This window comes from Trichosurus vulpecula, chromosome 3, assembly GCF_011100635.1.
Source record: "Trichosurus vulpecula isolate mTriVul1 chromosome 3, mTriVul1.pri, whole genome shotgun sequence".
Taxonomy (NCBI): domain Eukaryota; kingdom Metazoa; phylum Chordata; class Mammalia; order Diprotodontia; family Phalangeridae; genus Trichosurus; species Trichosurus vulpecula.
Window position 1 is genome coordinate 336,867,568 of NC_050575.1, and position 72,089 is coordinate 336,939,656.

The following is a 72,089-nucleotide window of genomic DNA, read 5'->3' on the forward strand; positions in this document are numbered from 1 at the left end:
TGGAAAAGATGTTGACAGTCATTGACTCCAACCTCCATAGATGAGGAATCTGAGGTCCCGAGAGGTTTGATCACTGACCACGGTCACAGATAATCAGCAGGAGAGCTGGGATTTGATTCCAGGTCCTCTGACTCCAAATAAAGGTCTCTTCTTCAAATGCCAGCTCAACTGCCAATGTTGCTGAGGCACATTTAAGTGACTAGCATCACCCTCTCCACTTTGTAATTAATACATTTCATCTTTGTTTTTGAACTTGAATTTTCTGATGGAGAACCAGGCCCTCCCACTTCTTGGATATTGGAACTCTACAGATACACAGGTAACTGATCTGGCCTAGCTTTTTGATATTTGCTGTCTCCTCAATTTAGACATCATCTCAACTACCCTGAGTAATTGACCTCTTCTCATGACTCGTGGCACAGGGTTCCCAGGCACTGGGGTGCTCTAAGGAGGATCAGCTTTTGATGTAAGAATGTCTACCTACCCAGCAGCCTGCAGCTCGTGGGAGCATCTTCTGACTGAATCTTTGGCTTTTCCCTAGGGTTGGCAATGTAGCCGAGGCACTGGGCCACTCACCTTTAAGAAGTATGATTTCAGGAGTGTGAAGAAAGCATCCTGTCCAATGAGCACATATCTAAAAGTCCACATTTAGAGATGTATTCCTCTGACTTAAGGGTTTATGATCTTTTAAAATGGAAATATGTCTGTAAGAATTAACAGGTATACCTTTGACCACTTATTTTTTAGTGTGCATGACCTATCAGAGCCTTTGTTGTTGTTCGGTCATGTTGACTCTTTTTGACTCCATTTGGGATTTTATTTTTTTATTAATTAATTTCTTTTTAGTTTTCAATATTCATAAGATTTTGAGTTCCAAATTTTCTCCCCATTTCTCCCTTCCCCCACCCAAGATGGCATGCATTCTGATTACCCCTTCCCCAATCTGCCCTCCCTTCTATCACCCTACCCCCCTTCTCTTATCCTCTTCCTTTCTATTTTCCTGTAGGGTAAAATAGATTTCCATACTGAATTGAGTGTGCATGTTCCCTCCTTAAGCCAAATCTGATTAGGGTGAGGTTCACTTATTCCCTCTCACCTCTCCCCCTCTTTCCCACCAGTGTAAGAGCTTTTTCTTACCTCTTTTATGTGAGATAATTTACCTCATTCTACCTCTCCCTTTCTCCTTCTCCCAGTACATTCCTCTTTCACCCCTTAATTTTATTTTTTAGATATCATTCCTTCACATTCAACTCAGCCTGTGCCCTCTGTCTATATATATGTTCCTTTGTGTTTTTCTTGGCAGAGATACTGAAGTCGCTTGCCATTTCCTTCTTTAGCTCCAGGAACTGAAGCAAACAAGGTTAAGTGACTTGCCCAGGGTCCCAGAGCTAGTAAGTGTCTAAGGCCAGATTTGAACTCAGAAAGATGAATCTTCCTGATTCCAGGCCCGAGACTCTATCCATGAGCTATCTATCCATGAGAACAGATCTGGTAGGAGAATAGAACTGAGGCAACTACATGCCTGAGGGGGAGGAACAGAGAGTGACATTAAGGGTGAGGGGAGGTGAGATTCCAGAAAATAGGGTTGTTGAATATCATGGTGTCATGGAAAAAGTGGGAAATTGAAATCCAAACCTGGGTTGAACCTCAGTTTAGGTTCTGTTCCACTTACCAACTATATCCTTAGGCAAATTACTTAATTTCTCTTGGTCTCAATTCATCCCATTATAAACTGAGAAGGTTGGACTAAACCAGGAGTTCTTAGCTTTGTATCACATCACAATCTTCATTGGCAGCAGTTTGGTGAAGCCTTTGGATCCTTTCTCAGGATAATATATTAAAATGCATAAAATAAAACAAGATTATAAAGGAAGGCAATTATAAAATAATTGAAAAATAAAGATATAATTTTCCTTTTCAATATCATAGACTCCACTGAATTTTTTCCATGGACCACTGTGGGGGTCTGTGGAACCATAGGTAAAAATCCCTGAACTAGATGATTTTGGCAGCTACATACCCCTGTGGCCTGGAGTCAGGAAGAGCTGAGTTCAAATCCACCCTTAGACACTAACCAGCTGTGTGACCCTAGGTAAGTCACTTAACTTCTGTTTGCCTCAATTTCTTCAACTGTAAAATGGTGACAATGATAACACCCATTTCACAGGGCTGTTGTGAGGATCAGATGAGATAATATTGGTAAAATACTTAGCACAGTGCCTGGCACACAGAAGGTGACCTAAAAATGCTTATTCTTTGTTTGCTCCTGTAAGGTCTCTTCCAATTGGAAATCTATGATCCTATGATACTCTTGTTAGGAAATTGCTTTGTAGCCTTTAAGATGCAATGCAAAAATAAATTATTATTTTGCATCTTTGGACCTGTTTAGTAAAATTTTAGTCATTTTAATTGTATTTTACATGTTTGAAAATTAGTGATCTCTTTATTGTATATATGGTACCTCTTGGTTAACCAGTATATTTGATTAATCAGATCTTCCCTAGTATTCTGCTTTTCTTGGGCTAGTGGAAATTTCCCATAGATTGTTATTCCTCGAGGGAGGGGACCTATCTGTTATATGCCTGGCTTCACTTCCAAATGCATATGATCACAGGTTTAGACTTTTTTTTTTTAAGGCAGTCAGGGTTAAGTGACTTGCATAGTGTCACACAGCTACTAAGTATCTGAGGTTAGATTTGAACTCCAGTCCTCCTGACGTCAGGGTTGGTGTACTATCCACTGTACCACCTAGATTTCCCACAGATTTAGACTCATAAGGAACCCTAGAGGACATCAAGCCCACCTCCTCCACCCCCATTTACAGATGAAGTAAGAGGTTCAGAAGTGCTGTGACTTACCCAGGGTCACAGAGATACTAAGTGCTGAGATGAATGAAAATTTCAAAACAGAGTTTCTGAGTAATTAATAATCAGTTTACTAATTAGGCTAGCGAGTAATCAATAAATTGATGATCAGTGCTTTCTCTTCTAACCAAAGAACCCAAGGGAGACCCTGAAACACCTTAAATTCCTCCTGAAAGGAAATTCACCTGACAAGTGAAAATCAGCCATAATTGGTGGACCTTTAATAAGGAGGTGGGCTAAAAGCCTTCAGCTCCTCCTGCTGAGAATGTGGCTTGATCACAAGACTCAGCAGCCTCCAGCAACCTGGGCAGGGGAAGCCATTTCCATCTGGATCTCTCTGGTTAGTTTTTTGCTTTACAAGCTGGGTCACCCTAAACTTTAATGAACCAAAGACAGGAGTTTTTTTTATCAGGGTACAGGCTCACCCAGACTGGATTCTATTTATACTCTAAACAGAAATTTGGTCTCCTAGTTGGGTGAAATCTCACCCAGAATTGACAGGAGGGCTAGGGGCAATATCATCAATCAGCCATGCCCTTCAGAAACTGACTAAACCTAACAGCACTTCAGCCTTTACAGAAAATAGAAGGAGAAAAGTGGATTGCAATAATTAGTTATTAATATAATAGCATAATATTAATTTCTCTTAGAGCTGACTTTTTACCTAGGGCTTTATCCTAGGTCCTCTGATTCTACAGTTCCTTCCACTGTGGTAAAAGGTGGTGGGGGTTCAGATAATGCTGTTGACTGACTGACTGAGATGAGATGTGTTGTGACTGGCACATTTACAATCATTGCTTGAATTTGGTTTTAGAAGAAAGGCTTATGTTGTTGGCTGCTATTGCTCGGTCCCAGTGGAGATTCACATAGGATTGCTTTACTACTTGTTGTAGGCCCCAGGATGATTTAGGGTCTCTCCAATAAAAACCACAATTCACATTTATATAATGCTTTAAGATTTATTAGAGGACCCTGGCTTTTTGAACACTGTACCAGCAGAATCAAGAACTTTGTTGTGTCTTCCCAAGCTGGGGAGATTTTGGGCAAAAGCCCAGTGATGGATTACATTTCAGTCATGCTAGACTCCATCTAGTTAAATTTGGCAAAGTGGGCTACAGGGGAATTAATTTTTGGCCACAGTAACTGTCGAAAATCATCTAAATCAGAGAGGATTTGTATTCCTTTTCAATGGAGTGGATGTCCACACCAATGAAATCAAAGGTCATTGCTGTCAATGGAATGTTATGCAAAGCATGTATCTCCCAACAGCTCTTTGAAATCAATAATACAAATATCACTAGGACTTCAAGTCTGAAAAGGACTCAAGTCCTCATTTTACAGATAAGGAAACTGGGGACCAGAAATGTTAAATGACTTGTCTGAGGTCACACAAGTAATCAAGGATTTCTACCTAAGTTCTCTGATTCCAAATCAAGGCGCTCTTTTCACTGAATCACGCTGCCTATGAACTATATCATGATGCTCCTCACTTTTTTTTATCTCCACTTGCAGATGAGCAAACTGAGACTCAGAGTAGTCAAGTGACTTCGCCACAGTCAGATACTTAATAATCAGAGGTAGAACTCTAACCCAAGTTTCTCAGACATCAAGGTGAGTTCTTTGATTTTTTTCTCCATTTGATTGCAGGCGCCTTGAGAGCAGGGACTATCTTTTATCCCACTGTGCTTAGGGCCTGGCACCTTGTAGACACTTAGAAAGGCTTGTTTACAGACTGACATTGTATCTTTTATCTCAAAATGTCAGAAATTAAATTCTGTGCACCTTGCAATCTAAAGCTGGGTGGGCACTCTCCAGGTAACTGAAAACAGTAGATAGTACAAGTTGCTGGAATACATACGTGGCTTTGGTTGATTTTTCTGTTTAATTTTGAGACTTTCCAGAGGCATAATTAATGGCAGGTGGTGCTTCTGACCTACTGCTTCACCAGCTGCCGGCCATCCAAGGTTGCTCTCAGACTGACCCTGTCTACCTGTTACGATGTTTAGCATTAGAACATACCAATCAAAATTAAAATGTCTCAAAAATGATCAAATGGTCCAGACCCAAAGGCTTAGGTCTTATCCTTTTGACTTGCCCACATACTGGGCTGCAGCTCAGGAAGTCTGTGATGCCAGAGTCTGATGAGGTGGAGCTGACTGGCTCTGCTGGATGGGAGCACCTGGGAAGTTTAATGAGGCCAGATCTGCGCATTGCTGCCTGTTGATGGGGGGTCTGGCATGTCAGAGAATTTCAAGTTTAAGGACAATGAACCTGTCATGCTGTTTGATCACCACAAGACAGTATTTTACAGTTTCATGGATGATTTGGTCATTCTTTCTAGGTTGTAAATTTTAGCTTGCTATACATGGGATTGCTTTTCCTCTGAATAAGGGAATTTATAATCTTTCAAAGCCTACAATTCCTTCTTGGTCTCTTGTTTTGAACCTTGACTGGCCACAGGCTGGGAAACTTCAGGCTGTCTGGATTTGGGTTGTATATTTTAAAAAGTCACTTTGTCTAGACGTTGGTGGTGGAAACACATGTGACTCTGTTGAGTGTGTCACTCAGGAGATGAATTTCTTTATGGATGGCTTGACATCATTAATTTTAGCAAAGTTTGAGTGTTGTAGTTTTCTCCTCTAATAGTTTGGATGTGCTCTGCATTACCAATTTCACATACCCAGGAAATCTAAAGCCTTTGATGGGATATATGGCAGGAAAATATTGCTAGTTCCCATACTGAGTGACTGGAATCTGCTTACTATTTAAAGTTTCATAGGTCCTAGTGGATAAAACATTGGATTTGGAGTAAGGTGCATTTTGGTTTGAATCCTATTTCTAATATTTGCTAGGTATGGGATGTCATTTAATCTCTCAGAGCCTCTGTTACTTCATCTGTAAAATGAAAATAACAACAGAAGCTACCTAACATGTGAGGGTCAAATGAGATAAAAATGTATAAAGTGGTTTGCAAACCTTAAAATGTTATATAAATATGAGCTATTTATTATTCTATCCAAAGATTCTGCTCCAGAGTCTAAATCGTCTCCTCTTTCTGATCTGCAGTTTTCATGTTTGTAACTTGAGAACATGATAAGCACGAGCAGATTCAGTCACTGAGGCCAGTCCTGACACCCCATGCTGTGCTTTAGGTAGACATTGTATGTAAGGAAGGTGCCTTTTAGTCCATGGACTTGAAGCTAAGAGGTTGTGGAAGTGCTCTGAAAACCCATTGTGGATATAATAACCATGAGTTAGCCAGGTGTTCCTTGGGCCAATTTTGTATTTTCAGACTGTGAATGTCACAGATCAATTTTCGTGGGTAATTGAGAGTTTACATACATGTTGGATTGGGCTATTGATGACCGGATCTCTTCAATGATCCTTGTCTTATGGAGGGCAGGCAATTTCAGCATTGTGAATATGAAATCCCATCTGTGCTGCTCATTTCCCTTCCTGTTCACTCTCCTATCTGCTCCACCTCCAAACTCCCTGCCTTGTGGGGCACCAGCCCTGTCTCCACAGATGACGACCCCTTGAGGCCTATTTGATGATCGATGAGTCTTGGCCTGAAACTTCCATCACCTGAGAGGGGCCCCAGTTCCATTTTCAGAGTGCCTTCAGCTTAGTCTCTGGTCTACTCCACCTCCACACTGGCTGCCTTGTCCCCAGTAGGTAACCTCCTCCTCTAACCACTTCTCCTCCCTTCTTCCACCTCCCTTTTATGTTTTTTTTTCCTGTCATTCAAATGTCAGTAGGGACCATCTTGTTTTTGAATCCCTAGTGCTTAGCACAGTGCCTGGTATATGATAAGTGTTTAATAAATGCTCTATCTATCCATCTATTTCAGCTCAATTAAATAAATTAAATTAAACAAAGAAATAAAGCAATTTCAGCTCAATTAAACAATAAAAAGTTATTAAGGGCCTACTATATACAAGGCACTATTTTAGGCATAGGGGATAAAAGATTATGCAAAAAAGCAACTCCTGCCTTCAAGAAATTTATAGCTTCTTAGAGAGATTGGTTGTTTTTCAGTTGTGTCCCCTTTTGGGGTTTTCTTGGCAAAGATAATGGAATGTTTTGCATTTCCTTTTCCAGCTCATTTTATTGAGGAGGAAGCTGAAGATAACATGGTAAGGTGACTTGCCTAGTAAGCAGCTAGTAAGTGTCTGAGACCAGATTTGAACTCAGGAAAATGAGTCTTCTTGATTCCAGGCCTGGCACTCTATCTACTGTGCCACTTGGCTGCCCAATGGAGAGATACCGCTTGTACATATTTTTGTTTTGATCTGGACTTGTTTTACTAATAATCGTTACTATCAATACAACTTTGCTCTTACATTTTCTTCTACTGGTAAATACCTTCTCCTCCCTTTCCCCCTTATCTATTTCTTCTCCTAGTCTCTCCAAAACTAACTCATTTTTAAGGTCCACTTTAAACCCCATTATTCTGTTGCCCTAATTCACATGGGACTCTTCCATCTACACTATATTTTAAAAGTAGTATCATTCATTTAGCATGTGATCACAAATTGCTTGCAACATTGATATCCACATTACTTAACTTTTTGCAGTTGTATGTCTACTCTCCCCAGCTAGATTATAAAATCCTTCTTGAGAGCATAGAGCTTGCTGCTTTGCATGCTTCCAGAGGCTGCCATAGTACTATGTACACAGGTGTCAATAAATAAATATTTATTGCACAATTAGATAAAAAAAATAGAACTTAAACACCTTTTCAAAAGCCTTAAGCTTTTGAAACTTTAGTTCAGTTGACAAAGTTGACATTGGTTCAACCCAGTGGTATCTTCTTGCTTCTGGTTTGCTTTATTTCCCTCTAATGTTTTTCAGGTACGTAGGTCTAAGAACACAGGCAACAATTTATAGGCAATGCCCAGTAGGATTTTGCTATTTGCCAATCACATTGGGGGAAGGTCAACATATAAGTCATCAGTACACTGAGCATGTTGGACTGGGATGGGAAGAAAAGAAAAGATCGTTGGATTAGGGATAGGTAGTCAGTGAAAGTCTAATTTCCCTTTGAAAGCCAGTGTAATAGAGTAGAACAAAGTACAGGACTGAGATGGGACCTGGTTCTAGCAGTTGTTACTAACCTTCTTTCTGTGTCTCAGTTTTTATCTCATGAATTTATTGTGAGAGTCAAACAAGTGCTTTGACCAACATAAGCTATATACAATTATTCAAATGGAAAGGGATAACATTACCAGGCGGGCTATGGAAGCGAGGATCAGGACTATAGTGAGGAATAGAATGTTAGTGAGGGGGATGCCACAGGAATGTGGGCTAAGAACATTGGACTTTGAGTCCAAAAATATGGGTTCCTTTAGTCATCTTTATTTTTTAGTTATGTGACCATGAGAAAATAAAACAGAGACTTTTTTGTGCCTCCTCTTCCTCAGTGAAAAATGGGTGTTGATTATACTACCTACCTTCCGTAACTTCTGAGAATCGAATGGAATAATGCTTTCCAAAACCTTTTTAATTTTAAGGCCCTCAATAAACGCAAACTGTTTTTTATAGCAAAAGGCATTCAGAATTACCCCACAAATATGGTTTTCTGTAAAACTAAATGGAAAGGATAGAAACAGGAAAGAAAGAGTGTATTGCATTTCTTTTAGAACCCCTGAATGATTCTCATCAAGTCTGTTGACTGATTTCTTTTCAGGTCCTCCATAATTTCTTTTGGGTTCTGAGCATGTGTTTAGGACCTGTTTGATTGATCCTTGGCACCAGATGATGGAAAAGGGCATTTCAGTGTCCAGGGGCCATGTCTGTGACATGGCTTGTCTGGGGGACAGGCAGATTGCTTTGCCTGATAGACTTCTCTCATTTTCCCAGGCTGTGCTGTGCACAGAGCCCTAATTCAAACCATTTCCCCCATTAATGCCACCTCTGCTCGAATGCCTCATTGCATACCAAATGTCAAACTCTAATAGGATAATCTGGCTTTAATGGAGAACAGACAGCTAGGCTGATCAGGTGTTAAAGAAGGATTATTAATGAAAATGAGAAAAGTGGTATATTTAAGGGAGAGTGTCAAATGAAGAGAACATTGGGACAAGATAATGGTCCCCTGCTGCTAGCAAAGAATGACTGCAAAGGCAGAGTATCTGCTTTCAAAACAGAACCAGTGATGCTTTATCTAGGGTGAATGGAGATCATACCTTTACAATGGAGGAGAGTAGCAACTGTTCTGAGCATTAGCTGGTTTTTAAAAAATTTTTCCTCACAATATCTTGGTGACAGTATTGAGGATTGGGTAGTGAAAGCAGGCAAGTATTTCATGCAAGATCCTTGAGAATAGAGGCTGCTTCATTCTTCATATTTGTATCCCAAACATCTAGCACAGTGTCTGGCACAAAGTAGACATAAATGCCTGTTGATAGGTGGATTGATTCTTCAGCTAAGACCTTGAAGCACGATTGATAAGGGCAGGACAATGGCGAACAGTAGATGAGGAAGGTCCAGGTGGTCTTGGCAAAGTCCCAAAGCAAAGGGTATGATTGGGAGGCTGTTGTTTTTTGTCCTTCCACCTTGAAGAGGACCATGACATCTGGGAGGTGATGCTATGACGTGCAAGTGAATTGTATTTAAGTGAGAGAGGGCTGTGCAAAGTCACCAGTGTCACTTTCTCCTCTGGAGTCATCTGGGTCCAGTGGCAAGATAGAGACAGGATGACTGGAGATGGCCCAGGATGCAGTGGGAGGCCTTGGCTTTTTAAACTAAGGTCTTTCCCAGGTCTCAGTTTGACTGAGGCAATGTCCATTCAGTAATTAAGGCTAGGTAAGAAATGAGGCAGAGAATGCCCTCTTTACCTGGTCAAAAAATCAATCTGGGAGGGGAAGACCCTCTGTTTCTGGCCAAAACAGGTACAATTGCTATTTATCTAATAATGCCCAAGTGAGGCTTGGCCTGGGACCTATTGTTGGCCAATCAATGATAGCCAGAGTGATTTGGGTTTAAGGCATGGTCCTTAGAAAAAAGAAGGTTTCAGCGATCAAAATTTACGTTCCTTTGGGCAGAGCACCCCACAGGTATGTGTATGATACCCTATATTTGGGAGGCAATGTAGTATAGAAAGAAGGGTAAAGAGACTTGAATTCTAGGCCTGGATCTATAATAGACCTGCTGCATGATCTTGGACAAGGTATTGGACTTCTCTGGGTGTATACTGTGGTTTCAGTATTCCTGAATTTCATAGATTTAGAATTGGAAGGGCCCTAGAAAGGCATTCTCAATTTAGAGAAAAAGAAATTGAGATTCCAAGATGAAGTGAGTAGTGAAGAAGTAAAGGTTTTGGGCACAGAAACCCCAAACTTTAGCAATGAAGTAGAAAAGAGGAAAGTTAAAAGGGTCAGATTAGGACGGGAACACATTTCACAGGGACCTAAAAGCCAGACATGGGAATTTAGATTTGATTGGGTCATAGGCAGCCACACTCTCTGTAAAGCTCTCGGCCATCTGGTTTCCAGCAACATCATTCAACTGAAACTGCTCTCTCCAAAGTTTCCAACAATCTCCTAATGATCGGATCTGATGGCCTTTTCTCAGCTTTCATCATTTTTGACCCCTCTGAAACATTTAATCCTGGTGAGATCTGCTCTTTCTGGATACACAGTCCTCTATGGATTTTCATGGTACTCCTCTCTCTCCTGGTTCTCCATCCTTCTTCCCAGTTTCCGTTGTTGATTATTTATCCAAGTCATGTTCACCAATTGTGGGTATATAGCCCTAAGGTTTTGTCGTGGGCCTCTTTCCCCTTTTTCTCTATTTTTGTTGTTTGGTCATTTTCAGTTGTGTCTGACCCCCTTTGGGGGTTTTCTTGGCAAAGATACTGGAGTGGTTTACCATTTCCTTCTCCAGCTCATTTAACAGATGAGGAAACTGAGGTAAACAGAGTTAAGTGATTTGTTCAAAGTCACATAGCTAGTAAGTGTCTGAGGCCAGGAACTCAGGAAGATGAGCTTTCCTGACTTCAGACCCAGTACTCTATCCATTGTGTTGCCTAGCTGCCCCTTTTTCTCTATATCAGGGTTTTTAACCTGAGGTCTATAAACTTTTTAAAAATAGTTTTCATAACTTTTTTGATATTTTGATTATATTTCAATATAATTAGTTTCTTTTGTAATCCTATGCATGTAATTTTATGCATTTAAAAATACTGTTATGAGGAGGGGTCCGTACTCTTCACCAGACTGTCAGCAAAGGAGTCCATGACATAAAAAAGGTTAAGAGCTTTTATTCTACATCCTCCCTCAGTGTTTGCATCAGCTCTAATGGTTTCAACTAAAATCTCTATACAGAACACACACACACACACACACACACACACACACACACACACACAAGGCTATAGCATCTATATAGATCTAGTCTCTTTCCCGAGTTCCTGTTCTACATCACCAACTGCCTATCAGACATTTCATACTGGATTTTCTGTAGGCATTTCAAATTCATCTATATAGAACAGAAATCACTATTTCCCCCCATGAAATCCTCCCTTCCTCTGAACGTTTTCACTACCAAGTGTAGCACCGTGCTTCCATTTTGACCTCCATTATTCACTGAATCTTCTTAAAAGCCTCTGAGATTGGTAGGATTGATACCATTATCTCCATTTTATAGATGAAGAAATAGAGGCTCAGAGAGATTTAAGTGGCTTGTAGAAAGTCACCCATCAATTTAGAAACAGAGCCAGGACTAGAATCCGGTCCACTACTCTCTTTCTTTTTAAATTCAAATTTTAATAATGTGTCCTCATCAACAGACACAAACATTTCAACATACAAAGAAGAATAAGAAAGGGGCGTGTATAAGAAACCGTAACTTTCTGTTAGATACAGTTTGCTTTTTAAGAAATATATATGAATATATAATGCATGTGCACACATGTATACACACAAGTGCACATGTATGTTATATATAATATGTGTATGTATATAAACACAGACATAAACATTAACAGTATAAATGCAGGATTGACAGAATCCCTGTGATTCTTGGACAAAATAGAACCAAAAAGAGCTAACATTTATCTGGTGTGTTAAGGTTTACCAAATGCTTAATTTTTTTTTAAAAAGTCTCATTTGACTCCCATACAGCAAGCAAGGTTGTCCTGTGAAAAGGATTTTAAGGTAATTCTTTGTTGCAAGGCATTCACAGTGGTCTAGGCATGACATGAACCAACTTTTAAAAATTTTCAGAATGTATAGGCTGAGTTTAGAAGCAGGCTGGTTCATTTATGCTTAAAATGAAGGAACATGAGAACTCTTGCTTGTCATCTAGTTGGGTCTACCTGTGACTTCCAGTGTATGACACATAATTAAGTAAAACTGGAATAATAAAAATAATAGCTAGCACTTATATAGTTCTTAAAGGTTTGCAGAGCATTTTTCATGTTATCCAGTTTTTAACAATTCAAGGAAGTAAGTTCATGTAGTGCAAATATTGGGAAGGATTTGAAGCCAGAGGTCACAGGTTTTAATTCCCGCTTTACCACTCACGATTTTTGTGACCTTTGGCAAGCTGATTAACCAATCTGGGTTTCAACCCCTTCGTTTGTAAAATGACAGAGTTACACTCCATGATCTGTGAGGTTCTTTCCAATTTTCAGTCTATGATTCTCCAAGTTTCAGAAAGATTAGGTCTTTTACCTAGGGACTTACACAACTAGAAAGCTGCAGAGAAGAGATTTGAATTCTGTGTCTCCTGAATTCAAATCTAGTGTGCTTTTTTTGACTATAATAAGTATAAATTTGTCATCAATTAGAGTATGTAATAATTATCTTTGACCAGAATACAGAGGCTGAATTTAAATTTATTTTCAAAATTATCAAAGATACCATAATGCCCATTTCCCTTCCACACACTACTTCCTCCTTTCTCTCTTTCATTCTTTCTTCTGCTACTCCTTTTTCCTCTCCTCTTCTTTTTTCTTTTCTTACAAGAACTGAATGTAATAATGAAAAAATATAGGACTGAGAATTGTACAACAGAGAAGTATTCCAGGGCTAGTCACAATTTCACTATTAGATTAGTTTATAGACCACAAATAACTCAATGACTTACATCCACAATGCATTTCGATTTGCCATCTCTCATGTTAGGAAGTCTTATTGATCAAATGGCAAGAAGCACAGGACTATTAAAATAAATCTTTAGTAGTAATGAGGGTCCTGTAAATTCATTCAATTGTATGAACTTGAACAGTATCAGTAACATCAACCTGGCCATGAGGAAAATAAGATTTGTTAGTTGAAGACTAGATGGATTTAACAGAAATTGTTCTCCAGTGTGTGTTGTATCAGGCCTCTATTTTGCTCTTAGCCGTTAAATGACTGAGCGATGATCATTTTCTCCTTACTCAGGCTGGCTCATACATCTTATTAGGTCATAAGATTTGGTTGTCCTGTGAAAAGGATTTTAAGGTAATTCTTTGTTGCAAGGCATTCACAGTGGTCTAGGCATGACATGAACCAACTTTTAAAAATTTTCAGAATGTGTAGGCTGAGTTTAGAAGCAGGCTGGTTCATTTATGCTTAAAATGAAGGAACATGAGAACTCTTGCTTGTCATCTAGTTGGGTCTACCTGTGACTTCCAATGTATGACACATAATTAAGTAAAACTGTAATAATAAAAATAATAGCTAGCACTTATATAGTTCTTAAAGGTTTGCAGAGCATTTTTCATGTTATCTGGTTTGATAACACAACAAACAACTCTGTGAGACAGGAGGGATTATTATCCGCAATTTACAGATAGGGAAACTGAGGCCAAGAGAGGATAAGTAATTTACCCAGGGTCACACATTTAGCAAGTAACTGAGGCAAGATTTGTTTTAGGGTTTTCCTGACCACAAGTCCAACACTCTATGCACTGTGCCATGTAGCTACTCTTAGAGGCCTGCAATTATGGGGATCTTCCCAGATGGTTTTATTGAAAAGGTTTAAGCTTAGGCAGTACTATGTCTGATGCAAACTTCATCAAGCCTAAAATATTTAAAGCAGCACTTTTTTGTAGTAGTAAGAACTGGAAGCAAAGTAGATGCCCATTGACTAGAGAATGGCTAAAAATTGAGGTGTTCCATAAAAAATGATGAATACGAAGACTACAGAGAATCATGGGAAGATGTACGAACTGATTCAGAAGGAAGTAGGAAGAATCAGCAAAAATATGCACTGTGATTATGACAATGTAACTGGAAAGAACAATATTAATGAAAACAAGAAACTGAATATTATATAATTAAAAATGATCAAAGTGCCCTGAAGAAGAGATCAGAAAATATACCTTCCTCCTCCCTTCCTTCTTTGTAGGGCATGGAATATTGCCCATATTCTTAGACACAGGTGATGTTGGTTGGTTTTTGCTGGAAAGCTCCTCCCTCTTTTTTTTTATTCTTTGTTACAAGGGATGTAACACCTGGGAGGGAGAAAAGGGGTACACCTGGAAATGAAGTTGATGAAAAATCAAAAGAAAGCAACACAAATTAATTTAAAAAAATCCCCATCTATTCCCCATGGGCACTTGGGCATATGGAGACCCTTAGTAAATGTTGAATGGCAATACCCCTACACTCCTCATAGCCTATCTTGTTTTCTGTTCCAAGGAATTTGCTTTCTATTTAGATCTTTTAAAATATCCTAAAATGCATGACAATTATTTTACTGATTTTTTTTGTGGTAATGCAATGAAATAGCAGACTTTTAAAAGCTGGTGTCTTTTTTTTTTTAAATTAAAACCTTCTAACTTCATCTCCATTCCCATGGAGACACTGAAAAAACCTGAAATGCCTGAGTTTTTCCCTAAAGGCTGCCTCTGATTAGCTTTGGTGGATATTGAGTACCTTCAAAATGCCTACTAAAATCGAGCTCCTTGAATGTAATTTATTCTTTGTTTATCCTCTTGGGTGATGAGAATAGACATTTATCTGCAACTTATATTACTCCAGCTTTATTGAACAACTCCACAAAGATTATAGCAGGGTTCCTAGTGTTGTTTCATAACAAACAAAGCCAATGCAAAGGGTGAAGGCTCCGCAGACTGCTCCACAACAAGCACCTGAATTTTTAGAGGAAAAAAGGAAATGCTTGATTGTAATTTGGAAAACATCTAGGGATGTCAGCACATTTAATTTTCACACACGATAGGTAGGCACTTACCTAAACTTCTCCCCACTGGGGTGAAGAGATTAGTTATGGAGAAAAATACCGTATAGCCATAATGAGGCTTTTCTTTTTCTTTTTACTTAAATAGATTTGTATTGATATCTTTTGCTTTTACATTGCCTAGATTTTCCCTCTACATCCTTCCTCTCTACCTCTCCCTGAGAGCATTCATTATAACAAAGAATTATTTTAAAAGAAAAAAGTCAAGAAAAAAATTCAATAAAGCTTCTCAACACATTGAAAAAAATATGTTACATTCAATGTTCTACATCTGTAGATAGCAACCTCTGCAAAGGAGTGCATGTGTGTGTGTGTGCATGCATGTGTGTGTGCGCACGTGCACACTCGCACGTGTTCTTTCCATATCTTCTCTCTGGGGCCAAGCTTGTTCCTTCTAATTTGCAACACTCACTTTTTGTTTTGTTTTTCCATTTAGGTTATCGTAGCCATTTTGTGGCTCATTTTTCTTTGCGTCAGTTTGTGTAAATCTTTCCGTGCTTTGTTCTGTTCATCGTGTTCCTCCTTTTTATAGTGCAGCAACATTTCATTACATTCATATACCACAATTTGTTTAGCTTTTCCCTGGTCAGTGGGCATCTTTTTTGTTTCCAGTTTTTTGCTATCACAGAAGTGCTGCTAAAGATATTTTGTTGTTTATGGTGCATTTCTTTTTGTCAATGACCAACTTGACATTTGCCTTGTATGTGTCTAACACTAGAATCTCTGGATCAAAGAGTACGGATATTTTAGTCACTTTATTCAGCATTTATTTTTCAGTAGCACTTCAAGATATAGTAATGGAGCAGAGTAATATGGATATCTTTCAGATGGAATGTCTAAAATTTGTTCTGTCTGGAGTCAACCCCTATAACCCTTCTTTGTGGGAATCTGTATGTTCCTTTCTGCCCACTTCCAACATTTCTTTTAACAAATGAAATTTGGCTTAAAAAATGAAGCATTAGAGGCCTAATGAAGAAAATCAGGGGGCAGAGAGGGATAGAATTGTGGTGTTTTAGATCTTAGATCCCTTTTTGCCTCTTCATTCTCTGCCTAAGAAATAGTATAATAAGGTTAGACTAGAGGTTTGTTTAGCTGTTTCTTTCCACGTGGAGAGCATACTATGAAAAAGATTATCAATCTAATCTGAAAACAATTATTAAGTACCTGCTATGTATAAAATGCTGTTTGCCTCAGTCTTTTTATCTGTAAAATGGGAATAATAGTAACATCCACCTCCCAGGATTGTTGTGAGAATCAAATGAGATAATAATTACAAAACACTTAGAGCAGTACCTGACACATAGTAGGTGCTATATGTTAGCTATTTATTATTATTATTATAAAATAGGATAATATTTATAAAAAAGTTTGCATAGTACCTGGAATATAGTAGGTAGGCCCTATATAAATGGTCTTATTATTATCATCATTTAGGCATGGGCAGGGGGACTGTGAAAATAAATGAGCCTCTGTTTCTGCCCTTGAGGACTAAAATCTTATAGAAGAGAAAGGACCCATAATACAATAACTATAGTATAAAATAGAATAGTAAAGGTACAAACAAAATGTGGAATATCTATAGAGGACCTTCCAGCTACAGGGATCATGAACTAGGTTGCACTGAAGGCTAGGTCTTGAAGAAAGGGAAAGATACCAAAAGGTGGAGAAGGGTAGATATATCCCAGACTTTGAGGGTGGTGTGAGCAAATTCAGGGAGGCAAGACAGGGCAGGCTAAATGAGTATTTAGTGACTCTATAGCTTCTAAGATTCAAGTTCTGGTTTTGCCCCTTACTATGAAAACTTAGAAAAGCTACTTATCTGTTTGACTCAGTTTCTTCATCTGTAAAAGGAAGAGGCTAGATATTCTCCCAGGACCCTTCTAGCTCTGACAGTCTGAGTCTGGGAAGTGAGACTGTAGAGTACATAAAGAGAAATATTGGGAGTTAAGACTGGAAAAAATAGGTTGGAGTCAGATTGTGGGGGGGGGAGGGCTTTAATGCCAGGTTAATGAAGTTAGCCTTTATTTGGTTGTCAATGGGGAGATATTGAAAGTTTTTGACTAAGGAAATTATCAACCTTTCAAAAATTCCCTTTGCCTTTTTGAATAGGGATGTAGGGAGATACCTATGACTTCACCAGTATAGGGAATTCTCAGATGAGGAAACTCTCTCTGCCAATGCATTCTACATCTCTGGATGTAGCATTTGAAAGTTGTCTGGAACACTGAGAAATGAAGCACCTTGCCCATGTTCACATAGCCTGTTAGAAGTACACTTGAACCCAGATCTGTCTTTGAAGCCAACTGTCAAAATGAAGGTATTGAACTAGGTAATCCATAAAGCCTCTTCTAGTGCTAAATTTTATAAAGGCTGTGTTTTGGGAAAGCTAATCTGGCAATGGCTTTTGAATTCTCTTCATGGAATTAGTAAAAGGAAAATTCAAAAGAATTTATTAACTATAATTTGTAAAGCCACTCAAAATGCATATACTATAGATCTACAGAGAAGAGATGATATAGGCAACAGAATTTGTTTCCACAGTTTTTTCTTTCACTTGGCTTATTTTTAAAAATAATTTAAGGAAGGCACCTCTCATTATGTGAAACTACTTGGGGAGAAGACATTAGACACATTTTCTAAACATTATCCCTGAGTCATTTTTCTTTTCTTGCTGAAAACAAGACTTGAATGGTGGAATTTAGCAGCAAAGTATTTACCTGAAGTGGATTCCCTCCCCATCCCCCCTGCATTTCATTTACTCCTCGTCTTCTTGCTGATGGTTCAGTAGCTCCCTGACAGGACCTCTCTTCTTTTTCCAGTGCTCATGTTCTCTTTTAATCAACCATCCAAACAAAGGCAGAAAATGCAATTTTACTCAGCCTTCTGCTGAAGTGAGTTCCTTGCATACAGATTATGTGATGCTAAAGAAATGCCCAGGGTTGAAAACACCACCTCCAGCACAAAGCTCAATGCCAAAGATTTTGGAGACTGAGGTGGAACGTGGGTCTTAATTGTGGAGGGAGAAGGGGCGATTAAGATAATTGAACCAAGACTGACAAGCAGGGAGACTAATGCTCAGCCCTGCATTTGGAATTATCTACACAGGACCTTGTTTCTATAGAGTTTGGATAGATTATAGGTCTAGTCCAAAGCCCTCATTTTGAAGATGAAGAAACCGAGGTCCAGAGAAGGGAAGGTGATTTACTCAAGATCATATATTGTATATAGGTGATAGATTTAGAATGTTAGAACTGGAGTGGACTTTAGAGATCCCTTATACATACATAGTAGGTGCATAATGTATATTGAAATAAATTGGATTGGTGTGTGTCACCATGGCTCCTACTAGACCATAATTCTTTAAGGGCATTGTTAATTTAGTACACAGAATATAGATAGTAGGAATAAATTAGTGCCACAGAAGAAATGCTTGTGTACATTGGGGGAAGGTGGTAGGACAGATATAGGGTTGGTGCAGTGGAAAGAGTGGTGGTGTTTGGAGCCAGAGAATATGAATTTGAATCCCAGCTGTGCCACTTACTGTCATGGTGACCCTGGCCAAGCAAGTTAACCTCCCTCGGCTTTAGTTTCCTCATCTACAAAATGAGAGAGTGGGACAAGATAACTTTTAAGGTCCCTTCTAGATTTAACAACATGATTCATGTGTTAAGCAGTATGGGAATAGCAGATGGATTCTCTGGGGAAGTTCACATCATTGGCATTCAAATCCTAGATGAGACTATGGCCAACCGTTCAATTGGTATCTTGGATAATTAGAATATGATTGTATGGCACCATTTGATTATATTGTATTGATGACATTATTGCAAGAAAGATGTTGGTCAGGACATGGTTGATATACATATTTAGTGCTGAAAGTCATCTTAGAGATCGTTTAGTTTGACCCTCTCATTTTACAGACCTGGAAATGGAAATCAGAGATGAAGTGATTTGTAGCTAGCATAAAAAAGCGTTGAACACAGGTCTCTGTCACCAAACTAAGTGTTGTTTCCACTATGCCATGTTATCATATTATCTTGCTTTATTATGGGATGTGGCGAGGGGGTGTCATCTGTAATTGTAACTAGCCCAATTGATTAATTCTGTCTGTGATAGGGGCTTACAGCCTCCCATACTTCTAGGCCAAACATCACATTTAGAGTTTCAGAGAAAATAACCCAACTTGTCCTTAATTAGAGTAGAAATATAGGATCCTCAGTTGGAAAGCCAAGCCAAATGCTTGTCTAAATCACATCTGTTAATTTCCTGACCAGGACTGCTTTTGCCCTCATGACAATTTCAGGGAACCAATTTGGTCCTTCTGCCTTTTGACTGCTGTGAATATATTTTCAAGAAACTTGGGAAGGGAAAATCCTCACATTTGAATTATAATGTTTATCTTTGCACATTTAATTGTTCTTCTACTTGCTTATTTTTTTAAACAAATTTTCTCCATATTCCCTATGAGACTACTTATATTATTTTTAGAATCCATTCTCATTGCTTTCTTATTCTTTTCACATTCTTACCTAACTACATTGCCCTCTGTAGACCTTTAACTATAATTCAAATGCATTTCAATCATTTCCTTTTCAACTTTTTTCTTGAATATTTTCCCTTTTTCTGTAATTTCCCCCAACACATTACAAAACTCCAATTAAAATTCCTCAGCCATTTCCTATTTACTCTAAATTTGACTTCCAAATGTCATCATTCTCAGTATCTTGCCCCATTTCACAGAAACTTTTGAGCTGGAGGATATCGTAAGAGATGATACAGTCCAACCCTGTCATTTTGCAAATGAGGAAATGGAGGTGCAAAGAAACCAAATGATTTGCCTAAAGTCAGATAGCTAATAACTGCTGGTTGGATTATTGGAAAAAATCTCCCTTAAAATATAGGAATTGGGGAAGGTTATGGTCTAGAGCCAAAATTAAGGAAACCAAGGCAGTGGACAAAGTGTTAGACGTGGCATTGGGAAGATCTCAGTCTAAATCCTTTCTCAGAAACTTAGTAGTTGTGTGACCTAAGGTAAGTCCCTTAGCTTTTCTCTGCCTCAGTTTCCTCATTTCTAAAAGGGAATAATAACACCTACTTCACAGGATTTTGTGAGGATAAATATGATAGATAACATCTGTAACACACCATATAGACCTAAAGTGCAATTTTTATTGTTGTTGCTATTATGATATCTGCTTCCAGATTCTCTGCTATTTAGTTAATCGTGTAGCCTAAGTCAAATCTCATTAAATCCATTATATGTGCCAGGCACTGTGTAAGCACTGAAGACACAAAGAAAGGCACAAATTAGTCCTTGTTTTCAAGAAGCTCCCATTTTAATGGAGGAGACTATTCAGACAACTATGTACAAATAAGATAGATATGGGATAAATTGAAGATCATTTTAGAGGGAAAGCACTAACCTTAAGGGGGATTAGGAAAGGCTTCTTGCAGAAGGTGGGATTTTAGCTGGGGCCTGAAGAAAGTCAGGAAGCCAGGAGATGGACAAAAAAAGGGAGTGAAGTGCAGGCATAGGGTTCAGCCAGTGAAAATGCTTAGCCAAAGAGACCAGAATGACTGAGTTGCAGAGTATATGGAAGGCAATTCGGTATAAAAAGGTAGAAATGTAGAAGTATAGTTTATGAAGCCAAACAGAATATTTTTATTTGATCTTGAAAGTTAACAGAAAAAACAACAGGAATTGATTGAATGGGGGAATGACATGGTCAGATTTGCACTTTAGGAAAATTACCTTGAAAAGCAAATTAAGAATGGATTGGAGTAGGAAGAGACTTGAAGCAAGGAAATTAACCAGCAGGCTGTAAGGTGATGAGGGCCTGTTCTAGGGTGTTGTCAGTGTCACAGGAGAGAAAGGAGTATAAAGGAAAGATATAAAAGAAAGTCAAATTGATGGGACTTGGCAATAGACTGCACATGGGAGGCGAGAGAGAGTGAGGATCTGAGAATGATACCTAAATTATAAGCCTGGGTGACTGGGATATTGGTGCCCTTGACAATAATAAGGACGACTGGAAGTGGGGATGGTTTGGGGAGAAAGATGATGAATTTCATATTTGGAAATGTTCAATTTAAGATGTCTATGGGTCATCCACTTTGTGAGAATGGAGGTCAGGAGAGAGGTTAGGGCTGGATAAATAGATCTGAGAACCATCAGTAGAGTGATAATTGAATCCATGGGAATTGATGAGATTTGCAAGCAAAATATAATAGAGGCAGAAGAGAAAAGGGTCCAGAACAGAGCCACAGGGAACCTCCCCAGTTTAGCTGGTATGACTTGAACAGTTGCAAATTGGACCTACTGATTTTTTTTATTATGTCTGATTCTACTGGCAGATTGGGTATGTTTTTGAACAGAGGATAGGCAAGTTGGGGTATTTCTGTGAGTAGAATCCAATAGATTGAAAGTAAATTTGGGATTATTTGGAACTATAAAGAGATGTTTTAACCTTAGCCAATGAGGTGGGCTTGGAGCCTAGGAAATAAATTTGATTGCTGATGATTCTAGGGAGTGAAAGGACATCAAACCCAAGTGAAGCCCCTTGTCTATCTCACAGGATCATAGAAATAGAGTCAAGAGGGACCTTAGAGGTCATTGAGTATGACCTTAATTTTACAGATGTGGACACTGAGGCCCAGGGGGCTTAGTGGCTTGCCTAGGCTCACACAACTATTAAGTATCTGATCCAGAATTTAAAACAAACAAACAAGTCTTCCTAACTCTGCTGCCTATTAGCTGTCTGACCTTGGGCAAAACATCATCTTTGGCCTTCAATTTTCTTCATCTGCAAAATGAGTGGTTTGGGTGAGATGATTTCTCTATTGTTAGACCCTTCCAGGTCTATATAATTTTTATCTGTAATTGTAATTAGCCCAGTTGACTAATTCTCTCTGTGATAGGCACATACAGCTTCCCATACTTCTAGGCCAAAGATCACTTTTAGAGTTTCAGAGGAAATAACCCAATTTGTCCTTTATTGAAATAGAAATATAGGACCCTTAGTTGGAAAGCCAAGTCTAAAGACTTGTCTAAATAACATCTGTTAATTGGCAAATTGGTATGTGAATTTGGAGATGAACCAGGTAGTGTGGTTTGACACTAGTTTTTACAGTATGTGAATTGGAGTGCTGTGAAATGAAGTTAGAAAGATGTCTGGAGCTAGACTTCGAGGCCTCGAATGCAAGCTTTATTTGAGGAGCCAATGGTGGTCTTAGAGTGTGGATGTGACATAATCAAAGCTGTATATGTTTAATACAGCAGATGTTTTTGAAATCTCTTTATCTAGTCTTAAAATGGTAGCCCTGCCTTCTGAGATAGCCATAGGAGACAAAGCCACCAGAAACTTGCCCTTTTAAGGCTGGAGTAGCTAGGTTTGGAAAAAAAAAAGAAAATGAGTGAGCATCTGGTAGCCAGCCTCTGTCAGTACGGTTTTCTCCTCTGGGAGCAGGCCCAGCTGTTGTCTCTGATTTTGACTAGCTATTGCCTTGCTGAGCTCTTCAACTTTTCTGATCCCAGTCCCAGCCTGCCAAGCACACACCTGCCTGTCCTGCTCTCATCTCTTCTCTGTCTCTAAGTGAAGAGGTTGTGTGTGAAGTGAAAAGAACACTGGACTTGAGAGTCAGAAGACACAAGGAGTTACAAATAACTGCTCTACCACTTGCCGGCTGTGGAAATGTGGGCAAGTCATTTTTCTCTCTCTGCCTCTCCCCTCCTTCCCAAAGCTAACTTTATCTATCCTTTTTTTCTTATATGAGAACTGGACATGGTCTACGTGATCATGTCCCAACACAATCCTCCATTTAGGATGGTGTTTTGGAGGAGCATTAGATTTAGAGTTTAAAGACCTGGATTTGAATCGAAGTTCTGGTGTGATCTGTGCGACCTTAGTTAAATGACTCTCTAGGCCTCTGTTTTCTCATCTAGTCAATGAGTTCTCAGTAGTGGACAAAGGATGAATAACAAATGATAATGGCAGCCAAAAAGATAATTTTGGTTTACATTGAGAGGCATAGCTTCCGGGAATAAGGAAATAAAAGTACCTTTGTACTCTGACCTAATCAGACCACATGCATAAATCAAGCACTTATTAATCACTTACTATGTGCTGGAATCTGTTTAGAGCAAAGGTTTTTGCTTTTAATCTGGAATGTGACCTTTTTAAAATAATTTGATCATTGTATTTCAATATAGTTGGTTTTCTTTATAATGTTATGTATTTTGTTTTATGCTTCAAAAACACTATGTTAAGAAGATGTTCATAGGCTTCACTAGAATGTCAAAGGGGACCATGATACAAAAAAAGTTGAGGATCTCTTGTCCAGAGTACTATGCTCAGCTCTGGATGCCACAGTTGAGAAATTATTCAGATTATTCAGAGGAGAGTGAGAGAGACCTTGGGAGACAGTGGATTCTCCCACACTTGAAACCATTAAGCTGAAGCTGGATGACTACTTGTTGAATGTATTGTAGTAGGTACTCTTTTCCTGGAGTGTGGGTTTGACTACATGGTCACTGAATTCCCTTCTAACTCTGTAATTCTGAGGTTCTGTTATTTATTAAATCAGAATTGAACCATATGATCTCAAAGGTACCTTTCATCTCTGCCATTGTGTGACTTTTTCTATTTAAAGCTGACCTGCCTTTTCCCATGGCAATTAATACCCACAGCTAATAGGATACAACATAGATTCTTTTTATCTAATTTTTGCTGGGTGACAAAGTAGACAGCTTTCACATTCCCTTGGGGTTGAGAGCAAGGGCACTGGAAGAGCTATATCCATAAGATTTCGGAAGCCTGTGAGAGGACTTTAGGTTATTAGCAATCTGCCCAAACCCGACTTCTGGAAATTTAGAATCCCTGTTTCACCTCCTGTGCTTAGTTCTTTAGTTCAGTAGTTAGCTACCTCTCTGGCCTTCTCTGAGTGGCAGAGAAATGGAGGTTCTTAAGGATCCCAATGTCATATGCCTGAGAGTTAAGGAACACTGCTGTCTCAAAAGAATCGCATTTGTAATTGCCAAAGGGCAATTTGGTGAGCGTTGGTAGGTTGAAGCCTGTTATCAACAATGACTTGTACATGTATTACAAAAGACATCATGGACAAATATGATGAGAATTGGAAGTGGGTCAGTCCTACAGAGTGGGTTAGATAAGAGATAGGCAATCTGAATTAGGCACTGGTATCCAGGAAACAGAAAGACAAAAGTCTCTGACACATTTGCTAGGCTTTTATGGAGGCTTTAAGGAAGGATATGGGTAATAATTGCAATGAATTAGACAGACTAGGTGGGTTGCAGCTTTGTTTTGGTGGAGGGACAACCCCGATCAATGAAATCTTTTTTGCTTAATGAAATATTGCAGGATGTGGAGAGGGTAAGAAGGCAGCAGGGCACCAGAGATGGAGTTCATGGCCCTGGGTTGAATCCTGAATTTGCCACTTACCAGCTCACTGGGTCTCAGGTTCCTCATCTGTAAAACAAACGGGTTGGATCAGATATTCTCTAAAATTTCTCTATCTTTAAATTCTATAATCCTGTAACTTATAACAGTGAGAGGAACAATGCCCAGGGTAGAGGCAAAAAAAAGTCGGAGAAAGGGAATAGGTGAGACCCAAAGGAGAGGTGCAGAGGAAATGGAAGGAAGTGGTTTGCATTGTGGGAAGCAATGCAATGTTTCCACCAATGGCCTTTAGTGCACCTCGGGGTAGCCATCCCTGTCCTAGCACTCTCTGATTCCTAATAGAGCTTTTTCTGGATATTGTTTTAGCCTTGAATTTCACTGTATTCCTTCAGTACTAGTTTACCTCTAACACATGATTTTTTTTCTGCCACTTATTGGGCCCTTGAACATGCTGACATGGACTAAGTTAGCCATTCAAGCACAAGAGAACTCCCCACATATCTATTTTTAGAACATTTGATTCCTACTAGCAATATCAGAGTTGAATTGAGAAAGTGAGACATGATTATGTTTTTCAGGTGCTGGAAAGGAATGCATTACACCTGGGGGAGCAATAATCTCCCGGAAGTGCTCTGCTTGTCATTGTGTTTTATTGCTTAAAAGATTCAGAGGTTGTGAATTAATTTTGTTAGCCTCGGACTGGCTCCCTCTCCACATTTCCAGCTAGTTTTCCTTTGAATCATGTTATGGTGCCTTAATGGAATAAACTCACTTTCTCACTGGAGGCATAAAATGAATTGTCCTCCCCTTTTCCAGAGACTTTCAGAGCTCATCAAGCCCATGAAGGGACTTAAGAATAGCTGAGATTTAGCAGATCTTTGCTCAAATATACCTTTGAGGCAATGTCTATTTAGAAAGCAATATTATTAGAAAGCAATATTGTTCTCAGTGTCCTTTAGTTATGAAGGGGCAAGGAAGCACCAGGAAAAAAGACCGGCTTCATATCCGAGGGATAATTTTCTGAGGCTTTCCTTCTCTTTGAAGTTCTTTCTCTCTTGGAAGCACCAATGTACCTAGTGAAATGGAGCAGTGATCTCATCAATGTAGTTATTGCCTCCAATGATCTACATCTCTCTCAACCATTTGTCTTGACCCTGTGTAGCTTTTTTTTCAAGTTCTCCCATAAATTTGCCATGGTGTGGGAGGGGGACACCCAGCATGCTGGGGGCCTTCCTGAAATTTGTATAGCATGAGGACACCAGTGGGCTCTCCATAATTTTTCCTTTGCTCTTGCTGTGGAACTATATAACTTAGATGACATCCTTTACCTGCCTTCTCCTGTGTAGATGACATTCTTTCTGCTCCTCAATTACAATATTTTATAACCGGCTCACAGACATTAGAAGCCTCTCCAATGCCCTTTGAGTGATCGATGTAGAGAGCAATAGCTGATAGTGTATAGCACTCAATATTTACAACGTGCTAAAATTATATTATCTCATTTGATGCTCAAACAATTCTGTGAGATGGGCAGTACAAGAATCTCCATTTGACACACTAAGAAACTGTGGCTTGAATGGTGAAGTTACTTGCTTAAGGTCACCAGTAAGTGCAGGGTCACGATTTTACAGGTCTTCTGCCCCACGTTCTTTCCATCATACCACATTTCTACATTGCCAGAATCAACACCTTTATCAGAGGACCAGATAAAATATATGATATGTTAAAGGTTTTGACAGAAGATTACAATGAAGTTTAAAAATTAGGCTTTTATTCTGTATTGTATCTCCCTGCTCCTAAAAGAAAATCCATTTAAATTTTGCCTGGAAACATGTAGTTCAGAATTCTGTGAATTGTATGATTAAAGTTTTAATATCCATTGGTTATTTGACAGTGCTAAATGGATATGTATGCACAAATGTGCGTGAATGGGTGCTGATCACACTGCTTGTACCCAGCCACGTGCAAAGAATGTAAATAAAGATTCGATTTTATAGGAAGAAGGGCTATGTATAATTGCTTCTTTTGTGCTTTTTGTGCACTTAATATATTTGGGGGGCACTATTATTCCTTAGACACTCCAGCATGCATGGGAAGTATAACTGAAGTAGTCCCTAAGAAGGTTGGAGTTTTAGTCTGAAGGGGCCCCAAGAGATCAACCTAGCAGTAGTAGAAAGAAGGCTGAAGGGGTAGTTACCTAGCTAGTTATTCAAGCTATGGTTAATTTAATTTAACTTGAAAAGGCTACCAGCCAGGACTAAAGTGGAGGGAGAGTTGGTGTATGACTTTTTGTTTGCCGATGATTGTGCACTCAATGCAGCCGTTGAGGCTGAGATACTACAAAGTACGGATTGACTCTCTGCCACTTGTGCTAATTTTGGCCTGACAACACCAAGAAAAGAAAGGTTTTCCACTGGCCAGCACTGCAACATCCCACATGAAACCATTGGTTACAGCAAATGGAGATATTTTGAATGCTGTGGATAAGTTCACTTACCTTGGCAGTATACTTTCCAGGGATATACACATAATTGATGAAATCGACACACACATTGCCAGAGCTTGCTCAGTGTTTGGGAGGCTCTGAAAGAATGTAGGGAAGAGGTATTAAGCTATCTACCAAACTGAAGGTCTACAGACCTGTGCTGAACTCATTGTTGTATGCTTGTAAAACTCAGACAGACTACCAGTGCCATGCCAGAAAATTGAACTACTTCTATTTGAATCGTCTTAGGAAGATTCTGAAGATCACCAGGTAAAGTACTGGACAATGAGTTCCTTTCTCAAGCTGAATGGCCAAGCATTCAAACTCCCCTGCAGAGAGTGTGACTTTGAAAGGTTGCTCACATTGTTCCAATGGCGAATGCATGTTTGACTAACAGACTATTTTATGGAGAACTCACACAAGGCAAGTGTTCATGTGGTGGTCAGAAGAAGTGATACAAGAACACTCTCAAGTTCTCGCTGAAGAACTTTGGTATTAATTGTGAGTTAAGGGAGACACTGGCATAGGACTGCCCAGCACGGAATGCCTGCATTAAAGAAGGTGCTACAAAGAAGAATTGCAGTAGCTCAAAAGAAACATGAGATACACCAGTTTAGATATCTTTACTCCAAATGTTTATGTGGACTATTTGTGTCTGACCTGTGGTAGAGCCTTCTGAGCTTGTATTAGTATGATTAACCATAGCTGGACACACTATACATTGACCCTGACATCATGATGTCATTTTGGTCTTCCAGCATTGAGGACAAACAACCACAACAACAATTCAATACTGGTTTTGACATGACTATTTTCTAGCCTGCACCAAGCCTCATAACATGCTGCATTTGCATACAATAACCGGATCAGCAGAATCTACTTGCTCTGCTAAGTGACTCAGCTTGCTGAGGATTAATTGCTCTTTTGGCCTGGATCTGCTGAAGAAAATGCCCAAGTTGTTTTTATTATCATTCCATAGGTGTGTATATTCAACTTCTCCCCTGTGGGGATCTTGAAGACCTCATTTTTTGGCAAATGGAAATGGGACCCTTTCAGAAGCATGTGTGTGGGGTTCCAGTGGTCTAGCTAGGTTGGTGACTGTAAGTGGTGTTAGTGAGGTAACAAAAGGTGCTATTAATAAATAAAGAGGCCCTTGATGTAGTGGAAAGAGCAGTAGGCAAGGAATTATGATTTGAACTTGGCTTTCAGCACTCACTTGTGTGATTTTTGGGGAAGTCAGTTAATCTGTCTAAACATGTTTCCTCACCTACAAAAGTTAATTATAAAGTAGATAATAATATCTGTTCTACTTATCTCTTAAGTTGTTAGGGTCAAATGAAATAGACCTCCCCTTAAACACATTTTCTTAATTAATTAATTTATTTTTAGTTTACAACATTCAGTTCCACAAACTTTAGAGTTCCAAATTTTCTCCCCCTCCCTCCCCTCTCCACTCCCCAAGATGGTGTGCAATCTGATATAGGCTCTACATATACATTCACATTAAACATATTTTCACATTAGTCATGTTGCAAAGAAGAATTATAACCAATGGAATGAACCACAAGAAAGAAGAAACAAAACAAAACAAAAAAAGAGAGAGCAAATAGTATGCTTCAATTTGCATTCGGACTCTAATTCTTTCTCCGGATGCGGGCAGCATTTTTCATCATGAGGCTTTTGGAGTTGTCTTAGAACCTTGTGTTTTTGAGAAGAGCCAAGTCTCAAAGTTAGCATTGTATAATGAGGCTGTAACTGCCTACAATGTTCTCCTGGCTCTGCTCCCTTCACTCAGCATCAGTTCATATAATTCCTTCCAGGTTTTTGTAAAGTCTATCTGCTCATCATTTCTTATAGCACAATGGTATTTCATTACATTCACATACCACAACTTGTTTGGCCATTCTCCAATTGATGGGTATCCCCTCAGTTTCCAATTCTTTGCCACCACAAGAAGAGCTGCTATAAATATTTTTGTGCATGTGGGTCCTTCTCCCATTTGCATGATCTCTTTGGGATACAGCCCTAGAAGCAGTATTCCTGGGTCAAAGGGAATGCACATTTTTAATAGCCCTTTGGGCAGAGTTCCAAATTGCTCTTCAAAATGGTCAGATCAGTTCACAACTCTACTGACAATGCATTAGTGTTCCAATTTTCCCACATCTCTAGCATTTATAATTTTCCTGTTTTATCGTGTGAGCCAATCTGACAGGTGTGATGCGGTACCTCAGAGTTGTTTTGATTTGCATTTCTCTAATCAATAATGATTTAGAGCATTTTTACATATGACTATAGATATCTTTAATTTCTTCCTCTGAAAACTGCCTGTTCATATCCTCTGACTGTTTATCGATTGGGGAATGGCTTTTATTCTTATAAATTTGACTCAGTTCTCTATATATTTTAGAAATGCGGCCTTTATCAGATACACTGGTTGTAAATATTATTTCCCAGTTTTCTGCTTCCCTCCTAATCTTGGTTTTATTGGCTTTGTGTAAAACCTTTTCAATTTAATGTAATCAAAATTATCCATTTTGCATTTCATAATTAAACACATTATTTCTAGCCAAACTGTCTGACTTGCTGTTCCTTGCCAATCATATATTCCATTTCCTCCTGAGGAAACAGGGTGTTCCCTTATCCCTGGAATGTCCTTCCTTATCACTTTCACTTTTTAGAATCCTTAGCTTATTTTAAGGCAGGCCTGCAGAACCTGTGGCCTGTGGACCTCTTACTGCATGCCAAAGGATTTCAGGTGGCCCATGAAAAATGTAGAGGAAAACACCCTTTGTATGTAGAGGAAATCCTTTGGCTAGCAGCAAGCAGCAGGTTATACAGGCCTTCTTTGAGGCACAGCTCAAAGGATGTGTCCTACAAGAGGCCTGTCATAATCCTTTCAGTTGTTGGTGCCTTCCCCCAAATTACTTTTTATTGTGTTTGACTTATATGTGTACAGATAATTGTAAACTCCTTAAGGCCATAGACGGGTTTTTGGTGCAAAATTGTCTGGCTTACTACCTTGCACACATTAGGCTTTTAACAAATTTTAATTTTTGTTGAATAAATCATATTATGTGAAATTGCTCTGAAAAAATGTTTTAAAGTTATGAGATAACACATGCAAAATCATGATGAAAAGTCCCAAGTATTATAATAGCTAGCCTTTACATAGAGCTTTAAGGTTTCTAAAGTGCTTTTACATGTGATCTTATTTTGCTGGCAACAGCCTTCTGAGGTAGGTGCTGTTATGGATCCCATTTTCCAGATGAGGAAACTGAGACTGAGAGAGGTTAAGTGACTTGCCTAGTGTCATGTTACTACTAAGAGCTTTAGGTAGAATTGCGGCTTTCTGACACCAGAGTCCAACACTTTCTACTTTGCTGCCTAATGAGAGATGTTGTGATGTTACGAAAGGGCTGAAAATAACCAAGAATTAGATTGTGACCCAAAGATGGTCATGAAAATTGTACAAACACGAAGCTGGGGGAGTTCAAATGTAACTTCAAATATTAGCTTCCTGGCCCAGGTAGAAATCATGATTTATTAGTCATGGATTAGAAGCATGGACCTAGGGCAAATTTGGGGCAAGTACTGGGGTTTTTTCCTTTCTCTTCACTGATGAATGGTGAATATTCTCCTCCCTCTCACCTCTTAGTTAAAACCTAAATTGAAGAATAAATTAGTCATAGAGAACCAGGATTTTTTTTGCCCATCATTAACTGGAAATAATATGAATAGCTGAAAGATAAAATCATTTTTTCTTCTTCCCTTTCCTGCAGGGAAATGACAGCACAGAGGGTACGGTCTCTTCTTTTTTTCCTCTTTGAGTAAGAGTGGTGGTTCCTAAGTTGACAGACCTTTTCATAGAGAAATATCTGATTATATTGAGTTAATGCATACAGAGCAGCCCTTTAACAAGATGCAAGTTCTGTACAATTCAATTACTGGTGAAATGTGACTACTAGGGACCATGAGATCTTTTCATGATTTAAAAACTGATTAAAATGCATTTTTGGCCCTACTATCTCTTCGAAGATTGTCTAATTAGATAGATATTGAGTAACAATGCTTTACCTGGAGAGTTTTTAGGGATAATGTTTAAAGCCCATTATAGTCTGAAATGGCATTTGTTGCTTTGAAGAAGATGGTGAAGGAAATCAGGGACATTTGAATGAACAAGTTACCTTCTTTCCCTTTCTAAATCTTTGAGACTGTAAACTTCAACTAAAACCTCATATTTTAGATTTTTTTTTAAATGCACGTGACTGCAAGGGGATGAAAAAAGCCAGTGGGATACTGTTGAATACCTGAAAAATTGTTTGCCCCCTTATTAAACACTTTTTGAGATTAGAACATGTGCTCTGATAGATTAGGCAAGAATGCACACCAGATATTCATGCCTAGTTTTGAGTGCACTTGCCATTTTGAACTGAATGAATTGATAAGGTACTTCTACAGTTCTTTGGATCCGTGATCTCATCATTGTGGGCACACCCTCAATGGAGGCAACTTATCCATTATTTCTCATCCAAGGAGAACCTTGTCTATGTTCTCCCATGAATTATGATAATGTTCTGCAAGTTTTCCACATTCTTGATATTATGTGGGCGCCAGCTACAAGGGTAGATTCTTGATTTGTTATTCTTTGCTATCCCATGTAACCAACCAATTACCTTTTCTGGTCATATCTCTTTGATATATTTTACATTTGTGTGGGAGTCTTCGGAAGTAATATGCTGCAGCATCTTTATACTCATTGGGCATAGCTACATTGATTTGGGGATGACCCATAATTTGAATTTTTTGGAGCTTGTATTACTCTATGATTTGCAAACACATGGCATTGATGGGAGAATATTGGCACTGAAAAGATTAGCCTTTGTTTCAGGTAGAATCTTAGGGTCATTGAAGACATTGTACAATTTTCCAAATGTAATCTACCACTGTATCTTTCCTCTATTCCATTCTGGGCCCAGTTCATTATCCATATGTAACACTAATTCCTTTTTGGAAAACCATTATTTATTTATTTTAAACATCCATTTAAAAACATGTTTGCGTTCCAAATTCTCTCCCTCTCTCTTGCCCCTCCCCCACCCATTGAGAAGGCAAACAATACATCAATTATACATGTGAAATCATGCAAAATGTACTCTGTATTAGCCATGTGTAGTGTTACATATGTGCATATGTATGTATATATTTGTATGAATGTATATATACTGTATTTACCCATGTATAAGATGTACCCTTTTCCAAAAAATTTGAGGTCTAAAAACTGAGTGCATCTTATACAGTGGTTGTAGATTTTTTTACTTACATTTCCCGCTTTTTCGTGCTTGTCTTTGCGCTCATTGTTGTAGATTTTTCCCTTTTTTTTGGTTCTTGTTTTTGTGCTCATTGTAGATTTTTTTACTTACATTTCCCGCTTTTTCGTGCTTGTCTTTGCGCTCATTGTTTTGCATTTGTTACCAGTATATTAGGGTAAATTTTGCCACATTCTGCCCAGAAATGGCTCTGAAAAGATTTCCCTACAGTGCTGAATTCAAGTTAAAACTCATCCAGTTTGCAAAAGTGCTGCTGAACATACGTTTGGGCCTCCTCCCACCGAGAAAACAATCTGAGACTGGCTACAGGAAGAAGAAACCCTACTGAAAACGCCATGGCAGAAGAAGGCCATGAGAGGCAAGTCAGCAAAATGTCCTGATTGAGAGGGAGAATTGAAGATATGGGTTGAAGAGCAAAGGGCAATTGGAATTCCTGTGACCACAAAGCTGGTTTAGCATGCGATAAGAAGAATTGCTGATGAAAGAGAAGTTACAGATTTGAAAGGAGGACACAATTGATGCTTCAGGTTCATGAAACGGAATGGACTAAGCATGCATACATGTACCAGACTTGCCCAAAAGATGCCTGAAAGCTATGAGCAGATGAACAAAACTTGAGTTCAATAACTTTATGTAATATATTTTCTTTTCAAATTTCGGGCCCCAAGCTAAGGTGCGTCATATACATGGGGAAATACGGTATGCATATGTACATACATACATATATACACATACATATATGCACATACACACTGATGAGTCAATTCTATGGGTTGTCCATCCTGGCACAGAGTGAAGTGCTTAGTATATCCTTGTTGATTGGGATAATTGATTTCTTTCATAATCTGGACAACAGGTATTGTTCATCCATTTATTTTTCATGTGTATAGTTAATTCAGACTGAGTCATCCTAGATTTCACTTAGTAGGCTCTGATAATGTAGGAAATAGTTATTTTTCATATTCTGAAGTCTGAATCTAAGTAATTTTCAGACAGAACACAGTGGTAGGTTGGAAAATGGGTGAGGCAAGGGGTCAGATACTTAGCTTGGATTAATAAGTAACTGAATGCCCAGGAATGGGCAAGCAAACATATGATAGGAAGTGGCCTGCCTAGCAGCACATAACGAGAATAAGGATCAATTACTGAAAAGCTGCTTGACATGGTAATAGCGTGACATCCCTTCCCAGACCAGGGCTTTTTAAACTTTTTTCACTCTAGACCCCTTTTTGAGCTGTGGCAGTATTTGTTGGTATGCAGTGCAGCATGCACATGCTTTGTGTTAAAAAACAAGGCTGCAGTGAAGGTGAGTGATGCAACATGGGCAAGTGCTGCCAGAAACACCTCAGATTGATTACGTGTTTGATTTTGAATTAATTTTTGGTCCCTGCGCATTCAGAAACCTTTCACTCATGCCAAATTTTTCTTGATCCTTTATGGGGTCATGACTCACAGTTTAAGAAGCATTGTCCCAGGCTACTTCTCCTACTCACATTGCTGAGGTGATTCCCCTCAATGGTGGTTGGTTATTCTTCCCCTAATGGTTCTAGGGGTAACTCTGCAGATTTGGGCAAGTTTCTATTACTTTTATTCATGAACCTTTATCCAGTATGTTCCCTAGTGTTTATCAATTAGCTAGCCAGAGTGAATTAGCTTTTAAAAATTGATATTTATTGAGATGGTAGAGCAAAAACAGTTAGTACAAAAATATTTCCCCCCAAATCTGGGATACACTATGCCACATAGAGAATCCAGGGAAAAGTGGACTCAGGCTTAGAGCATGTGTGGTACATGGGACAAATTCCAGCTTCTGATTGGATGGAAGTCCTTTTCTCCCTTCCTGGAGTCCTCATGAATTTCCCCTGAGCTATGGCTCTCTTCACTAGGCTCCAAGGGTCAACATACATGTGGAGTTCTGAGTACTTCTCTCTACCCTGAAGAGGTCAGATTTCCTGAAACTGCCTTTCTTAAGTGTGTCCTCCCTCAGCTCCCAGCAGAATGAATTCCTTGTTACTGCTCTAGTCTTCCTGATAACATGGTCAATGGTGATGGTCGTGGAGTGGCTGGATGAGGGAACTAGGGCACTCACCTCTTCCTCCTTGGGTCTGGCTCCTCAAAGTACTTTCCAAAGTTAACTTGCAAAGAAATTGCTGGTATGTTCCTGCAGGAATATCCTTCTTTGATATATAGAGTCCTACAGGTATGTAGGACTTTAATTATGTGATTTTATACAATGGCTTAACCACTTCACTCTTTCTCAATTTGATTAACTTAATTGTTTACACCTAGTTTAGGTCTTTAATTGATCTGATCGATTTGATAGAGGTGCCTAGGAATTATTTCTATCTACTTTACATATTTGATTCTTTAACTTAGAGATATTCTTACCTGATAAATGTATCAGGGATAAAGCATCTTGTTAGTTTTATTAATTGGAGTTGAGGGCATATGAAATACTCCTCTTTCAATAGTAAAACTTCTGAAATAAAATCAAAGAACTAAGAAGCAGGCTTTCAAAGTCTCTCCTACCTTTTTATCTTCCTCAAACACCCCAGAATTTTTTAAAGTGTATTTCCTCAGTTATATCTTTAATTACCTAACTGCAGGCATGATTATCTACTTAGCCCTTATTTTATGAGAACAGCTAGCTAGTTTTCCTCACACCAACATAATTGTTACGTGTACTTAATTGGCACAGAGAATCTAGCTAATTGCAGGTGCTTTTAGCTGGCATATGGAATTTTCACATTTGTTAGAAAGGGATGTAAGAAGCATTGACCACAGTTTTAGACAGTTTCCAGGAGTGAATTTTTATGGTTTCCCTGGCTAGTGGGCTATTTATCTATTAGTCTTTTCAAAGTTGGTGGAGATACTACATTGATGGGAACAATTTATGGTATAAGTCAAAGGAGAAAAGCTTAATAAATTAATAAAATCAGTGTTTTGATTAGGGCTTTCTGGAAAGTTGGAGAGCTCAGTCATTTAGTTTTGACAATGACATACTTTCGATGTTTGGTTTATCTCCATTCATTGGAATTTGCATGTTTAGTACTTTTAAATTAGTCTATACATCCTGTACAATCCTTTTTGAAGTCAGATTGAAAACACATCATTTCCTGGCCCGGCTTCATTAAAAACTGAAAGACCTTGGCCAAATCAATGAATTAATTTTTCTTACCTGTCAAATATTAGAGGCAGTCTGTCATAGTAGATAAAGAGTTAGCCCCAAAGCCAGGAAGACCTGCATTCAAGCCTCATCTCTGAGACATACTGATTATGTGACCTGGAATATGATCTAGGCCAGAGTTATTAAACATGCCCAGGGAGTGTTACTACCTGGGAACCAGATTAAAATTCAATTAGGAAATATGTAACAAAATAAATAAAAATAAAAAAGGATATAGATAATGTTAATATGCAGTTTTCTAAGCCAATATGTGGTTACATGGATCCTTATGTACAGATTTAATGGCCCCCATTTCTATTTGAATTTGACATCACTGATCTAGGCAACTCTTTGAGATTCTAAGGTCTAGAGAAGGTGCTGACCTATGTTGATAGACAGAGTTTCCTCATCTGGAATTGTCTCTATCAGTGAAATTATGGATTTAGTCCCTATCCCCATCTCAATTCGTAGTTAAAAGTTTTAAAGTAGAATCATAACATTTGGAAGTGAAAGGGAGCTTATATTCTTTACTCTAACTTCTTGTAAAATGAAGAAACAGTCTAAGTAATTTACCATAGTAGTAGTAGAGGACAGCTAGGTGATGCAGTGGATAGAGTGCCCGCTCTGGAGTCAGAAGGCCCTGAATCAAAATCCAGCCTCAAAAACTTACTAGCTATGTGACCCTGGGCAAGCCACTGAACTCTGTTTGCCTCAGTTTCCTCATCTGTGAAATGAGTTGGAGAAGAAAATGGCAAACCACTCTAGTATCTTTGCCAAGAAAATCAACGGGGCAGAGGGGGGGCGGGTCATGGATAGTCAGATGCAAGCGAAACAACACAACAACAACAAAAATAGTGGAGGCAAACCTTAGTTTTTGCTCCTCTGAACCATGGCTCAGTCCTTTGCTGCTCCTCCAACTCCAGGGCTAGGAGGTCTATTTGTAGTCCAGGAACTCTTGCTTTACCATTCTTCAGAAGTCAACCCCCACCGCTTGACCACATGATTCTCCTCTTGGCAAAACAGTGGAGAGTATTTGGAGGTAAAGAATCCAGATACAAATTCCACCTTTCCCTGTGACATCTTGGATAAGTCACTTAACTGCTTTGCCCCACAATTTTATCATCTGTAAAATGAGGCAGTCAAGCTAGGCTGCTTTTCTAGTTCTAAATCTATCAGTCTGCAGTTGCCATCCCTGAGGCTCAGAGCTTCCACCACTGCTTTGCTACAAACTTAGGTCCAGGATTTCTTATTAGATGGAAAAGATGAAAATCTTGGCCCCTGGCTGCTGCTATCTCTCTGGCAGTGAGGCTGTGCTACTGTCTTTCTAATGCCTACCATCCCGGGGTTGAATGTGTGTGTAATAAGGTGACTGTGTGGTGATATGCAAAGGCAGGCTTCATTCTACCTATGGCTTCCTTTGGGCCTGGGGTGCATTGCTGATTCTTTCTTACTTGACTCCTCTCCTGCCTAGATCTGCTTTCCACCCCTTCTCTTGTCTTGTCCTTTATGTAGACCCACTTTATGGATGCATGTTAGATTATCCAATTGCCTGACCTAATCCCTAGGACCATGACCATTCCTATGGAGGAGACATACTCAAAGTACCAAACAAAGGCCACATCCTCAAACCTGGCCAAGTTGTCCAGGCTTGTTCTCACTCCATTCTCTACAAATGAAAGTATTATTGTCTCTATTTTATGTATGTGGAAACTGAGGACTCAACAATATTGTGACTTGCAGATGGCTGTGCAGCTAATTAGTTTCAGAGGTAGTATTTGAACCTAGGTCTTTCCTCATTCTAAATCTTATTCACTTTTCACTGTTTTTTATAGATGAGTAAGTTTTTTAGCTGGATAATCTCTCCTTTGTTCCTGAAACTACGTGATTTGTAGTACACCATAGTTTTTCTAGATGACTTGCTTTTTCCAGCAAATACGTGGTATCAGTGACTTTTATTTTTTTGAGAAAGACATGTTCAAATTTTGCATTAAAGACTGGGTTAACTATTAAATTTGGTTCTGGATTTGTAAGCCTTAAGTGCCTTTGCTTTGGGGGTGGGGAGGTGGGAAGAAGAGAGTATATATGGAGTAAGAAATATAGTTACTTCAATTGACTTGATTATGGAGGGAAGGGAGACGATGAATAAATTTTAGAAATTCGTATTTTGAAGAATTCCAAAATCTAAGCTAAGATAAAATCAAAACAATTTGAAAATTAGTACTTATTTAAATGTAAGTTTTTCCCAGCATTTAAGTTCTGGATTATGTTGGTATGCACTCCAGGGGGCACTGTGGTTCAATACTATTGATACTGTTCTCGATTTCTTTTAACTGCATGCTTGGATAATTCAAGAAGGACTTCTACTGGAGTAATTTAGCAGCAGCAAAGAACCTTCTCAGTAAAGGTCTGCTTGTTCCCTGCCTGATTTTATTGTCAAAACTCCTTTTCTGGCAAAAGGGGGGGATCCTGTTAAATAAATTAATAACAGAAAAGTTGGGCAATCAAAGATAGTCTAACATTACTCCTAAGTACTATTTGTAAACTATTGAAAACAGCTTTTACCATGGAATTTAAATAGATTTTCTAATTAAAATTGTTGGTCTAGAGGCATATTCAAGAGTTTGATGTTAACCAGTTTCCTGATATTTTATTCTGTCATGAAGAGAGCAACATAGTAAAGTCTGAAATGAAGGGTACGGTCCTGATACCATAAATCTTCTTGAGACTAGGGGCTGTATTTTGCCTTTTTGTATTCCCAGGGCATAATACCCTGCCTGACATGTAGTAGGCACTTAACTAAATGCTTATCGACTGACTTTTTTGGACCAGTCTGTGATGTACATTTTCTTTGATATCATTAAAATGGAGGAGAGTGGTATGTGTATATAGCAGAGCATTCTTAGCAAAAGGAGTAGCATAAACAAAGTATTAGGAAGCCATACCACACGTTCTAGGAACAATATATGTTTAGGCTGGCTTGAACATAATGTATATGAAGAGATAGGGGGTAGTGAAAAATGAAGCTGCAAAAGTAGGTTAGATATGGTGGTATGCTGGTAAATGTTTAAAAACTGGCTCTCTGAAAACAAATGATATACTTTCAGTATAATCTGCATTATTAACATTTCCACCATCACTTTCTTAAGTCTTAAAAATTAACAAGACAATAAATCAAGCCCTGATTTGCAGTTTTTGCTGATTTTTGAGGCGTAAATGTTCACATTGAAAAGTTAACAATTGGTTCTCCTGAGTTGATATGAACTGGCTCCAGCACGGCCCTGATTAGATCCAAATAATAAAGAACTTTGAATGGTAGATCCAGAGGACTGAGTTCTCTTTTATAGACTTTGGGAAGGGGGTGCCATTGCCAATTGTCTAGTCTTGTCACTAGACTCTGATGACTCTGGAGGAGAGAACGAGGCTGATCACTTTGCACAGCCCTGCCTCACTTAAATCCAATTCACTTGCAAGTCATGGCGTCATCTTCCTGATGTTATGGCCTTCTTTGAGATCAAGGGACAAATAGAAATAACAAAAACTGTCCAAGTGGAGAGTCATGCCTTTACATGTAACAAGATATCTCAGGGTTAGCTAGATTTGTTTTTCTTCTCTACTTACTTATTCTATCATTATTTGTCCCCCAACAAACTGAGACAATGTAGTTTTCATTTGTGATTTTTTGAAACATAGCTCTGGAAGACTAGGCTTTGAGAAAGTCCATTGGGATTCAAATGGAGCTATGCAACTATGCCTTTAAACTGAAATCACTTTAGCTCACTGATTGGCCAATAATATGTCCCAACCCAAGCCTCAATTGCTCCTTGTTTGGGTTTTCATGGTTCAGGGTAAATGTAAATATCAGCTTTTTTTTTTTCTGGCCAGAAACTCTTCGGGTCCTCTCCTCCCAGACTAAATCCTTTATGAAGGCAAACTAGACCGTCTTTTGTCTCAATTTCCTACTCAGCCTTCAATCACTGAATGGGTGTTGCCTTAGACAAACTGAGACCTGGAAAAGACCTTAGTTTAAAAAGGCCAAGGTCTCCTACTGCATAGAGGGATATTGCCAATTATCCTTATGTCTTGTCACTGGACTCCAATGACTCTGGAGGAGAGAGTGAGGCTGATGACTTTGCACAGCCCTGCCTCACTTAAATCCAATTCACTTGCAAGTCAAGACATCATCCTCCTAATGCCATTTAACACCATAGGAAAGGCATTGCAAATTGAAGCAGTGGAATTACATGATCAGAGCTTTAGGAATGCTACTTTGACCCTAGTATGGAAAGGAAATATGTGGGGAGAGAAAAGGCAAGGAGACCCCAGAATCACAGAATTGGAAGGAAGAGTCCATATAGTGCAATAAACACATAGGAGGGAAGGGAAGGAGATAAGTATTTGTATGGGTCCTACTATGTGCTAAGTACTGTGCTAATCACTTAACAAATCTTAGTTCATTTGATCCCCTTAGTATCATGGGAAGTAGGTGCTATTATTTACCCCATTTTACAGTTGAGGAAACTGAGGCAGATAAAAGTCAAATGACTTGACCAGAGTCACACACCTAACAAGCACCTAAAGTTGGATTTGGCTTCAGTCCCACTGCTTTATCCACTGTGCCACCAGCTACCTCAATGACCTGTGAAACCCACAGCACTGGCACGTTATGTTTGACAGACCACGGGTCCCTTTTACCACATGGAAAAACAAACGATAATCCATCCTTTGCTTGAAAGCCTACACTAAGAGCGAATCTACTACTTTGTGAGGTGGCCCATTCCACTTTGGGGAGAACTTTAATTATTAAGAAGCTTTTCTTGATGGTAAACTGAGCTCGTTTTTCCCTCAAGTCTTCCAATGTTTCCTTTTCCTATTGAACACGTTACCCTCTTTCCAATCACTTAGGTTCATGACCTCAGATGCCTCCTTGACTCTTCTCCTTTCCTGACCTCTTCCCTTCCATATGCATTCAGTTGATTTTGTTGTTGCTCATTTGTTTCAGTCATGGCTGACTCTTTGTGACCCCATTTGGAGCTTTCTTGGCAAAGATACTGGAGTGGTGTAGGCAGAATGGCCTTTGTTTTCTTTGAGTGACTCAGTTTATCTCATTGAGCCTTGCTGGGTGCTGGGCCCCAGGCCCAGAGCCCTGTTAGGTGTGGAACCTTAGTGGGGTAGGGCTAACTCCAGGGAGGGCCTATGTTGGATTAAAGTAAGCTTGTCAACCCCTTCACCTTGCTTCCCTTGATTAAGCAGATCGAAAGAACCTGTGCTTTCCTGGTCAACCCTTTCACCTTGCTTAAGCAGATGGAAAGAACCTGTGCTTCCCCGGTGTGCCGGCAAAAGCTATGGGTGGGTCTTACACCCCCCCCCCCCCCCCACACACACAGAAGCTGCTAGCCGGACTGTTAAAAACAGCTTCCGTTGGAGCCAGAGACAGCTACAGCTGAAGCTGACGCAGGAGCTGCCGGTAGCAGAGCTGACCTACGTGTGGATTGAGGAGTGCTGAATGAGGACTTGAAGCCAGTGGGTAATCTTTTTACTGTAGAGGGGAAGCATGTATATGATTTTGCTTTATACCATCATGCTTCTCTGTGGCCTCCTGGTTACTCTTGTGAGGCTGACTTACCGGGCCTGGAGGCTTTTGATCAATATATCAGAATGGGGATGCTGGTTTGTGGGTCTGTTACTCTGGAGCTTAAATACATGCTCTAATTCTTCTGCCTCCTATCTAGAGAATTCCTTATATCCTGTGGTTCTGAACCTTTCAGACATATATATGATTCTCTTTGAAATTATGAAGTCTGCCCTCATATTACAAGTGGTTTGCCATTTCCTTCTCCAGCTCATGTTATAGATGAGGAAACTCAGTTAAACAGGGTTAAGTGACTTGCCTGGTGTTTCTGAGGCTGGATATGAACTCAGATCTTAACTCTAGGCCTAGTGTTCTAATCACTGTGCCATCTAGTTGCACCCTATTTAGCTCTAGCCTACCTTTATAAGTTTTTTGTATATTGCTCCCCTTCACACACCCTCTTTTCTAGCCACATTGGTAGATTTTTTTTTAAACTATTCTCTTCAAATGAGATTATACCTACCACCTCTCTACCTTTGTAGGGGCTATTCTATGTGTCTCCCCTCCGCATCTTAGAATCTACAGCAACTTATAAGATTCAGTTCAAATACCACCTTCTATAACAAACCTTTTCTGATTCCTCCTCTCCAAAATTACTTTGTAACTTACATGTGTATATTGTTTCCCCTCAATAGGTTGTAAGTTCCTCAAGGACAAGCCCTTGTAAATTTGTATCCCTAGTGCCTTTACACAGTACTGGCATATAATAACTGCTTAATAAGTATATTTTGAAGTGAATGAATCAGTGAATGAATGAAGGTTATTCTGAGGTTTCTAGCCTGGGTGACTCTTTCTAGATTGGGTGCTGTAAAAAGACAAACTGTATAGGAAGAAGAACTATTATTTTGGGAGGTGAGATGCATAGGGTGGGGTAGGGGAAGACGTTGATGAAGATGATTTTGGTTTTGAAGATATTGAGTTAGAGGTATCAGCAGGACATTGATGACCTCTATGACCATGTCTATCTTGTCAGTTTGTTCTGATCACAAGTCTCTTTAGGGACTCTGATTTTCTCAGTGCTGGTATCTTTTGCCTAGTGCTTACCTAGAAGTCTGTATACGTCTAGGGCTCACACCCTGACTCCTTCAGCATGGCAGATCCCCGATTATCCTGTGCTGCCTTCCCTGCAAGATTTATTGTTAAGTAATCTTCCTGGCTTACCACTTTATGGTTGATCAAATCTCATGATTAGTGGTAGAGGATTTCATATTAACCTGTATCCTAAATTGGATGTGGAGGGGTTACCAGTAGAGAAATTGCCTGAGGAATTCACAAGCTGTCAACATGATTTATCTTCCCATTAAGATTCCTTTTATGGGGAAATTGCATTGTTATTCCAGAAGGTGGTTATCACATTTTCTTGACCAAGCTATGGATAGCACATCCAGGATGTATTTGCAGGAAAGCATTGGTTAGAAGTTACATCTGGTTGCCTTGAATTGATTCTGACATGGAAAAGGATGGAAAAGGAGAGTGGCTTATCCCTGGCTACTCAGCCTATCTTACCAAAGGCACCTACTTTTCAATGGCAAATAAACAAGAAGCTTTGGATAAAAGTTGGTATCGATTTGGAATGTTTCAGAGGGGGAATGATTGTGGTATTCTTTTAAAAATGGCTTGAAGTATTTGGCTCCATCTTAAATATCTGCTATTATAATCAGCAGCTAAATGGTGCAGAGCAAAGAGTGCTGGGCTTGGAGTTAGGAAGACTTGGGTTTGAATCTTTTTCTTGTCATGTCCAACTCTCTGTGACCCCATTTGGGGTTTTCTTAGCAAAGAAATTGGAGTGCTTATTTTATAGATGAGGAACTGAGGCAAAGAGGGTTAGGTGACGTGCCCAGGGTCACACAGCTAGTAAGTGTCTGAGGCTGGATTTGAACTCTGGTCCTCCTGACCCCAGGGCTAACACTTTATCCACCGTACCATGTAGCTATCCTATTCAAATCTTACCTTTTACATTACTAGCTGTGTTACCTCAGGCAAATCAATTAATTGCCATGTGTTTCAGGTAACTCTAGAATTTATATATTCAATCATAGATGAGTTGTTCATCAGCATTGGTGGAAGGATTTCCCAACTTGGGAGTTGCACATAGTGACAAAAATCACAAATTTTACGTAGTTTCTGAAAAGGCTTCTTATTATCTATCATGTCACTCCATGTTCAATAAAAAGACTCAGTCCTCACGAATTACTGATGTGGGGGAAATGTCAGGACTTCTTTACTCATCTCAATAAAGGAATAATGAAGATTTACAAGACCAACAGAGTATGTTCTAGGTGCTGCTCTGTTTGTATCTACTTTTTATTCATTTTTACCAGAAGAAGTCTTTGCTAGGAACCATGGAGCTGAATCGAGGTGGGTTCCTTTTGCTGTGTTTGAGATGATGGAGTCTATGCTGTATAAGATATAGTGTGTAGACAGACTCTATATTAGCTATAGCACCATTTGACAGTGATTTCTCAGCTATGTCTCCTGAAGAATTATTTGAGTCAGAAAGTGAAGGAAGAAATCTTTTTTTTATACCCACTGCAACTGGTGAAGTGGCCTTGTCTTGCAGAAAGGGACCTCTTTGTTGGTTAAAATATTAGACGAACAGAAGGTGGAGCAATTTTATGTATGCTAATTGGTTTTGTGGTCAGCATAATTTTTTTGTCCTCTGGAGTTCTGGTAGTTTATATTTGGCAGTGGTTCAGGATAGAGTTGTTTTAGCAGGTTTTTAAAAAACTATTGTTTTTAGTTTTTGCCCAGGGAGCAATGAATGGCATTTTTTTCAAAAGATTATTCTTTGACTCTTTGTGTTGTTACCCAAGTTGAGTCAACAAACAATTATTAAGTAGCTTCTATGTGCTATCCTAAAAGGATATTGGTATTTCCTTCTTTTAAATTTACTTTTGATGACTAAGGACTAAGCTATTTATTAGGCAAGAACCCAAACCTCTTTAAAGTAGATCATATATAGGACAGAAAACAAATAGCTTAGACAAAATCCAAATTAGATGCATATATTTAGTAAGCACTGTATGTCTTCTAATTTCAATGAGAACAATAATTTTTTATCTTACAGGGGAGATATCAAGTAAAAAATTAAGGTCATAAGAAACACACGTGGGTAGAGGTTTGGCTTGCTATCTTCTCATGCTAGCCTCAGACATTCAGAGTTCAGCATTGTGTATGTTTCCTACTTGTCAGTGATGCTAAATCAGCCTTGTTTCATGCAGTGTTATGGAGAAAAAAAACCGTAGTGACCTGGCCTGCATGACACAGGATGATGGGTAGTTTGTGTGGTCATTTGGCCCAGCGTTTTAGGAGAACTCTGGAAGCTGACTGTAGAATGAAGGTGATGAAAGGAATAGTGTACTAACGTATCAGCCCTCTCAGTGATCTGAATACAGTTTGACTTCGTCCGTCACTTCTATGTCTATTTTTAACCCACGTAGATATACTAATCTAACTTTCACAGGCATGGTCTGGTCTATATCTAGGACGTCATTTATTTTGAACTACAGGAAGGCTGTAATGAGAGGCCAGTATGTGCCACCGGATCAGATACCTTATGGAGGAGACAATGAGGCTGGATAAAATCTGTGATTATCGAAGGAACACCATGGTGATGGGGAGCGGCCAGCTGTTTTCTGTGCCTGGTGCTGTGTAGCATATGAAATGATCCCATGCATCATAAATTGTTGATTGAGTTTGCATCTGAAGTATGAACTCCCCCTGTTTTGCAAAAAGGTGTGTGTGGGGTTTTATTTCTCCACCTTAATTTCCATTCAAAGGGTATGATATAATAAACCCACTTTTGCTAATTTATTTGATTACGAATCATAGTAATTACAATAGAAATCTTTGCTCAGCTTAAGCATTCCCCATCCAGTAGGCTAGAGAGTGGCCTCTTTTTGTATTTCCTTTCATGTCTGTGGAGGGTTGATATTAACTATATTGAGTTCTTGCCTTAATAATGAAGCAGTTTGAAATCTTCCTTTCCTCACTCTCCCTTCTGAGATGTCACTGGAATTAATTGACCTTAGTTTATGACTCTTGACTTCGACACCAAGCACAAAAGACTCCCAACTGACCGTTCCCTCCCTTCCACTGTATTGCTGACCTTTTGTTCTTTAACTCTTTTCTTTGGTAAGATGAGGATCATAGAGATTTTATTCAAAAGAAGCAGAGGAGCCTACTGGCTTCCTAGGAATGGAAGATTTTTCCCTTTTTAATTTAAAGAAGTTTCAATAGAGTCAGAAATAGGGGGTCGAGGAAGGAGTATGTGGACACTGTGTTAGGATTCCTTGAGTGGCCTCAGCAGTGTTTAAATCATTTAATGGCACACCAATGATATAGAAGTAATAGACAGAGTCCAAAAGAGCAGTTAGCAGGTAACACACACCAGGCATGAATCTCTTCTAGAAACAGCTCTCCTTTCCTTTCTTTCTTAATAGAGAGCACAGTCTGCCCTCCAGTGCTGCCCATCAAGATATGCCTAATAACTGCAGAACCAGGATCATTTGAAATTTCAAGGGGAAAAGTACTTTTCTCATTTCTGCCATCTCTGGTGCTGGTATAAATGAGGAAATGGGAGAAACAAGCAAGAGATGCTTCTGAACACAGTGTGAGTACTTGTGCTGTTTTGTAGAGGTTTCACCAAGTGGTGCTACCTTTTGTGGGGGGTGTGGCAGTGGTATTATTGCACAGAAACAAAAGATACAATGAGTATTTCCTAAGGCCTTTCTTTTGCTATGCAAAAGGTGCATCCTGTGAATTTTGAATAGCTAGAGATGAGCTTGAGCCAGTCTGGGAGAGATGTTCCTTTAAGTCAAATCTGTCTCAACTAAACTTTGAGAAATGTGCAACTTTGGTAGTAGCTTTTCCCTGTAGTTCAGATACACTCTTTCCACACGGTTTATTGGAGCATGATGACTCATATGCATCATCTCTGATGATGCTTCTTACTCCTACATGTTCATAGCAGCTTGATTCCCGAAGGGATTGAAAATTGGAAGGCATACTAGTGATTTAGAGAGTTTTCATTCCCTTGGGCTTTTGGTTAGGAGGACTTTTAGTCAACTGAACACCTTTCTTGTGGGAAGAATTGAGTCATAATTAAAAAGCAGGAAATAAGCTTGACAGGAGCTCCTGGTGAAGAAGAAGGAAATAGATCATGCTTGTTTTCCCCCCTCCCTTTCTCTTTTCCTTTTCTCCTCTTATATAAAAGCCTACTCATCTTTAAAGGCCTAGTTCGAGTTATACTTCTTTAGAAACTCTGAACTTGGAAAAATAAGTGATTAATTTGGGCTATTTCCCACAGCCTATGAGGGCTATAGAGAGTTGATGTAGCCCTCATATAATTTGTACTATACAAGTTAACCCTTATACACTCCTAGTTTTTCTAATTTTTTAATAAAGAAATCTGCTTTTCTGCAACTTTCATGAATTGCTCCCAGTTCTGCCCTTTGTGGCCAAACAGAACAACCCTTTTTCATGTGATAGGCCCTTCAAGAAGGCCCATCACATTCCCCCTAAGTGTTCTTGTCTTGGGGCTAAACGTTCATAGTCGCTTCAACTAATCCTCATGGAGCATGAATTAATTAATCCTTCAGATGGAGAGTTGACATCCTTGCAGAGTTTCACTTCCCAAATTTCACACCTAGAACAAAACAGTATTCCAGATAGGGCCTGACCATGAAAGAGTATACAATTGACTCTTTATTCTTAGAAATTATGCCTTTGGACGTACGTTTTTGTTGTTGTTGTGTTCTTCAGTAGTGTCCTACTCTTTGTTGACCCCATTTGGGATTTTCATGGCAAAGATACTAGAGTGCTTTGCCATTTCCTTCTCCAGATCACTTTTCAGATGAGAAGCAAACAGGGTTAAGTGACTTGCCCAAGGTCACACAGCTAGTGAGTATCTGAGGCTGGGTTTGAATTCACAAAAATGAAGTCTTCCTTACTTCAAGCTCAGTGCTTTGTAGAAAATAATGTAATCAGTGCAGCTAAAGATTGCACTATTTTCTGGGCTTCCACATCACACTTCACTTTCATATTGATCTTCTACTTAAACTCCTAGCTCTTTTACAGGTAAGCTGCTATCTAGTCATGTCTCTCCTTTGCTGTTCTTGTGAAACTGACTTTTTTGAAAGACTTGACATTTTTCTCTATGCAATTTTGTCATTAGATTGGGCTCAAGGTTCTGAGATTCAAGATTTTGAGTTCTGTGTTGTCATCCAGGTTGTAGCCAACTCTCTCAACTTTGTCAAGTTGTCAACAAGCATTTTTAAAGTATATACTGTCATCTACATTTTCTATGTGCATGCCACCAATGACTTTATCCAAGTTACTGATAAAAATGTTAAACGGCACAGTGTGAACACAATTCCATGAGTCACTCTATGTGAGACCTTCTTCCAAGATGATATCAATCAGGGCTTCTTAATGTTTTTTGTGTCATAAACCCCTTCTTGAAATAATGTTTTAAATGCATAAAATATATAATATTATAAAGAAAACCAATTATATTAAAATATTTATCTCTGTCTCTTACTATAAATCTAAAAAAAAACAAGTACATGGATCCTAGGTTAACCCCTGCACCCCACCACATTCAATCAGTCATGTCTATTCCAGGTCTGGCCATTTAACCAGTTCTGGATCTGTCTAATTGCATTATTGTCTAGCCTATTACTCTCTACCTTGACCAAAAGTATAACTTTGTGACTTTAAATCCAATGATCTTTTCTTTAAACCAAATTGAGGTCATGTGGGTAAATCGTGGCTTCCCTTTGATCTCAGGAAAGCCACTTGGGTATATGTCAGTGGAGGATTTTTTTCCCAATGTATCTGAGTCTCATTTCATTTTCTACCTTAAGGAAAAGGTTTTGTCATTTACAGCTCAAGGTTTACTATAATATATTCCCTTATAATAAAAATCATTGTAAAATAGATTTCCAAGTGATTTCCAATATATTTCCCTACTGATTTCAAACAATATTAAAAGGGCAAAAATTCACATCTTTTCCTTAGATGGGGTGTCCAAAGTCATCTTCTGTCATAAAATTAACCATGTCAAATAATGTTTGTCCATTTGGGGAAATGAAAATCTTTTCTTGATTGATATTTTCATTTGATGCCTTTAATTTTACTTGTACCATTACGTAAATATTGGTCTAATATTTATTTCTGCCCATCATGTGGTCATAGCAGTCTGTGAAATGTTATAAGTATGATGCTATATTGCTTTTGTAACAGAAAAGAATTGGAATCAAAATAAGTGACTATTAAATAGGGAAGGACTAAGACAAATTGTGCTACATGAATGTTATGGAATATTACTTGACTGAAAGAGATGATAAATATAGAGGGACATGGAAAGATCAACATGAACTGATACAGAGTAAGGTGAGTGGAACCAAGAAAGCAATATAGGTGATGGCTACAAAATGTAAATGGAGAGAACAGCAAGAAAAAAAAATTAAAGTTGAATGTTGCACATTTGCAAGGGAAAGTTGTTTAGTTGTGTCTAATTCTCCATGACCCTATTGGGGGTTTTCTTGGCAAAGATACTGGAGCGGTTTGCCATTTACTTCTTCAGCTCATTTTACAGGTGAGGAAGCTGAGGCAAACAGGACTAAGTGGCTTGCCCAGAGTCACACAGCTAGTAAGTGTCTGAGGCCAGATTTGAACACAGGTAGATGAGTCTTTCTGACTCCAGACCCAGGACTCTATCCACTGAGCCACCTAACTGCCTTCAGCAAAAGTAGATGACACTATATGCTGTATAGCTGAGTCTAACATAATATGTATGTAGGGTTCTGCAGCTACAGCCTCCCACATCTGCAAAGAAGGAAGGGAGGAACATTCTCACATTTATTCTTTGAAGCCAAGCTTGACCATTATAATTACATATCATTATATTAATTTTTGATTTTTTCTTTGCATTTACATTATTGCAGTCATTGTGTTTCATTTTCGTGATTATGGTTTCTTCATTCTTCATCCATTCATGTAAATCTTCTAGTTCTTTGCTTTGTTTTTCATATTCACCATTTCTTATGGCACAGAAATATTACTTTAAACCTATATGCCACAATTTATTTAGTCATTCCCTAGTCTATGAGCATCTGACTTGATTCAGTTCTTTGCCACTATAGAAAGTACTGTATTTCCCCATGTTTAAGATATACCTTAATTTTGGGGCCCAAAATTTGAAAAGAAATGTATTACCTAAAGTTATTGAACTCAAGTTTTATTCATCATAAAATTCATACAACTCCTCATCACTGTCAAAACTTCCTTCCATTAGCTTGTCCTCATCTGTGCTTGATGACGAATCACTATCTTCATGTATTGCCTCGTCCTCAGTTCCATCTATGGCATTTGAATGCCACACTTCTTAAACGACTTGACAATGATTTCAATCTCGATATTATCCTAGGATCCCACACTTCTTAAACGACTTGACAATGATCTCAATCTCGATATTATCCTAGGATCTTTTCACCCAGGTACAAACTTCTCCTATAGGCCTTCTTCTGCCGTGGAGTTTTCAGTAGGGTTTCTTCTTCCTGTAGCCAGTCTCAGATTGTTTTCTCAGTTGGAGGAGGACCAAACTTATGTTCAGCAGCACGATTTCCATTCACTTTTGCAAACTGGATGACTTTTAACTTGAATTCAGCACTGTACGAAAATCTTTTCTGAGCCATTTCTGGGCAGAACATGGCAAAACGTAACCTAATATGCCGGTAACACATGCAAAACAATGAGCGCAAAGACAACAAGCTGAAAAAGTGGGAAATGCAAGTAAAAAAAAATCTACAACCACTGTATAAGATGCACCCAGTTTTTAGACCCCAAATTTTTCTAAAAGGGTGCGTCTTATACATGGGGATATGCGGTACTGTAATTCTTTGACCTACGTGGTATATGTGCCTAGTAGTGGGAACCCTGGCTCAAAAGTATATGACTTTTCATCCTATCATAATTCTAAATTGCTTTTTGAAATGTTTAAGAATGTTACCAATGGTATATTAGTGTGACTGTCTTTCCACAATTGCTCCAACATTGTATATTCTCATGTGTTGTCATCTTTGCTGGGGTGAAGTAAAAATTCAATTGTTTTGATGCTTCTTTTTTTTTTTCAGTGGTTTGAAGCAGTCTGTCATGTGGTATCAGTTTGCAATTTTCTTTTGAAAAATTATTGTTCATATTCTTTGGACAACTTACCCATCCATTAGAGAATGGTGTGTGTGTGTGTGTGTGTGTGTGTGTGTGTGTGTGTGTGTGTGTGTGTTTTGTTCCCTTTATATCTTGGATATCAGACTTTTCTCAGACATATTTAATGTAGATTTTTTCCCAATTGACTGCTTCCCTTCCTATCCTAGTTGCATTGATTTTGTTAATGCAAAAGCCTTTTAATTTCATGTAGTTGAAAATTTCTATTTAATCTTTTGGTGATTTCCTCTCCCCTTTCTTTAGTTAATAATTGTTTCCCTACCCATAATTGTGAAAGATACTCCATCTGATTCTCTTCTAATTTTTTATTATGTAGCCTTTAACATGCATATCATGTATTGAGAAAAGTACTATTTTCTTGTTTGTCTACATTTATTGCCTTAAAGAACATAGAGTAAGTAAAACTTGGTGGGCTAATAGATTTTTAGAAACTGTTTTTTCAAGGTATTCATATTTAGGTCAACAAATGTGCACATTTGCTGTTTAGAACTATCAGCTCTGTTTAAAATCAGGATAAACAAATCGCTGCTTAGGTAGTAACTAACTGGTCCTATTTTTTTTCTTCTATTAATGTCAAATTCTCATAGTGCGAGTGTCTTAAAAGCACCTTTTAGAGATCCAGCTGGATTAAAAAATATTTCTAGGGGGTTTGTTATTTTGTTCTGTTTATCACATCTCAGAAATTATTTGAAGTTTTCATTAATAGCTCTATTGCAACATGCACTTATATTTAATGTGGTTTTAAATTGAATCCATAGATATATATTGAATACCTTTCATATGTAATCCACTATGGGTGACTGAAAGTATAAGGTTAGGCTGTTAAAGAGTTTGTCGTCTAGTGGGAAGATGTATTAACACTTGAAAAGTGAAATAACTATAAAAAATTTCACATAACAGTTCAAGACAATGATAGAAGGAATGTCATGGTGACACTATATGTGAGTGAAAAATGAATTGTACCAGCAACAATTACTGTGAGTTTAGAGAAGAGATGACTTCAGATTGAGGGGAGCCAGGAAAGGCTTCAAAGAGGAGGGGATTGGACTTGTCTAGTTTTCCAGTAGGCCTACTTTAGGTAGGTAAATAATATGCCAATATGTGCCCCCTAATATAGATATCTAAATTTTGGGGTTTAGGAGAAATTAAGGGGGTAATACAATTGATATGATCTCATCTTGCTTAGCTGGTTTCTTAATACAAAAAAGTATTTTAAAATCTGTGCAAGGTATGAAAAGGAATCCAACATGTAGATTAATTAGAAGTAATGAAAACAGCTGTCAAACTAGTCTGAAACCTTGGCTTACTACAATTAAGTGTTCAATACAAACTAATTAAATTAGAGGTTCCCAGGTGTTTGTTTTATAGACAGCATAAATTATGCATCGAGGCAGGAAACTATGACCATACTACAGGCTGGGTTTGTGTTGTTTATCTTGCTTTATTGTGATATCCAACATTTGCTTCTGGCTTTATGATAATATAGCATTTCAGAAATATCATAAAATAGGAACATAGTCAAAGAGAATTAATTTAAATGCAATATTTAACTAGTTGTTTTTATTTTATTGAAAAAGTATTTATTGTCTATCATGTACACATTATTTCATATTGGATTTCTGTTATTACTTCCCATGTTCTTGATGACTTCACATTTGATTTCCTTATGGCTTCTATGCATAGTGTATCTATCTGTAAACAATGGAAAACAGAGATTATGTAAATGCGAGGGCTATAGTTGCTGAGTGTTTTGCTGCTAAATTTATCTGAGGAAAAAATATCTTTACTGGCTCCTCCTCTCAGTTTTTATTGATGCTTTTCATTAGCATAGATTGTAAGCATTACTCATCTTTATCTCTGCTTCTCCGGCTTTCTTTAGGTCCCAGCTAAAATCCTACCTTCATTGAGAAGCCTTTCTCATTCTCCCTTAATGCTAGTACCTTACCTTCATTGATTATCTCCCATTTATCCTGTATCCTGTGTATATCTTGCACATAACTGTGTGAATGCTTTCTCCCATGTTAGATTGTAAGCTCCTTTAGAACAGGGCATTTTTGCCTTTCTTTGTATCAGCACAGTGCCTGGCACATGGTAGGTGTTTAATAAATGCTTGTTGACTACGTATGGTAAAAGGAGAGATTCAATCAGATGTAGGCCCTTTTGTGGCCACACTTAGTTCTCCATGTTCTAATTCATGGTGATGAAAGTGATAGGCCTTAGTTTAACTTGATATCAGAACCTCCCCATCAGTAGGAGGGTCACTTATACTCAAACAGTAAGAACTATGTCCTTTTCCCCTGTTACTTGTTTGCAGGGATCTACTGCCACTAATGGGAATTGTGTTTCTTTGGGTTTGGAGGATTAGGACCAAGTATTCCACTTGAGGCTAATTCCAAAACCTTTCCTGCTATTGCTTGCTCAAAAGCCCAAAGGATATTGAGGATTTGAGGTTTGCGCATATTCCCAGCGAAACATTCAGGCCCCACAGTCTCTCTTCAAGTCTGGTCACCAAAGTAGGCCACAGGCAATATAAAACCTTTGCCTGGGAGTGGTTATCTATACTCAACCCCTGGAACTAGCTCCCTCTCTTCTTTAGAGGCCATCTGGTCCAATATCCATCAGTGTTGTATTAGTCTTTGTGCAGCAGTGCATGACTGAGCCCAGGTTCCTTTCTGTATATAGCACCTCAAATTTAGTAGTCCCCTTCAAAGTCAGTGACACAAACACAGCTCCTCCCTTTTATTGTTGTTGAGTCATTTCAGTCATTCCTGACTCTTTGTGACCCCATTTGAGGTTTTCTTGGCAAAGCATTGGAGTAGTTTGCCATTTCCTTCTCCAGATACTTTTACGGATGTGGAAACTGAGAAAAACAGGGTAAAGTGACTTGCTCAGGGTCACACAGCTAAGTGTATAAAGCCAGATTTAAACTCATGAAGATGAGTCTTCCTGATCTGAAGACCAGTGCTCTATCTACTGCACCACCTAGCTGCCCTGGCTCCTCCCTAGCTGCTCCCCTCCCCAAACTCAGTTCTGGATGTCTCACTGAGGCTGTTTGCTGAGCTTCCCATAGCCATACACATGTTTAATGCAATCTCCAATAGGACAAGTTATGTTCTTTTATCCTGGTGCCTAATAGTACAATTGTGCTTGTGTGTCTGTGTTCATTCTCTGGTTATCCTGACATGACTTTTCCAAACACTGCAAGTGGACCAAGTGTTTGGCTCAGGATTGAGTAATAGGAGAGGAGTGGGATGAATAGTACTTGGGAAATTGTGTAGGCCTTTCAGTAGTCCCAAGCTCCACCATGATGCAAAAGCCCATCTTTTTGACATTATTAATGTTGTATAACTGTATAACTGTTACCCACAGACCACCATGATCTCCGAAGAATCAAAACTGCAGGGTAATGGAAAGATATGTGGTTGGTGTGTAACCACCTCTCAGGGAACACTATTATTATTTCCTCTTCCTCCTCCTCTTCCCTTTCTTCCTCCTCCTCCTCCTCCTCCTTTTCCTCCTTCTCCTCCTTGTTCTCCAATAGCTAATATTTATATAGTGACTACTATGTGCTAATGCTTTACAAATATTATCTTGTTTGATCCTCATAATGACTTTGGGTGGTAGGTGCTATTTATTATTACTCCTATTTTACAATTGAGGAAAACGAAACAGAAGTTAAATGCCTTACCCAGGGTCCCACAGCTTTGTAAGTGTTTGAGGATGAATTTGAACTTAGGGCTTCTTGACTCCTGGCTTTACTGTTTTATTATTTCAAAGACTACCCAGCTGGTGCTTCACTTCACTACCTCAAACAAGCTAGCCTCTTCACCAACTCCCTTGCGCAGAAGGGAATACCTTTCTCTCCTATTTGCTACCTATCTGGAACCTTGAGCCATGATGGGGTGTGTCAATCTATTTCCCTGTATGCACACTCTTCCTATAACTTTCTGCACCAAAGTGCCCTTCCTGGGCACCACTCCCCCATTAGATTGCAAGTTTCTTCTTCTCCTTCTCCTTCCCGACTCAGGAATTTTGAGTTAAGTTCCTTTTGCACTTATGACCATTTGTTTAATGGAGAAGTTGGTTCCTGCATTTGGTAACGGTTTCTCAGATTCCTACCAAGGTAGAGAGAGGCTGGAGGACAAGCTTGAAGTGAGCCATGTGGGTAAGTCAGACTGTCTCTAGCCTTCCTTTTCTCATCTCTTCATCTTCCTAACTAATTATAGTGCTCAGAGATCTCCAATCATTGTTCTGGGATCAGAATAAGAGATTAAATTACTTCTCTACTCTCACTGCCTTTGAATCTCTGGTCAACCAGGAGAACTAACACAGGCCAAAGATGGGGAACATGGCACACGAAAAAGGAGAGCTGGGATGCCCAAAGTCTACCTTTACACCCCTCCTCCTCTTCCTAACCTTCCACATCAGCTACCCTGGAGAATCTTCCCCTCCCCACTACCTCTAGGCTCTCCTCTCCTGTTGGGTGATTCCTTTTTTAGGACTACCGTTTTAAGAAGGACACCAGCCATGCTGTACAATGCATCACTTCTGTACTCTCCAGACTCCTTTTCCTCCTCCTTGCCAGCTGCATTGCCCCCCACCCCCAGCCCCAAAGGTACTTCTGACTTCTTTCTAACTCCCACTTATGTATTGTCTTCACCTGTTAGACTGTAAGCTCCTTGAGGGTAGAGGCTAAATCTTTTGCTTATATTTGTATCCTCAAAAATTAGCACAGTGCCTGTCACATTGTAAATGCCTAATAAATAACTTAATTCATGTTCTATTTCTGTGTCTATTTTTGTCACTGTCCATCACTTTATCTCAGCCAGTCAATCTTTAGTTCTATTGAGCTCTTCCTCCTCTCCACCCCCACAAGCCAATCAGACACCTAAATACACACTAAATACTTTACAAGTATTATCTCATTTGCTCTTCATCATAACTCTGGGAGGTGGGTAGATAGAAGAATCTTCAACATTCTGTTTTTCCAGCTCTTATGAGGACTCATTTGCTATAAAGAGAATCCTTCAATAAATTTCACTTGGCTATATAAGTTTCCTGTAGTGGCTCTCTTCTTTTCTTTTTCTAGTGGGAATGCAGATTTACCAGAAAATCACTCATTTGGTGAAGCATTTGCTACCATGTACAGGAGAGACTGATCACTTTACTTTCCATTAAAAAAGTTCTAGAGGTAGAGAAATAGTACTAATTCACATATACGATCAGAAAAAAGGGGCTTGGTTATACTGTGAGAAAGAGGGAGAATAGAGAACATATTCCCTGTTAGCATGTTTGCTTTAATATTCCCAACATTTAGAAGAGACGGTTTGGTTTAGAAGAAAAGTGTTTGCATTTGGAGTCAGGAGAGTCGTGGATTTGAATTTTGCCTTTGACACTCAATTGACTACAACTCATTTATCCTTTATGAGTTTCAATTTCCTCCTTTGTAAAATGCGAATAATGCCTATAAAAGAGAGAATCTGTGTAAAATACCTTGTAAGCTTGGTAGCTCTATATAAATATCAGCTATTGTTATTAACATAAAAAAGATAAATAGGAAGGTACTTTTGGGTATGCAACCTATGGAGAATTTATGGAAGGACATAGACAAGAACTTAAAAATGAGAAAGCATGGATGGATGGCAATCTGCATTGGTAGAGGGACTTGCCTTACATCTGTAAGATCAGAGATCCATGGAGAATATGGTTATGCTTAGTGACAAACACTCACTGTGATTGGGTAATGAATCTGATTTTCGTGTGAGGTTTAAGGAATCAGTCACATTACTTTGTAGTCACAGCTCACAATATCTTGTGAAATTTACTTGTGTTCAGCTGGTTCAATTTCCAAGCAGCAAACATTTGTAGGAAATTAAATTAGGAACAAAACTATTCTCCCCTACTCCAACCTCCTCCCCCCAGTCATCTCCCCATGGGGTTGTATTTAGTTTGAGTTTTACATACATTTCTCATCTCAGAATCTTCAGTGCTGCTTTGGAATGCTGGCTCCTTAATCTCCATAGTATCTCATGAATTTAAAGCAGAAGAGGTGATCGAAATTTCTTCTGCAGACCTACCTCTAGTGTTTTTAGTGTGACAAGCTCAGGAGGAGAGAAATGAGAGAAGGATGTTAGCTGAAGAAAGAAGTATTTTTAATCTTTCTGTTCGGATTGACATTTTGCGAGCTCAAGGGATAATTAATCAATTTCGTTACAAAAAAAGAGAGGGAGAGATCCAGAGAAAGTATTGTCATGGTACCATGAGCCACATTTATACTCCGGAATTTAGGGTTTCAAGGTATTTTTACTCCTTAATTAGTTGATTTTTTTGAGTTGGCAGAAACCTTAGCTTTTTTTGATTGAGTGGTTTTTCTGCTAATATTCTCTAAGACTAAATTATTAATTAAGAGTGATCTTTCTCTCCCATCCCCTGAAGAAATCAAATCACCCCCAAAGCTCCAGTTCTGTGTGAGATTTGATTAAAGGTCCCATAGTGGTCTTTGGAACAGCTAGTCTTGAAGACAGGCTGTTAAAAGGACCTTTTAATTTATTATCAGAAGCATGACCTGGAGACAGTTTTGTCTATTAATGTATGTTATGGATGCTCACAGTGATTTGGAATGGATTGCCCAATTCCATCATGGCTTCCCACTAAAGCACTACAGAATAGGTTAGTACAAGCATTTTCTTTACCTTAAAGCAGAATAGATCCAGGGATTAGAGCTCTTCTAAAGAATCATCTGGAGAAACCATTTAGTCATTAGAAGTCATTCACTTCTTTTAATGGGTGAAGCTAATTCTAGTTCCACTTCAGGTATGTTCTGTAAACACCAATCATTGACATACCTTGTGCTTATTATGGCTGACAAAAAGAGAAAGGACTTACTCTTAAACCAGATTAGAATAGAATCTTTTCCTCCCTCCTTTCCTTTCCTTTCCTTTCCTTTCCTTTCCTTTCCTTTCCTTTCCTTTCCTTTCCTTTCCTTTCCTTTCCTTTCCTTTCCTTTCCTTTCCTTTCCTTTCCTTTCCTTTCCTTTCCTTTCCTTTCCTTTCCTTTCCTTCCTTTCCTTTCCTTTCCTTTCCTTTCCTTTCCTTTCCTTTCCTTTCCTTTCCTTTCCTTTCCTTTCCTTTCCTTTCCTTTCCTTTCCTTTCCTTTCCTTTCCTTTCCTTTCCTTTCCTTTCCTTTCCTTTCATTTCCTTTCCTTTCCTTTCCCTTCTTTTTTAAAGTAGGTTTGGAAAAAGAATGAAAAGGAGAGAGTAAGAATAACAGAATCTTCCTACTTTGGGTTTGAAGAATAATTTCAGTCACCTAGGGCCAGTTCCAGATAAGGAGTTTGGAGATTTGGAACAATGTCCAGTATATCCCAAGGAGTGGGACACCCAGGGTGTGGCCACTGAACTTAGCTAGTTGGCTAAGTGAGGTGGTTTATTGCATAGAGTGCTAGACCTGGAGTCTGGAAGACCTGAGAACATTATTTGTGTGGCTAACCATAGAATTAGAGCTTGGGAGGGAGGAAATGGAGGCTAGTGTAGGTTTGATAGACTAGGAGGGCATGGGATAATCAAGGTTATTGCATAGTAAAGATAGATATAAAAAGAAAAAGGAAGCAAGGTAATGGAAGGCCAAGAGACTGGTCAGAGAAGGTAATTTCAGAGATTGGGAATTTATCAGAATTGAGGTTTTGAGTGATGGGAAGGTTTAAGGTGTAACAGTCCCAGAAGGAAATTGGTGTGGTGGAGTGGAAAAGTTAAAGAATTCAAGAAATTGTCAGAATTTGGGGTTAAGAATGCATATTGATCTATCTGAGGATAATGCCAAGGGAAGAGGCAGTGAAGAATACTCTGAAGCAAGTGCCAGAATCATGGTGAAACATGGCAAAATATGGGAGTGACCTGGAAGTTGGTGGATGAGAGCAACAAGAATCAGAAGGGTATGTTATGATGAGGTGGGATAAATTTCAGAGGAGTCATTATTGAATGAAAGGAGAACAAAAAGTGTGCTGCCTTCTCTTCAGACTTTGTGAGATCAGGGAAATAGGCAAAAGAATAGCCAAAAGTTGAGAGGGCAGCTAGAAATGTGGAGTCCTAAGGAGAAATTCAGCTTTCAGTTCATTGATTTAAAGCAGAAAAAATTTAGGGTAGGAAGAAGAAATACAGATAGAAAGGAAGTTTAAAGTTGGAATTGAGGTTACAGAGGAAACAGTTGAAGGGGCAGGTGGGAAAAGAGAGGCACTGAGGAGGAGCAGGATAAAGAGAATAGAGATGAGATTGCTGGGGAGGGGATTATGGAGATGGTGCCTAGGGAAGGTTCCTGTTGAAGCAATGGTTTGGGAGATGAGCAGAGAGGGTCCTATGAGCCATGAGGGAAGGCAAGATCTGAGGAGGTAGAGAAGCATGTAGGGTAAAGTAGCCCCAAGGTAGATTTAAAATGTTGGTGTGACTGGGTTAGCTTCCACAGTCTGGTGCTCTTCAGATGAAGTTCATCCCTTTGTTTCCTGAGTCTATTTGCAAGGGAGGTGGTGGGGTGAGGTAGTGGTACAGATGGGTGGGTAAGAGATGTGAAGCTGAGTGGTAGCTCCTACTTTTTAAGAATCTTGATTGTTATCAGAATATGTAAAGCACTGCCCATGTCTTTTACATACCTCAGTTTTTAAAATTAACATCACTTGGGAAAGTTCTGTTTCCTCCTGGAAAAAGGCAAAGTTTGAGCATCAGAGGCAGGAAACAAACTGCCATTAAGTGAGACAACAATATACAGGGGTGTTGCAATCAGCAAGAGGAATAGCAATTTCCAGTCCCAGACCTGTGGTTGTCATACTTTGTGACCCAGATGGGCCATTCTTCAGCTCTCAGTGGCCAAGTTCCATGTGCACCAAAACAAGGGCAACAACATGAGCCATGGGGCATAGGTCCCAAGAAACTGGGACCAAGTGAGTGAAAATCAGTTTTGCATTATAAAAAGCACTGTCTTTTCTTCTGACCTTTACTTGATGATTAATACTCTAATGGACCTGTGATTTCATGGATGAGATTCATGTGCCTTCCCTCTGAGATTGCTTCCAATTTTTGTGTGTTATATCCCTTATTGGAACGTGAGCTCCTGGAGGGCAGGACTTTTGTTTTTGCGTTTTTTTGTATCCTTAGTACAGTGTACTCACCACCTACCTCCCTTGCACATAGTGAGCACTTAATGAAAATTTGTTGATGGGCTAATATACTCACATCATGATGGAATGATCAAAGTATCAGGGAAATTGTAATCCCCCTATGTACTCTGTCCTGGTGAGTCCACATTTGGAATAATAATAATAACTAACATCCATATAATGTTTACTATGTGCCAGGCACTATGCTAAGTGTTTTACAAATATTATCTCATTTGATCATCACCTGGGAAGTAGGTACAATTATTATCCTCATTTTACAAATAAAGAAACTGAGGCAAACAGAGGTTAAGTGACTTAAGAGATTAAGGGTCACACAGCAAGTAAGCGTCTGAAGCCAGATTTGAACTCAGTTTTTGCTGACTTCAGGCCCAGCACTCTATCCATGGTACCACCTAGTTCAATCAATCAATCAATATTCATTAAACTACTATTGTGTATTGTGCCAGGTACTGTGTTAAGCTCTGGGGATAGAAAAAGAATCAAAAGACAGTCTCATCCCTCAAGGAGTTTATAATCTAATGAGGGAGACAATATATAAATAAATATATACAAAGCAAGCTATATGCAGGATAAATAAGAAATAATTAATATAGGGAAGACGTTGGAATTAAGAGATGTTGGGGGAAGGCTTTCTGTAGAAGATGGGATTTTAGTTTGGACTTATAGGAAACTAGGGAGGTCAGTCAGTAGTCAGAGTGTGTTCAATTCTTGGTGCTGCATTTTAAGAAGGACATTGACAGCTGGCAAAGAGGCAGGTGAAGACAACCAGGATGCTAAAGGGATTTGGCTTCATGCAATGTAAAGGTCTGTCAAGGGAGCTGGAGATATTTTTTGTTGTCATTCAGTCATTTTTTCAGTTGTGTCCAACTCTTTGTGGTCCCATTTAGGGTTTTCTTGGCAGAGATTCTGGACTGGTTTGCCATTTTGTTTTCTAGCTCATTTTACAGATGGGAAAACTGAGGCAAATAGGGTTAAGTGACTTGCTTAGGATCACACAGCTAGTTAGTGTCTGAGGCCAGATTTGAACTCAGGAAGATGAGTCTTCCTGACTCCAGGCCCAGCACTTCATCCACTGTGCCACCTAGCAGCCCCAAAAGATATTTAGCCTGGAGAAGAAAGACTTGGGTATGGGTAAGCATGCTAGGTATTTTCAAGAATTTGAAGGGTTCTTACACTGAACAGAGATTAGACTTGTCATTGGTGCCAGAGGGCAAAGCAAGAAGCAGTGGGTAGAAGCTACAAAGAGGCAAAATTGGAGTTGATAGAAAAGAAAAAAAACTTCCTTTCTTTTTTGGAGGCAATTGAGGTTAAGCGACTTGCCCAGAGTCACACAGCCAGTAAGTGTCTGAGGCTGGATTTTAACTCAGGTCCTCCTAACTATAGGGCCAGTGCTCTATCCACTGGGCCACCTAGCTGCCCCAGTGGAAAAGCATGAGTGCTGCTTAAAGGAGAGTGGTCTGTCTCAGGTACTTGTGGACTTCCTCAAACCCTGGGTCATTATGCAAAGGCTGGATCCTTTTTGAAGCACACAATGGAGTAGATGGCAACTGAGGTCTCTTCCAACTCTTCAGTTCTGTGACATGGGTAGTCTCTTCAACAGTGCTGATCTCCCCATCATTGCTTTCTGATCTTGTACGCATCTTATCCTTGTTCTCCTGTAAATTCTTTCTGTAGATTTAACAATCACAAAATGCATATGGAGATCAAAACTTGAAAAAAAGGGAATGAAAAGATAGCAGAAACTATTGACCCTCATCTCTTTTCTCATTTAAAAATGTTTGAGACACATCTGTGTACATGTTGAGGATACCTTTGATAAGTATATAAAAGAGAATTGAGGCTTCTAAGCAGAGGATCTTTCTATTGAAGAACATATCACAGTTAGGTAACTGAGGTACATAGAGAATATAACATTCTTTTATGTGTTTGTTGATGGCAAAAGCTTTGGATTTGGTGGAGTAAAATACTCTCTTTCCTTCAGCAAGTTATCTTATACATGCATATGTGCATGCATACGATGTGTATATATATATATGTATATATATATATATATATATATACATATATATATATACACATCATATGCATAGTTTTATATAGGTATATATATATATACCTATATAAAACTATGTTCAATAATCCTCTGATTATCAATGTTCAAAAAGGCATAGAAATCTTACTGCTTCTTAGAGTATCTGGTTTATTGGAAGCCTGAACTTCCAAATTCTAGGGGCTGATGGCTCTGAACATGGTGCCCCGCCAAGAAAGTGGCTGATCTGGACTGCTGGATCGTTGATGTTATATCACTACTTTCTAAACTTGTGGTTCTGTGTGTGGTGGAGCTTTGAACCTGCTTGGCCTTTCGGATATCTTCTTAAATGAATAGAAGAGAGTTCTGAAATGTGATCCGGGCTATCTGCTGGGTAACAGGCATTTATACCTTTTTCATCTTTACGAAATTTGGGGTATCCATGCCTTTTCTCCCTTTGTTATTTTACTAAAGTGTAGCCATCATGGGATGCAGCAATTGAATCTAGAAAAGGCATGTTAGAAGTCATCTAGTCCAGTGATTTTATTTCACAGATGAAGACACTGAGGCCTTGACTGGTGGATGCCCTTTCTGAGGTGTGAGAAGTTGGTTATTCTCTTGTGTTGTTTACTGCAATAAGGCAATCCGTTTATTCCTTTTTATTGATTCTTCATTTCACTCCTCACAAAGGTTTTTACCCCCCAAACTTTTCTTTTTTCCCATACCTTCTCTTTCCCCCTTTCTTTCAGATGAGGACCTTTTTCCTTAGTTTGAGGAGAAAAGTTAGGTCATTTGATATGAGCACCCCCTTCTCTTTTATATCAAAATGCTTAGACATTCACCACTCTCTTCCCCCCAATATCTTACAAAGCGATGGCCCTTCTTGCCAATGCCAACTCATCTATGTGTGCCCTTGATTCCTTCCTGTCTTCTCCAGAAGCTTGCAACACCATCTATCCCTTCTCTCTAATCTTCAACCCCTCGGGATCTGTTGCTTTCATCTGTGCTGCCTCCCGATGCCTCCAAGTCTTCTTATCCTCAAAAAACCTTCTCTGAAGCCTACCATCCTCAAGCTCTCTCTTCTCTTTCTCAGGCAAACTCATTGGTGGCCTGGGACTGTCTATGCTTGCTTTCTCCATTTTCTCTCCTCTCACTTGTTCTTTGATTCTGTAAAATCTGGCTTCCATGCTCAGTTGAAACTGTTCTCTCCAAAGTTACAAATTGTCAAACTTATTAATTGGCAAATCTGACGGTCTTTTTCCAATTCTTCTCCTTCTTTACCTATCTGCAGTATTTGAAACCGTGGGTGATTCTCTCTTGTATACTCTCTCTCCTCTAGGTTGTCCTGTGACACACTTTCTCCTAGTTCTCCTTTTACCTCTCTAACTGCCTCCTTGTCAATTTCCTTTGCTTGATCATCATCCAGACCACACTTCCTAAGTGTCAGGGTACCCCACATCTTTGTCCTAGACCTCCCACTTTTTTCTCTCCTTGTCCCACCTTTCCGCATTTTCTCTTCCTTTCATCCATTGAAACACACACAATACATACATACACAGACACACATACATCCCTCCCCCCTTCCACCCATACCCACACTCTCCCTTGATGACATCATCTCTGTACTGATTACTAACACACACACCCACACACCCACCCATCCTTACCCTCCCCCCCACATACCCACACTTTCCCTTGATGACATCATATCTGTACTGATAACTAATATACACACCCACACATCCTTACCCTCCCCCCCACATACCCACACTGTCCCCTGGTGACATCATCTCTCTACTGATGACTCTAATAGACACACACATCCTTAACTTCCCCCCCTCCCCCACCGCATACCCACACTGTCCCTTGGTGACATCATCTCTGTAGTGAGGACTCTCAGATTTAGATATTCAGTCTAGTCTCCAGAATTCCTGTCTTCCAACCCCTATTGTCTTTTGCATATCCTGGAGACATGTCCACACCACCATTTTTCAAGTGTCTGAGTTTCATAACCTCAAACATCGTCTCCCACTCCTCCCTTACCCCAACATGTCCAATTGGTGGTCAGGTCTTGCTGTCTACCTTCACATGTCTTGCATCCAACCTCTTCTCTCTGTTTGTACAGGTACTGCCTTAGTTTAGGCCCTTCCTTGTTGCTTCTTGCTGATATTAGTTCAGCAACCTCCTATGTGCCTTGAGTCTTTCCCCGCCCCGACACAGGCATACCTTGTTTTGTTGAGCTTTTTACAAGTTGAAGGTTTGTGGCAACCCTGTATTGAGCAAGTCTTTTGGCTCTATTTTTCTAACAGCATGTGCTTACATTGTGTTTTTGGGTCACATTTTGGTATTTCTTGCAATATTTCAATTTTTTTTCAGCAGCCATCAGCATCGGAGACCTCCGAGACCCTCCATCGGCAAAAAGATTATGACTCGCTGAAGGCTCAGATAATAGTTAGCATTTTTTAGCAATAAGGTATTTTTAAATTAAGGTATGTGCATTTTTTTTTAGACATGATATTGTTGCACTTAATAGATTACAGTATGGTATAAATATAACTTTTATGTGCATTGGGAAACCAAAAAATTCATGTGACTTGCTTTATTGGGATATTCGCGTTATTGTGGTATATTTCTAAGGTATACTTACACTATTGCCAGAATGATTTGCTTGTGGCAGTTAGGTGGCACAGTGGATAAAGCATGGGTCCTGGACTCAGGAGGACCAAAAAAAAATAAAAGGATTTGCCTTAAAAACAAATCTGACCCTAACACACTCAACCAACTCTAGTGGCTCCTTATTATTAATATTAATTATTAATGTTATTATTATTTACATAGCGCTTAAAGTTTTGCAGAGCCTTTGTAGCAAGTACAAAATTGGTCTAGAAGCCAAGAAGAGCTGGGTTAAGTCCTGTTTCTGACACATACTGACCTTGTGACCCTGGGCAAGTCATTTAGCCCTTTTTGCTCAATTTCCTCATCTGTAAAATGGAGGTAGTAATAGCACCCATCTCACAGGGCTGTTGTCAGGTTCAAATAAGACAATATCTGTAAAGTACTTAGCACAGTACCTATTACATAGTAGGTATTTAATAAATACCTCCATTTGCACCTTGCCCCCTTCCCTGGAGTTTCCTCTTGTAGGAGTTCCTATGACAACGAAGGGGCAGCTAGGTGGTACAGTGGATAGAGTGCTGGCCCTGGAGTCAGGAAGACTCATCTTCTTGAGTTCGAATCTGACCTCAGACACTTACTAACTGTGTGACCCTGGGCAAGTCACTTAACACTGTTTGCATCAGTTTCCTCATCTGTAAAATGAGCTGGAGAAGGTACCACTCCAGTATCTTTGCCAAGAATACCCCCCCAAAGGGGTCATAGAGTCAGACACAACTGAAAATAACTGAATGACAAAAGTAAAAATGAAATCACAAGTCTAATTCCTATAATATATATGGATTTATTTTTTCCCTTGTTAGAATGCAAGCTACTTTTGAGGAGGACCTGTTTCATTAATTGCAGTTATATCCCTAGTGCTTGATACATGGTAGGTGCTTAATAAATTCTTATTGATTGCTTATATTCTGCTTAGTTTTTCTTTTTTTATTAATTTTCCCTTTAGTTCTCTTCTTAGGCTTATTTCTCTTGCCTTCCTGATTTGGGAGCTTCATCCCCTTCTTCTTTTGGAGAGAGGGTAGTTGGGCTCAGCCCTAGTGTAACATGTTTTCTCTTACTCTGTGAGCAGAAATTCCAATTTTCAGTACATCAATCCTGGGAATAGAAGCATTTCCTGTGCTCTCCGAATGATCTGGCAGTGGTCTTGAGTCATACAGATCAGAAAACTCCTCCCTCTCCTTTTTTTCTATGACAGAGTTTCTATTCTTTCTTTCCAAAGTTCGTTCCAGATTAGAAGCAAGTGATTTTGTTTGCTGGTGGAAAGTGAGAAGCTCTTTGAAGACTAGTACCAGGGTCAGACATCTGTCTATCTGTAAAGCAGGTACAGTTAGTCTACTGGGGATAATATTGATGAAACAGCATTGGGGTATATCGGAAAGAGCATAGGGCTTGAGTTGTAGAGTCCTGGGTTCAACTGGCCTCTGCCATTTCCCATTTGCTTTTTTCATTGACCCTAGGCAAATCAAGGGACTTATTTTTCTTATCTGTCAAGAGGCTTAGATGAGCTGACTCCATCATTGTACGATTCCTTATTAATACCCATTTTTTCAATAATGAAACATTTTCCCATACTAGCTCCCCTGCCCAGGTACACGCCTACTTTCCTGAGACCTCATTCCTCCTAATCCCTGGTAAAATGTTAACTGAGAACCACAAGAATAGTTGATAAAGGCATAAGTCATGATCTTCCTCAGGAGTCAGTGGGAGACCTTTGGTTAAAAAGAATGAAGTACTAATTACAGGCTGTGGGGTTGAAAATATTTCAGTGGAAGACACTATTGGAGTAGGTCATTGGTTGAATGGAAGCTAGGTTATAGGGAAGATAGATTTTTGGACCTGGAGACAGAAAGACCTGAAGGCCAGCCCTGCCTCAGTCAGATATTAGCTGTGAATCCCTCGGTGAGTCACTTAATTTCTTTTAGCTTCAGTATCTTCACCTGTGAAATGAGAATTATAATAGTGCTTGTCTCACAAAGTTATTTGGAGGAGCAAATGAGGTAACATGCATAACACACCCCTATATATAAAGTTATTTATGTATATGCATGTGTATATATATATGTATATATATATGTAGCATGTATAGGTAACGAGATAACATATATAAAACTATATAATTATTAATATTAATTGGTTATTAATAATTAATAAACATAATTAGTACCCACCATTATTTTTAAATGATGAAATGTTTAGAACTCAAAACAGCTTCAGTGAAAAGAAAGAAGGTATGATTAAATATTTGGTTTGTCTAAATAGCAATGAAATGTTTTCTGATAACATTTGTTATCCTCAGTGCTTATCATAGTGTCTGGCATATAGCAAATACTTAATAAATGCTTATTTACTGACTGACTTCTACCTACCAATAGTTTCTTTGTTCTTCAGCCATTATACATGCTGTGGACACAGATGGAAAGGTAGCCCAAACTCTTAATGACTCAATTTAAAACTCAAGTGTAATTTTATATCTTCTCTACCTCTGCCCCCTTTTCTCTCTAAGGGGGTCTTAATTTGGAGGTTGTGAACTTGTTTTTTTTAAGTGTTGTGATGGCTATATTTCAATGTAAATGGTTTCCTTTTTAATTCCATGTATTTTATTTTATGCATTAAAAACATTATTCTGAGAAGAGGTTCAGTGCTAACACCAGAATGCCAAAGCTGTCCAAGATACAAAAAATGGTTAGGAGGCCCTGCTCTCCATCTTTTCCCATTTCCCCATACCTGTCTCGTTCTCTTCCTGTCCTCCCTGCCCAGATCACTAGAATGTGAAGGGCTGCATCTGTTGCCAATGAACCCTTCTGTGGTGCAATTTAGAGTCTCTCCCTTTGGCTTCCTGGGAAAGCTGGAGGCCTGTGTGATTGTTGGCATAATGGATGGAGCTTAATACCCCTGTCCAGGTGTGCAGACACTAGATACTGATCCAAACTAAGGAGCTGTTTCTTGGCACAGTAAAAGGGAGCTTGCCTTTGCTCCTCTTCATGCCTGTAGAATACCAGCAGCTGCTACCCCCTAGGTGGCTGACAAGTCCTCCTCTTGCTCGCTTGCACAGATGGACTGACAAATGGATTTTGTACCTTGCAGACCAAATAAAGAGTTCTAAGCTCTTTAGAGTTCAGGTTCTAAGCGGTTGGAAGAGATGTGTTGTACTCTATGACCTGTCCATATTTGCTAAGGTTTGATAGCAAAGAGCTTAAAAACTTCTATATTGATTCACTTGTGAAAGCTTAACTGGTTGTTATTCATTTTCCTTTATTTTGACATTCACTTTATTTTGACTGTATGGGTATTATATTAATCTATTGTATTTGATAGTTTTTAAGAAAATTATTCTTGGCATTCTATTTCAATTATTAAAAGAGGAAGGGAAAAGCTGCATACATAAATACATTGTGTTTCCCAGTTAGAATATAAGCTTCTAGAAGTCAGGTAGTGCCTGATTTTTGTCTCCTTATCTCCAGCACCTAGCATAATGCCTGGCATTTGTTGTTCAGTTATTTCAGTCCTGTCTGCGAGTCCATTTGGGGTTTTCTTGGCAAAGACAAGGGAATAGTTTGCTATTTCCTTCTGCAGCTCATTTTACAGATGAAGAAACCGAGGCAAACAGGGTTAAGTGACTTGCCCAGCTTCAAACAACTTATGTCTGGGGCTAGATTTGAAGTCATGAAGATGAGTCTTTCTGACTTCAGGCCTAGCACACTATCCACTGTGCCACCTAACTGCCACTGTGCTGCCCAACTGCCTAGCATATGATAGGTGCTTCATCAATGCCTGTTGATGGATTGATATATAATCTATAGCCATATTTAGGAAGTGCAATGCATACAACTGAGCATATAATCCAGTTTCTGTAGAATATTGTGATGGGCAAGTTGATATTATTATAATTATTACTTTGTATTGGGTGATGACTTTTGTTCTAGTGTTCAAGATTGCTTAAGGAAAAAGAAAGGCACAATCTACCCAGTATTTATTCACTTTTTGGTCTGTCTCAGGAGCAGTGTGGAGAGTTTGTTCTGATAACTTATTTATCAGGTTGTCTGATTTCAACATTTTGCCACTTTCTTTATTCTTAAGCCATCACTTGTGCAATGGAGTTGGGTGAAAGGCAGGCAACACTGTTTGTGTCCTAGAATTGCAGAATTGGAAGGGACCTAAGAGGTTACCTCATTCAACCTGTACCCAACCTTCTACAACATGCTCAATAAGAGGACATCCAGCCTGCATTTGAAGCTGACCTGTAATAAAAGTAATAGTCTTCTTGACGTAGCTAATGCCACTTTTGGAATTGTTGGGAAAACATTCCTTCCATCAAGCTGAAATCAACTTCTCGGCAACTCCTACCCATTTCTCCTTCTTCTGCCTTTTAGGGACTAGAAGAATGAACCCACTTAACCTCTGTCTGCCTCAGTTTCCTTATCTATAAAATGAGCATAATGATAACATTTACCTCTCAGATAACAAGATAATATTTTTCAAGAATGTTGCTAGCCTTAAAGTGCTGTTTAAATGCTGCCGTTATTATTAATTAAGCATCAAGTACTCAAAGACAGCTATCATGTAACCCCTCCCCTGCCATCTTTCTTTTCCACAGTAAATATCTCCAGTTTCTTTTGTGATCATAGAGTATGTTAGTTCAGTTAGATTCTTATATGTTTCTTAGACTTAATTTTTAATAAAATAAGTTCATTCTTGCCATTGACAAAGGCAGTGTGATATAGTAAAATGAGCCTTAGATTTTAAATGAGAAGTGCTGAGTTCTAATCCAGGCTCTTCTATTGCCTGTGTTAAGTTGATTGAGTCACTTAACCTTTTTTGAACCTCATTTTCCTCATTTAAGAAGTGAGAAGGATGTCGTGGAGTAGGTGATCTATAATCGTTCATCTAATTTGAAATCCCATGAACCTATGAGTCAACAGTTGAATAATCTGAAAAAACTACTTTGCTCTTCTCTGACTGATCTGTCTGAACATTATTCTATCTGAGAGCCTCAATTCGCACTCTAATGAATATCTCTATAAGATAATGAGTATCCTCAATAAGAGGAAAAATTATATGGACTAACTCCTTTTTACCCTTCAAGCTTAATTGTACATCTATATTGTTACAAATTGACTGCAACAGCCTATTTCAGTACCCCCCCCCCCACCATAACCAGTACTGAACAGATGAACAGAAATAGCTCTCTTCATGTCAGAGACTTTAATTAAACCATTCTGAAAATAAGCATGTGGCAGTACTGGCAGGACCTTAATTTAATCACATCTCCTGTATGGCTGTTCCCTTTTCCTCCTTGATGGCTCTGAGACTAGGAGAGCTATTCCTTTTGAATTTTGAGAAAGGCAGCCCAGGGGAGGTACAGACATGTTGAAGCTGGGTGACTCAGAGACTAAGACTTGTCATTTTTCTTAAGATCAAGGAGCATTGAATCATAGGATTTATAGTTTGAAGGGACCTTAGAGGTCTCCTTATCCAAACTCATGTCAGAGATGGGAGCAGAGAGCATTAAGTTAGTTGCATGAGGTCACACACTGGTAGAGACAGGATTCAAATCTATGTCCTGTGACACCAGCTCCAGTGTTCTTCCCATTGAACCATTCTGCTCCAAACCAGAACTAGAGGATGGAATATAGTTTAAAGAATATTTTTTCTGGGGGGGGCAATAGGAATGATTATGTAAAGTAAGTTGATGATACTTCTACAAATCTTTGCTGTTCTTTAAATGTATAGAGGAAACTACTTAGAGGGCTGGGTTACTCTCCCATTCTCTTTCCCCTCCCAACATCATTCAGCTCTTGAAGTAAGGCCTATGAGATTTTTAGTCCAGCTATGTGGCTGCTGATCTCATTGTACTATTGTCTTTCCTGCTTAGATGCCCTCCAAATCCACTGGAACTCTGTGTCCTCTTGTATATTTCAACAATGATATTCTCAGACTTTTCAGATGAATTTGCTTATCTCTTCCAGTTGGTCTTTTCATTGTTTGGTGCTCCCTGGACACTAGAATCACAGAATCTCAGAGCTGGAAGGACTGATGAAGTCATCTAGTCCAAATTATTCCTGGGAATCTCCTCTCCTGCAGCATTCCCAACAAGGGGTTGTAGGTGTACTTGTGAAGACTTCTAGAAATGCAGGACCTATTACTTTCTGAGATATCCCATTCTACTTTTGGATAGCTTATTATTAGGAGGTTTGTCTCTACATCATCCACCCATTGCTCCTGGTTTTGTCCTTTGGAGCCATTTAAAACAAGTGGAATTCATTTTCCACATATCGGCACTTCAAATAATTAAAAACACCTATCATGCCTCCTTTTGTTTCTTCAGTAGGCTAGATATCAACCAATCTTCCCATGGCATAGTCTTCCATTTCTTCAGTATTCTAATTTCTTTCTCCAGAGAAACTAGTCAGTGTCCATCCTAAATTATAATACCTGGAACTGAATACAATATTGTTGATGTGGTCTGACTAGGACCAAGTACAGTGGGGTTATAATTTCCCTTGTTTTGTACCATAAGTGCTTAGAAATTAATTATGAACTCTTAACTCTTCTGGTCATATTGTATAATTGTGAATTGTGCAATTTTATAATGTCCGAAAAATTGAATTGAAGGCCATGTAAAGGGCAATGGAGAAGCACATGGTGGTTATGCACAGGGTTTTACAAAATAAGGAATTATGAAGAAATGGTTTAAGGATGTCATTAAAGAAATGTACGATTGAAAAAGAAGATGGGCTGGTCACATAATGAGAGCAAGGTATAACCAATAGACAGCCCATAATAAATGACTCGCTTGTGGTCACATAAATGGAAAGTGTCAAAGGTGGTATCTGAATTCAGATCTTTCTGTCTCTAAGTCTTGTCTACTACCTCATGTCTCAAGGTAAGATTGGGCAACCAGGATTCTTCAGGTACTCAGGAATCCAGAAAGCCTTTGTTTTGGGAGCCACAGGGACTTAAGAGCTATGTCCTTTGGTGCCAGCACCTTGCCAATACTCTAGTGAATATTGCCCAGGAACCTATCTTTAACCCTCCCCTACCTTTCTGGTCTTCTTATACATTACAATCTACCACATCCCATGACTGTGTGATCCGATGACCCTGGCCGCCTTGCCATTTTTCAAACAAGACACTCTGTTTTTCAACTCCAGGCATTTTTCTTGATTTTCCGCCATGCTTGGAAGGTTCTTCCTTCTCCCAACTTTAAGTTCCAGTTAAAATCTCACCTTGTGTAAGAAGCCTTTGTCAATCCCTCTTAATTTTAGTGCCATCTCTCCATTGTTTTCCAGTTTATCCTGTGTATAACTTATTTGTACATAATTGTTATCGTGTTGTCTCTCCCATTACACTATGAATTCCTGGAGAATAAGGGTTCCCTTTGCCTTTTGTTATATCTCTAGCACTTAGTATAGTACCTACCTGACAAATAGCAGATGCTTAATAATATGTATTGATAGATTGACACCTAAGGTGGCTAGTGGCGTGGGGATGAGACCTGAGTCAGAAAGATCTGGGTTCAAATCCAGCAGCAGATACTTAGGAGCTAATTGACCTTGAACACATCACTTAACTTCTGTTTGCCTCAGTTTTCTCAACTATGAAGTGGAGATAATAATAGCATCTACCTCCCAGGGTTGTTGTGAGGATCAAATGAGATAGCATGTGTAAAAAAAGTACTTAACAAGGAAGCAAAGAAAAGATGGACAGCTTTGAATACAATGTGGGGTAACCCTGAATGTGCTCTCAGCAAGATCCAGACCTTTTCATACAGGTCCTAGACCACATTTCTTTATAACAATGCAGCTTCTTGCCAATCAGTCCACACTGCTTAGCCAAATGTTATGCTTCAAGCCTTTTTTGAGGAAACCTTGTATTAGGGAGCCCCCATAGCTCTAATCCCATCCCAATATTCTC